Source organism: Heterodontus francisci, chromosome 3 (assembly GCF_036365525.1).
Source record: "Heterodontus francisci isolate sHetFra1 chromosome 3, sHetFra1.hap1, whole genome shotgun sequence".
NCBI classification, from domain to species: domain Eukaryota; kingdom Metazoa; phylum Chordata; class Chondrichthyes; order Heterodontiformes; family Heterodontidae; genus Heterodontus; species Heterodontus francisci.
Window position 1 is genome coordinate 108,436,040 of NC_090373.1, and position 72,089 is coordinate 108,508,128.

A 72,089-nucleotide genomic window follows, 5' to 3' on the forward strand; every position below is an offset into this window, starting at 1 on the left:
CAGCTGCTGCATGTTCTTTAGGAATTTCGTGTTAAGTATGATTCACGCACAGTAACTATGAGGTGTCAGACTAACTAAGTCATTTGGTTGAATCCACGATTCAAAAATGAAGGAATCATTGCACAAATTCTGTGGTTACTGTAAAGATGTTTTCCATGTCAGCCAATTTGTCTATCATGTAATTGAATATATTTTCTTAAGCAAAACCTTTGTGCAAATAAACTTTTGGGTGTAAATTCAATTATGAATTGGTAATAAATTAAATTGCATTTTCACAATCTGACAGTGGAAACTTCCAAGCGTCCTGTAACAGCAACCTTGAAGGAAAAGATGTGTACAACTTAACGCTCTTTATTTGGCAAACCGGGAAGCTCTTCATATATTAATTGGTGCTTTAAAATATCACGGTAGTAAACCAGAGCTTTAGTGGGAGGTGGGGTCGGGGAGGTGTTAGAGATTGGCAACTGACAGGAAGAGCTGGGTTTTGGATCAAATGTGACATTTTAATGATTTTATAGGGGTATAACATACCTTTGTACATAAAGGGCCTTTAGGGAAAAACACTTTTAGATTATTATATAAATAAATGGTTTAAGATGTAGTCAAAACTCTCTTGACTCACTGCCTTCTCATACTCCGGAGTTTACTGTCTGCGACCTCTCAACCAAATCTTGTTCCTGATTTATTCAATAACTATCGTTTTATGCCCTCTCGAACAAGTGTCCATACTATATATACAGTGTAGGTCATTTTCAGTACACTCCTGTGAACGGTATCATTCTGAAAGTTCTTTTTGGTTTCTTTGATATTCAACTGGTACTGATGTAAAAGGATACAAGCGTACATTGAGTAAGTGCTGTAATTAAAACCGAATGATCAGGAGTCAGTGCCTGGTATCAGCGTGTGATCATTTCATTTATTCAATAATTTACCAACATAAACAGTATTGTGAAGTGTTTTCCTTTTAAAGGACCAACACCTTTTGACTTCATATAAAAGTACACTCAGTGATTTTGATGCGTTTTTCTCAAGCAAAATGCGGAATTTTACAATCTGCGTCTAACCTTAGATGAAGTCCTTATCACTCCCCTCTCCACATCTGTTTTGGTCTGTATTGTTTTCTGAAATGAAATCTACGCTGGCCCATTACTCACTCGTTCACTAACCTTAACTCATTCATGTCCGGCCTGACACTTCATAATGTGCTTTGTACTCCTGCTGTGCCTTTGCTCACTAATATGCAGGTAATACAATAAGTAGAATATCATTTGGGTGATTTGAATTCTGGTCCATTTCTTGTGAAAATACTAAAATAGCTAGGGTTTCTTCTCTGAATGTATCACTTCACTGAAATGGCTCAAAACACAACTAAAGCACCTGCTGACCATCCCTCCCCGGGATACGGAAAAGTTTCACTTCTCTTCAGTACAAGTGATAAATTGCAACACTTTGTCTCTCCGAGGTATCTTTTTCAGAGTTGACAGGAGGTTATGGGGCTGGTAGTATAGGTCAGGCCGTCAGCTATTATTTTCAAGCTAAAATAAAGCGCTTGGTTAGCTTTTAAGGGCAGTAAGACGTTTAAGATGAGAAAGATTACATATTGAATATCTCAGAGAGTTAAGCGAATTCAAACTAACTTAAAAAAAAACTAAATCAGTTCATGCAACGATGCTGCACATCGGGCTGACTGCTTAAAGATGACAGGAACTAGCTCACCAAGTTTAAAGAACAGTCATATCCATCCCTTTCATCTGCTCTCAAACGCACACGTTCGTTGGGATAAGTAAATACTGAGTAAGTTTTGTAAATTCAAGACTGGGAAGATTAACCTTCTGAATTGTAATGCGTTTCTCTGCACATATGGGCAGAGATCTCTCGTACAGCTGGTTTGCATTCTTTTCATATTCCTTACCATTCTGTTGTGCAGAGCAGTTTTTAAACTATTAATCTTTATTAAGTAGGACGGTATCACTTTAAAACACACGATACGTGGACGAGAAAGATTTACTTTCAATAGTTCGTATAATTCGCTCTTCAAATCCACAGTGGTGGAGCAAAACTCCAGCAACTTGTTTTTGTTTTTAAAAAAAGTTTTGCAACTTACCAGCTAAGTTTTGGGAGAGACCGTGGAAGAGGATCAGGTCGGAGGGAGCAAAACTAATCAGCCGAACGTTGCTCCACTTCTAGATGAAGTGGAGCCTGTGCAATCACTGCTCGCCGATTTTAAAGCTCTTTTAGCTCAAAAAAAAAGTTTTTAGAGTCATCTGACTCTTACGTCACGGCTTCTGATGAACTCTCCGAAACTTTCAAGGATTCAGCGGCCGGTTGTCGCTTTACCTCAAGCTTGTCCAGAATTCTCCCTGGCAGCTCCGGGGCTGTACGGTCCGTCTATCCCAGTTGGAAGCACAGAACCTTTATATATGGTAGCTGTTCCCAGTACATCCCATAGTGTGATCCTGGAAGCTGCTAAGCATGTTTTATTTTTTTAAAACAACGTTAATGCTGTGATTCATTGAATGTACTTTATTTTTTTACACTTAGGAATGTTTCTCGCTCTAACCCAATATTTACTTCAAACAAATGTAAAACAAAACTGTACCAACTAATAAAGCACACGTAGGCCATTTGCTCGGAAGTCTCATCAAGTGATTTAGAAATCTGCAATATAATGCCACGGAGGCCTGGTGTTTAATCATGATGTTGATGATGTTTAATCATAGAGTTTTCCACCATCTTCTGCTTTTATTTCAGATTTCCAGCATAAATTAATTGTTGTCTTAATCCACAAATTAAAGTAACTCCACGAGCCAAACTCCGCACTGTCTTTTCCAACCGTATTCTATAGAGGATGCAAATTTTTAAGAAAATCATTATTCACTAGCGACTCCCAATAAAAGGATGATGATATTTAGAGACATTATTTAGATCGAATGGATAGTTGATCCAGTATTGTGGCAATCCAATTGTGCTTTAAAATATAAAACTTTATGATATCGTTCAACATTATAATCTGAAGCCCTCAAGGATTTATCACTAACGTAATAATTTGCTGCCAGGAATATAAATACGATTAACGTTGAAAGGTTTGTTGGTATTATCCATTCAGAACCCGCTAGAAAGGGTAACGGATAGGGTCGACAAGGGAAATATTTCAAAGGGAACAGAAAAAAGTTACCCATTTGACTTCACCAACGTAAGCTAGACTGTATGATCAAAATATTTTTGACTCAGTTGTATTTTCCATTAAAATACAGTCTTGTCAAAAGATTTACAAAATAATAATACGTTTTTATTGCATTCTGGAACCTCACAAGCTGAGTTGAAGTATTTTTACTTGTTCTGGTTTAAAATCTCCTTGACATTCAAGGGACTTATAAATACTAACTAAAGCCATTAACTGTTTGGAAGTGCCATTAAGTGTCAGCCACCGCTCAGTTGGTAGCATTCATGTCTCTGAGTCACCCGAGTCCCTCTCCACAGCTTGAGCACAAAAATCAAGGCTGACACCCCACTTCAGTACTGAGAGCGCTGCACTGTCGGAGGTGCCATCTTTCAGGTGTGATGTTAAACTGAGGTCCCATTTACCTGTGGAGAGAGAAGCAGAGTTAACGTTTCAGGTCAGTGACCCATCTTCAGAACAAGGGTCTTCTGAAGAAGTGTCATTGATCTGAAACGTTAACTCTGCTTCTCTCTCCACAGATGCTACCAGACCTGCTGAGTATTTCCAGCATTTCTTGTTTTTATTTCAGATTTCCGGCATCCGCAGTATTTTACTTTTATTATTATGTCCCATTTACCTGCTCACCTGTATGTAAAAGATCCCATGGCACTATTTGTTAGAAGAGCAGTAATGGCCTTTTTTTTTTACCCTCAATCAACTTTACTAAAACAAATTATCTGGTCATTATCACATTGCTGTTTGTGGGAGTTAGCTGTGTGCAAATTGGCTATTGTGTTGCCTACATTACAATAGTGACTACACTTCAAAAGTACTTCATTAACTGTAAAGCGCTTTGAGACGTCCGGTGGTCGTGAAAAGTGTTATATAGATACAAGTCTTTCTTTTAGGTGTATAGCGTTCCAATTTCCCTACAGCAAATAAACTGAGGGTAGTAAACGAAACCACACTAGTTATATTCCAGGAATTCTTCATGATTCAACCCTCAAAGCACTGTAAATACTTATTTAAAGCTTGTGACGTTAAGTGATAACATTCAATTGCGTCTTGTGATAGTTAAATGTCAAGACGTTTTCATTAGATTCTAATTGAAAATGGGAAAGAACTGTTCTGGTTGCTAGGTGTAGTGCTCGTGGTAAAAACATTCTGAAAGGACATGTTTGTAAAATCTCCTTAGCGACCAGAAGGATTCCCCCTACATGTGCACTGTATGTGGGGCTGATTCTACCAAACATGTGGAAGGAAGTAAATATTTGTTAAATCTGGATGAAGATATATAAAAGATTTTAAAACTTTGTAAATGCTTTAGTTTACATTCAATGATATTTGCTCTTCCTACGCTCAGAACATGTCCAAACCCTTTTAATGGCCCTTTCGATTATTGAAAAGCACAGGGGACTATCATCTGTTGGAGATGAGAACGATACTGATCACCGAACTCGTAGGAAATTATCGATCCCAGTGTATTCCGGGCCAATGATCTGGTAACTTGTCGAATCCTCCGTCGCTGTTTGTGTGCACTTTATATATTGTAAAAGTATTGAACGCATTTACCTTGCAGAAAATGCAATAAGTCTCGGTAATGGATTTTATTTTCTTGCTTTCGAAGATTGCCTAGAATAAACATTAAGCAGTTTATGCAGCTGGAATATACAGGCATTGAAATGGATGCGAAATGGGCATTCTCATGAAGTGTGGTGTTATTGCGCCCTCTCGTTTAAAACCTGTAAAAACATCGATGGATTTAAAATCTCGCCTTGCAATCTCAACATTTCCAGCTCACTGCTACAAGATTGTTTTATCTGTAAATCTAAAAGATTTAATTTGCAAAGTGATAGTATCCCTCCCCCCCCCCCCCCAACGTGGCTTTAATATCAAATAAAATAGTTAATATTGGCAAAGTACAAACGAAAATAATAGGAAAGGGTGTCCACTTAACTTCAGCCACGCAGCAGTCTATGTACGTGGCGCTGTGCTGGGAAATTCAGTAGGGTTGAAGTCAACTTTAAAAAGCGCTCTGAATACTTCAATGACAAGCGGCATATTATCCTAACGTTTGCGGAGCCAGCGAACATAAAGACTGGTGTTTATCTCCTTATTGGTGCACTCCGCAACAAGTGTGACAATCGCTCCCTACATCATATATTAATACATTTTTAGATCCAGAAATTGATATAATTACAGTGTATGTGCGTGGAAAAACTGTAAGAATTTACTCTCTTGGAAATAGCTCGGCACCACCTTCTCAAGGGCAATTAGGGATGGGCAACAAACGCACGTCTTACCAACGACGCCCACATCCCATGAAACGAAGAAAAAAAATCTGTGCCATGAATATATTAATGTTCCAAGAACTACGGCATGACAGAAGGAGACACCCAGGAGGATGAACAGGCACTATTCTGAAGGGCCCAGTCTACATATCAGCAGGGATGGAAAGATGGTATGGAAGGGGAAAATAGAAACTGGAAACCTAAGTGCAGAAAAAAACCTCTTACTTTGACAACTAGAAAAAATATTAAATAGCAATACGGAGTACTAAAGTAGAATATGATCACATTTATTTCTATTACAATGGCCCAGAATTTGCTAGGATACTAACAGTGAGTTTAATGCAAAAATCGTTATTAATGTGTAAAAAAAAAAGCAATTTCTCCGCAGAGAGTACTTAACGACACCATGGCACGTTAAATGACACGATCTCTGTTCCTGCAATGGCACTATCCCTCGCCAGCCCAGAAGGGGAACAATTGAAACCATGGAGCCTCATTCCTGCAGTTGGTAACTATTTCCTAGAGGTTTATTTTTAATCTTAAATTTTTTAAAATCGTTTTCTTACTTTACCTTTCTGCTTCATTTTTCTCTCTCTTAATCTAATCCTTCTTTCCCTCTCTTTATTTCTCTTTCTATGAATATTTGACGCTAATTTATTATATTTCCTTCTCCGTGATTCCTCAGTTTCTTTATGGTTATGTCTTATTTGGGAACCAACCCAGTTCAATGGGGAATGTAGGAGAGCATGCCAGGAGCAGCACCAGGCATGCCTAAAAATCAGATGCTAACCTGTTGAAGCTACAGCACAAGACTCCATGAATCTAAACAGTGGAAGCAACGTGTTCTAGACCGAGCTAAGCAATCTCACAGCCCACGAATAAGATCACGGCTCTGCAGGCCTGTGACATCCAGTCACGAATGTGGTGGACAATAAAACAACTAAAGGGAGGAGAAGACTCCGCAAATATCTCCATTAAAGGCCTGCTCGAGTACGCAATTGAAACCTAACCTGGGCCCGACACAACCACAGCCAACCCCAACCCGACCCGGCCCGAGTCCTTTGCTTTTTTCCCATGCCCAACCCGACCCGACCCGACTACTGGAATGAAGTTGATTATATCAAAGAGGTTGTGCTCTACCTTGGATGGAATGGAGACATTCACTTGCTCACTGCAGACGAGAGCAGAGTCAGGATGCACGTTTCCCACCTTGACATCCTGGCTGTTCAAGTTTTGAAGCTTTTCCCTCCCTGAGCAAAAGGCAGCACTGTGTCCAACCCAGACCTACACGACCCGAGCCCAAATACCGGACCCGGAAGAGAGACCCGATCCGACCCAAACCCGACACATGTTGTCACCTCTGCTGGGCCTGTCCTGCCGGTGGGACAGGACATACACAGGGATAGTGATTGCAGTGTGAAGCTTCTTGAGTGTTGTTGGAGCTATAATCTTCTAAGAAAGTGGAGAGTATGCCATCACACGCCTGACCTGTGCCTTGTAGATGTTAGAAAGACTTTAGGGAGTCAGGAGGTGAGCGGCTCATCAGAGAACACCCAGCCTCTGACCTGCTCTTGTAGCCACATTATTTATGTGGCTGGTCCAGTTAAGTTTCTGGTCAATGGTTACCCAGGATGCTGTTTATCTTTTTAAATTAACATTTGCCACCATTCTTTCTGTATGATACTATTTGCTCATTTTCCATTCCACTAAAAGTAATATTGCAACTGTTGATTCTGAGGTTCCTTACGTGGAAAACCAGCATCGGAGAGAGGCAAGCTTTCAACTGTAGTTCTATTCTGAATACAGTTGGTGAAGCATGAACGAAACATATAGAAACATAGAAAGTTAGAACAATGTATAGCAGAGAAGGCCATTCGTCCCATTGTGTCCATCCTGGCCAAAAAAGAGCGATCGTGCCTTCCAATTCTTGATCCATAGCCTTGCACCCCAAATGCGTATCCAAGTGATTTTTAAATGCGATGAGGGTTATTGCCTTTACCACCCTTTCAGGCAGTCAGTTCCAAGCCCCCAACCCTCTGGGTAAAAAAATTATTCCTCAATTGCTGTTGTTCTAGTCGTAGTCCCAAAGAACCATATGCATCTCTGTCCATTAGAGAGACAGGTAGTGATGTACAGCTTGAGGGGCACTACTCCTCAAGCATGGGGCAAGGTGAGGAGGTAGGCCTCCATGAACTACCACAGCTGGTAGAGGGATTGAAGCCATGCTGCGGGCATCTTTCTGCATGACACTCTAGCCGTCTAGCTAACCGACCCCCCTTCCATATTTTACTTTAAATCTATGTCCTCTGGTTATTAATCACACTGCTAATGGAAATAAGTCCTTCCTATCTACGCCCCTCATAAATTTGCACACATCAATTAAATTTCCCCTCAACGTCCTGTGTTCCAAAGAAAACAAACCCAGCCTATCCAATCTTTCTTCATCCCTAAAATTCTCCAATCTTGGCAACATCCTCTTGAAGATGTATGCATCTGTTATGGAAGGAAAATTAAGTAATAGGTTCAGAGGAAACATATTGGAGGGGGACATTTCCTCTGTCATGTGTAACAAAATCATAAATCTCTTTGTAATGAGCACATTTTAAAAATTAAGATAGTTTTTTAAAAAAGGGTATAAATTGAGTGAATGAAAGAAAACTATCTGTAATATCACTTGTTCCTTTGATGTGTGAACTATTGTAAGACTCACAGGCCTACAAGTAATATCCAAAGAATTTTTTGTTTATTATACTTTAACTAGAACATATATATACAAACAGCTACTGCACTGAGCCACATCTAAACGCATTTCACTCTGTCAGGCTACACCTACACTCCCTGGTCAGTGTGACATGACATCTCTTCCTCTGGTGATCTTCACGTTCAGCTTCTTAAGGTGGTCTGCCCTTAAGGTCGCCCCACAACACAGCCATGCTTTTGTATCCAAACAAGATAAAAGGGAAAATGTCAAAAGCTGGGAATATTAAATAAGAACAAAATGCTGGACAGAGCATCTGAATGAGAGAGAAAGGAAAATGATTTGGGTCGAACTTTACGTTCAGCTCTGATGATGGGACCTGCCTGAAGTGATAACAGAGATACAATATAATTGTAAAAATTATATTGCAAATGCATTTGCACTGCAGCTAACGAAATCTGTAGCTGCAGTAACAATTGCATCCAGACAGTGCCTTGTTTCTAATGCTTGGCTCTGATTACGATTCTCCTGCCCAAGAGATTGTAAGCCAGTGTATGATTGCACCTGTTTAAATTGACTGCAGGAAAGTTGAAACCAATGGACCTCCTGAGAAATTTTTAAGCCAGATTTGATACCCCACTAGAGGTCTACCCAAGCAGCGCACCACTACCTGCTCCAGGAGTCTAACAGTGCTTCTTTCTGATTCAGGGCAGAACGCAGCTCCAATTGTACTGGAACTTAGAATTGCTGCAAAGTGAAAATCACAGGAATGACAAATTGAAATATAAGTGTACCCACAAACACATTTTGGTGTCTGTTGTGTAAAACTTCATTGTGACAGTTTAATTGCTGGCTTTTCTCATGCCCAGGTCTTTATGTCTCTTTAAAAAAAACACTGATCCTTTCATGATAGAACAAGGTTGTCGAATCTTTTCACATGGGGGCCACATTACACTTTTTGTCTTACAGAGGGGGCCAGTGAGACAATTTCAGAAAGATAAATGCATTAAAATGTATCTAACTATGAATCAAAACAACAACCAATGTACATTTTTATGAAGAAGCTTTAAACGAGAAGACTAATTTATTGACTTACTTTCTCTTCACTGTGTTGGACACTGATTGAGTGTGATACCTGGCATTTTCTGCTTGCACACGTCTTCAGTGTATACCTGCATACTTCTTGTAGTGCTGCAGAGTGTTCGGTTGAATGTTATTCTGTTAGGAGTGATCTTGATCACTCTCGCTCCATCTCTGTCTCTCTCTCTCTGTTCCCCTCCCTCTCTCTCCCTCTCTCTCTGTCCCCCTCTTTCTCACTGCCCCTTCTCTCTCTGTGTCTCTGCCCCCTTTCTCTCTCTCTCTCTCTCTCTCTCTCTCTGTCCCCTCTCTCTCTCTCACTCCTTCCCCCTCCCTCTCTATCTCTGCCTCCTCACTGTCTCTCTGCCCCCGCTGTCTCTCTGCCCCCACTCTATCTCTCTCTCTCTGCCTTCTCTCACACTCTCTGTTCTTCTCCATCTCTGTCTCTCTGCCCCCTCTCTGCCTCTGTCCCCCCTCTTTCTCTGCCTCCTCTCCCTCTCTGCCTCTCTGCCCCTTTCTTTCTGTCTCTCTGTCCCCCCCTCTCTCTTTCTCTCTGCCCCTCTCTCTGTCTCTCTTTCTCTCTTTCTGCCCCTTTTCTCTCTCTGTTGCCCCCCCCCCCTCTCCCTGGCCCTTTCTTTCTCTCCCCCTCTCTCTCTGCCTCCCTCTCGCTCTGTCTCTCTTCCCCCCCCCTCTCTCTCTGCCCCTGTCCCTCTGTCCTCTCTCTGTCTCTCTGCCCCCACTCTCTCTTTCTGCCCTTTCTCTCTCTCTCTTTCTCTCTCTGTGTTCTTCTCCCTCTCTCTCTCTCTCTCTGTCTGGTGCCTCTCTCTCTGTCCCCTTCCCTCTCTCTCTCTGCCTCTCTGACCCCCTCTCTATCTGTGTCCCCCCTCTCTCTCTACCTCCTCTCCCTCTCTGTCTCTCTGCCCCCTCTCTCTCTGTCTTTCTCTCTCTCTCCCCCTCCATCTCTCTTTCTCTCTGCCCCTCCTCTCTGTTCCCCTCTCTCGATCACTCTGCCCCCTCCCTTTCTCTCTCCCTCGTTGAGCCCCTCTCTCTCTCTGTCTCTGCCCCGTCTCTCTCTCTCTTTCTCTCTGTCCCTCACTCTCGCTGTTCCTTTCTCTCTGTGTCTCCTCTCTTTCTCTCTGTTCCTCTCTCCCTCTCTCTTTGTGTCCCTCCCCTCTCTGTCCCCCCTCTCTGTCCCCCCTCTCTGTCCCCCCTCTCTGTGTTCCCCCCTCTCTCTGTGTCCCCCCTCTCTCTCTGCCCTGCTCTCACTCTCTGTTCCTCTCTCCCTCTCTCCCTGTCCCTCTCTCTGCCCCCCCCCCCCCGTCCCTCTCTCTGTCTGTCCCCCCCTTTCTCTCTGTCCCCTTCTCTTTCTCTGTTCCTCTCTCCCTCTCTCTCTGTCCCTCTCTCTCTCTCTGTCCCCCCTCTCTTTCTGTTCCCCTCTCTCTCTGTTCCGCCCCCCCCCCGCCCCCCCCCCCCCGCCCCCCCCCCCACCCAGCAAATGGTTGATAATTTTTTTTGAAAAATCGAAAGTCAGTTTCACAGCGATGGCTGCTGACACCAGCAACAGTGGCTGCTGACACCAGCAACAGTGGTTTCTGAACTTCGGACAGTTTCGGGGTGTTTCCTGGTGGCCTTTTAAAAAACCCTGAATTTGCACTAAATTGGGAATGGCTATTCCCGATGTCAGCAGCTGTCAGCTGTGAAACTGACAGCGCGATCTTTTTTAAAAGCCGGTCTGACAATGGGAAATTTCTCATCTCCAGTCACGAACCCCTGGCGAAGATGAGGAAATGCCCCAGGTACAGTTTACATCTATGGGCCGGATGGAAACCTTTGGTGGGCCGGATCCTGGCCTGCGGGCCATATGTTGGACAACCCTATGATAGAACAACTAGCCTTCGCTACATTACGACACTGACAACACCTCAGAAAAGTAGTTAATTGGCTGTGAAGCATTTAGTAACATCATTAAAGGTGCAAGTTCTTTTATTCACCTACACTAAGTCTAGTCTATCCAAATATGTGTTAGTTCCATTGCAAATTATGGGGGGGCGGGGGGGAGATAATTTCCTCTGTGTGCTAAATTGTAAATGCACTCGTTACAAAGAGATTTAAGACTTGTTGCACATGGCAAATGGAGGAAGTTTCCCCCTCCCATATGTTTGCTCTGAACCTGCTACTTAATGTTGCTTCTGTAACAGATGCATGCATCTGCAAGTAATGCAGAGCAGAAAGCAATGAATCTGCCTTTGTATTCGTCCAGCGATCTTTCCAATATACAAACTGAAACATTATTGGCAGCACTAATGATTACATTTCTCTGTTTTAATTATGCCAAGTCTCTATACAATCATTAAAACAATGTGAGTCCTGATCTCTCAACAACTGTATCAGAAATTGCTGACACCTCATTTATTGAATTTATGGATCTTTTATGACGTATCCATTGCAATATTTTGAACTTCCCCCTGTGTGGTATTATTTTCTGATTCTATGTTTTTTTTAACTTGACGTGCTGGGAGTGGGGCCTGGGACGTCGGGTTGGGGGGGTGGGTGGGCGCGGTGTGGTGGGGGTTGGCGTGGTATTCCAGCAGTGCATGGGAAACCCAAAAGTTAGTGTAGTGGGTCTGTCAGTGGATTTGTAACCCAGCCAATGCATTTACATCTGACATCTTAGTTTCCCACCCAATTAGGTTAAGTGGCTATGACGACAAACCACATTTCCACTCCAGTACTTTAAAGGAACATTGCAAAGATTACAATGGATGGATTCTGGAGGTGAAAGAACAAAAGAAGGAACAGTCAGAATGAAACCCCAAAGTTCCAAGTCTGTGCCTCACTTTGGTGATGCCTTCCTGGATGTGATGCTCGGGACTGTAATGTCCCACAGAGAGATACTGTTCCTTATTGACTGAAGGAAGAAATATGCATGTGAAAGTCAGAAAGCATAGCTGGAAGTATTGAAGCAGGTCAGGAGTGTGGTCCCTCGCTCCTGGACTCAGTGCTGAAAGCAGTTTAATGACCTAATCAGGGCAGTAAAAGTGAGTACAGTTGCCCATTCGTCTACACTCTGATGTGTGTATCAAAGCAACCGCTCACTCTGCCTTCTCAAACCTACCAATGCACATCACTCCTCACACCAACTTACCTTTCAGGTGCAGTTCCTCACATTTCCATCTGTCCATCCACCGCTGACAATCACCTTCATATAAATGCAATGTCATGCCTCTCCCTCACAGTCACCCTCAACACATGTTGCCCATCCATCCGTTCATCGCATTCCATTACTCTCATTCAATAGGTCTCTCTGTCTTTCCAGGAGAAGAAACCACAGAACACCAGGGAGAGGCAGAGAATCGGAGGTGGTCATCCATCAATCTTGCAGTTAATATCTGCAGAGGAGGAAGCACTGGAGATCAGTGGAATCTCTACACTCTTGGCCATTGGAGATGGAGAGATGGGGCTTTCCAGCTACCTGGTGATAGCATGAAATATCAGACAGCCACATGGCATGGAATACTCACTCATATTGAGTTGATGTCAGTAAGTCAGTGAAATATGATCATGTACATCACAATCAATTAAAACGTTTTTACCTTGACAGTTCTAATTCATGTCCTTAATCTCCCAAAGGGCCTTCAAGTGTCCCACAGGAGGTAGTTCAGGAGAATAAACAATGACTCCTTAGAGGAAATCACTCAGTCTGAGGATGCATTGTCACAGGACTCATGCAGACCCTGCACCAGCTCAGATACTCAGACTTTGGTGGATGCTTTTATGCCTTTCAGACCAGGATGCCACTTTTGGGTCTTCAGTCATCTTCTTGATGACATCAGTTGCCAAGTTCTCGATGAACTAGCACACACAGGCAGACTGCATGTAGATTGACATCTATTATATTATACTGATAGCGATAACAGAGACATGGTTGCAGGGTGGCGAAGACTGGGATCTTAGTAGTCAAGGGTATTTGACGTTCTGGAAAAATAGGCAAAAAGGAAAAGGAGGTGGGGTAGCTTTGTTAATGAAGGAAGATATCAGTCCGGTGGTGAATAGTGCTATAGGTGCAATAGATCATGATGTGGAATCAATTTGGGTGGAAATAAGGAATAGCAAGGGGAAGAAGTCATGGGTGGGAGTCGTCAATAGGCCCCCGAAGAGTTGCCTCACTATAGGACAAAGTATAAATCGGGAAATAACGGAGGCGTGTAAAAAGGGCGCTACAGTTGTCATGGGTGATTTTAATCTGCATATTGACTGAACAAATCAGATTGGCAGAGGTAATAGGGAAGACAAATTTGTCGAGTGCATCAGTGATTGTTACTTAGAGCAATACATTGCAGAACCTACCAGGGAACAGGCTATTTTAGATCTAGTAAAGTGTAATGAGGTAGGACTAATAAGAGATATCGTAGTTAAGGATCCTCTAGGGGGTAGCGATCACAACATGGTAGAATTTCAAATTTAGTTTGAGGGCGAGCAACTCAGGTCTCAAACCAGTGTCCTCAACTTAAACAAGGGCAATTACAGAGGTATGAAGAAAGTGTTGTCTAAAGCAGGCTGGGAAAATAGACTAAGGGGAAGGTCAGTGGATGAGCAGTGGCAGATATTTAAGCAGATATTTCATAACGCTCAGCAAAAATGTACCCTGGTCAAAAAGAAGGACTTGATGAGAAGGATAAACAAAGGCGGTCAAGGCGAGTATCGAATCAAAAACTAAGGCATACAAAGCAGCGAAAACTAGTGGTAGGTCAGAGGATTGGGAATTTTTTAGCAACCAACAGCGGATGACTAAAAAGCTAATAAAGAGGGAGAAAATTGATGATGAAAGTAAATTGGCAAGAAATATAAAAACAAACAGCAAGAGCTTCTACAGGTATATTAAAAGAAAGAGAGTAGCTAAAGTGAGCGTGGGACCCTTGGAGGAGGCGACTGGAGAATTGATAATGGGGAACACGGAAATGGCGGATAATTTAAACCAATATTTTGCTTTGGTCTTCACGGTGGAGGACACTATAAACATCCCACAGATATCAGATAAGCAAGGTGTTAATGGGAGGAAAGATCTTGTAACAGTCTCTATCACAAGTGACAAAGTATTTGACAAATTAATGGGACTAAAGGCAGACAAGTCGCCAGGACTTGATGGCCTACATCCAAGAGTTTTAAAGGAAGTGGCTGCAGAGATAGTGGAGGCATTGGCCGAAATATCCCAGAACTCACTGGATTCCGGGAGGGTCCCAATGGATTTGAAAACCGCAAATGTGATGCCCCTGTTCACAGAAAATAGGAGCAGGAGTAGGCCATTCGGCCCTTCGGGCCTGCTCTGCCATTCAAAAAAGATCATGGCTGATCATCTAATTCAGTACCCTGTTCCACTTTTTCTCCATTTCTCTTGATCCCTTTGGCATTAAGAAATATATCTATCTCCTTCTTGAATATATTTAATGATTTGGCCTCCACTGCCTTCTGCGGTAGAGAATTCCACAGGTTCACCACCCTCTGAGTGAAGAAATTTCTCCTCATCTTGGTTCTAAATGGCATACCCCGTATCCTGAGACTGTGACCCCTGGTTCTGGACTCCCCAGCCATAGGGAACATCCTCCCTTCATCTAGCCTGTCTAGTCCTGTTAGAATTTTATGGGTTTCTATGAGATCCCCTCTCATTCTTCTAAGCTCCAGTGAATATAGGCCTAGTCGACCCAATCTTTCCTCATACATCAATCCTGCCATCCCAGGAATCAGCCTAGTAAATCTTCTTTGCACTCCCTCTATGGCAAGAACATCCTTCCTAAGATAAGGAGACCAAAACTGCACACAATACTCCAGATATGGTCTCTCCAAGGCGCTGTATAACTGCAGTTAGACATCTTTGCTCCTGTATTCAAATCCTCTTGCAATGAAGGCCAACATAGCATTTGCCTTCCTAATTGCTTGCTGCACCTGAATGCTTGCTTTCAGCGACTGGTGTACAAGGACACCCAGGGCTCGTTGCACCTCCCCCTTTCCCAATCTATCACCATTCAGATAATAATCTGCCTTTCTGGTTTTACAACCAAAGTGGATAACCTCACATTTATCCACATTATACTGCATCTGCCATGCATTTTCCCACCCACCCAACTTGTCCAACTCACATTGGAGCCTCTTTGCTTACTCCTCGCAGCTGAAATCCACACCCCGCCCCCAGCTTTGTGTCGTCTGCAAACTTGGAAATGTTACTTGTAGTTTCCTCACCCAAGTCATTAATATATATTGTGAATAGCTGGGGCCCAAGCACTGATATCTGCGGTACCCCACTAGTCACTACCTGCCACCCAGAAAAAGACCCGTTTATTCCTACTCTCTGTTTCCTGTCTGTCAACCAATTCTCATTTCATGCCAGTATATTATCCCCAATCCCATGTGCTTTAATTTTGCACACTAACCTCTTATGTGGGACCTTATCAGAAGCTTTCTGAAAATCCAAATCTACCAAATCTACCAAATCCCTTATCTACTCTACTCGTTACATCCTCAAAAAACTCCAGTAGATTTGTTAAGCATGATTTCCCTTTCGTAAACCCACGCTGACTTTGCCCAATCCCGTTTATGCTTTCCAGGTGTTCTGCTATAATAGACTCTAGCATTTTCCCCACTACTGATGGAAGGCTAGCTGGTCTGTAGTTCCCTGTTTTCTCTCTCCCTCCTTTTGTAAATAGTGGGGTTACATTTGCCACCCTCCAATGTGTAGGAACTGCTCCAGAGTCTATAGAATTTTGGAAGATGACCACCAATGCATCCACTATTTCCAGGGCCACTTCCTTTAGTACTCTGGGATGTAGATTATCAGGCCCTGGGGATCTGTCAGCCTTTAACCCCATTAATTTCCTTAGCACTATTTTTTTGCTAATACTTATTTCCTTCAGTTCCTCCCTCTCATTAGACCCTTGGTTCCCTAACATTTCATAGAGAGAGTCATAGAGTTATACAGCACAGAAACTGTATCTGTGTCTGTGTCTGTGCCGGCCGTACAGCACCCATATTCCTGCACTTGGCCTGTAGCCCTGTCTGCTGTGGCGTTTCAAGTGGTCATCTAAATACTTCTTAAATGTAGTGAGGGTTCCTGCCACCACCACCTCTTCAGGCAGTGCGTTCCAGATTCCAACCACCCTCTGGGTGAAAAAATGTTTCCTCAAATCTCCCCTAAGCCTCCTGCCCCTTACCCGAAATCCACACCCCTGGTTCTTGACCCCTCCGCTAAGGGATAAAGTTTCCTCCTATCTAATCTATCAAGGTTTGTGTCCTCCTTTGTGAAGACAGAACCAAAGTATGTGTTTAATTGTTCTGCCATTTCTTTGTTCCCCATTATAATTTCCCCCATTTCTGACTGTAAGGAACCTATATTCATCTTCATTAATCTTTTTCTCTTCACATATTTATAGAAGCTTTTACAGTCAGTTTTTATGTTCCCCGCAAGTTTATTCTCATACTGTTATTTTTCCCTGCTTAATCAACCTTTGTCCTCCTTTGCTGAATTCTAAATTGCTCCCAATCCTCAGACTTGCTGCTTTTTCTGGCAATTTTATATTCAAGAAGGGAGGGAGACAAAAAGCAGGAAACTATAGGCCAGTCAGCCTAACATTGGGAAAATGCTAGAGTCCATTATTAAGGAAGAAATAGCAGGATATTTAGAAAAGCTTAATGCAATCAAAAACAAAGTCAACATGGTTTTGTGAAAGGGAAATCATGTTTGACAAATTTGCTAGAGTTCTTTGAGGATATAACAAGCAGAGTTGATAAAGGGGAACTGGTAGATGTAGTGTATTTGGATTTTCAGAAGGAATTCGATAAGGTGTCCCATAAAAGATTATTACACAAGATAGGAGCTCACGGTATTGGGGGTAATATATTAGCATGGATTGAGGATTGGTTAACACACAGAAGACAGAGAGTCAGGATTAATGGGTCTTTTTCAGGTAGGAAAGATGTAACTAGTGGAGTGCCACAAGGATCAGTCCAAGTGTCTCAATTATTTACTATCTATATTAATGACTTGGAGGAGGGGGCAGAGTGCAATATATCCAAATTTGCTGACTATACAAAAATAGGTGGGAGGGCATGTTGTGATGAGGACATAAGGAATCTGCAAGGGAATATAGATAGGTTGAATGAGTGGGCAAAAACTTGGCAGATGGAGTTTAATGTAGGAAAGTGTAAGGTTTGGTAAGCAGAATCAAAATATTATTTAAATGGAGAGAGACTCCAAAAAAGTGCAGCACAGAGGGATCTGGGTGTTGTACATGAAACACAAAAAGTTAGCATGCAGGTGCAGCAAGTAATTAGGAAGGCAAATGGAATTTTGGCCTTTATTGCTAGGGGGTTAGAGTTTAAAAATAGGGAAGGCTTGATACAACTGTACAGAGTGTTGGTGAGGCCGCACCTGGAGTACTCTGTACAGTTTTGTTCCCCATATTTAAGAAAGGATATACTGGCATTAGAGGCAGTTCAAAAGAGATTCACTAGGCTGATTCCTGGGATGAAGGGGTTGACTTATCAAGAACGGCTAAACAGGTTCGGCCTTTATTCATTACAGTTTAGAGGAATGAGGGGTGATCTTATTGAAACGTACAAGATTCCAAGGGGGCTTGACAGGGTAGATGTTGGGAAGATGTTTCCACTGGTGGGGGAATCTCGAACTAGGGAACATATTTACAGAATAAGGCGACACTTATTTAAAACTGAGATGCGAAGGAATTTCTTCACTGAGGGTAGTGAATGTCTGGAATTCTCTACCCCAGAGAGTTGTGGAGGCTAGATCACTGAAAGTATTTAAAGAGCAGGGAGATAGATTTTTGAAATATTGGGGAGTTGAGAGCTATTAAGAGCTGGCACGAAAGAGGAGTTGAGGTCTGGGGCAGATCAGCCATGATCTTAGTGAATGGCAGGGCAGGCTTGAGGGGCCGAATGGACTACTCCTGCTCTTATTTCTTAAGTTCTTAATTCCCCAAGATGAGTTGAACACAGACTTTCAACAATTTTATGCCACAGGGGTCAGAGTTTGCACCAGCATTTTTCAACACCTATACAGCAAACATGTTCTGCACCCAATCCCAGATGTTTATCCATGCCAGTGAATGGAAAAAAAATGAAATGAAGGCCCCGATATTTATGGGGAAATATGGGGGGGATGTGGGGAGGTGGGGTGGGGGGATGTTGGGGGGGGGTGCTTCTGTCAGTGGCTGGGAAACCCAGAAATACCAGAACGGCAGAGATCTTGCCAAATTTAAGAGCAGGGCCTTGTTGGAATTTTTGTATTCAGTTTCCTGCCTGGCAGCTGGCCAGATTGAGAGGCTAGCCAGCTGCCAGGCGAGAAAGTCTGTAGTAGAAGGTTGCTGATGGGGACAGTTGGGTGTTGGGGTCAGGTTTCACACTTTTACCAATTTAACCCCAAAATGTTTGCTATGAAAGTATTTAGGTAAGAAATTGTGACACATACTGACCCGCTCCTTGAACATTTGGAAAGGTTTTATTCTGCCTGCGTCAGATTTACAAATGGAGCAAATATTACAAAATATTGGGCTTAATTTTATAAGCCCCCTGACATCGTGGGTCGTGGTGGGGCGGGGGGCCCCAGAAAATACTTCCGGGAGAGGCCTGCCAAGGGCGTCGATGCTGGGAAGGCCCCCTTGCATTTTACTGGCAGCAGTGAGGCCTTGGGGTGGCCCCCCCACCCCCGCCACTCAACAGCAGAGCCTTCATCTAAATATTTAAATAAATTTAAATACACGCAAAAGCACTTACCTAGTCCCGACGGCCATCCCATGCCGATATTCCAGCTGGTGGCCTGAACTCCCATGCCTTCGGATCTCTGAGGCATGACACTGGTGGGGAGGGGGGAAGGAGTGAATTATTCAGGGTGGGGAGGGAGGGGAGATGCAGAAAATAGTGCAATTGGTTGTCGGGAAGGGGTTGAGGGTCAAAGGGAATAAAGTTCGGGGGCGGAAAGGTCATGATTGAATACTTACTTTTTTGGGGGTGATGGGACGAAGAATAAACAATTTATTCATGGGGGCGGTGGTGGGAGAGAGGATTGGAAGCATAAATAAAATTTTATTTCATTTTGATGCAAAACCTGTATCTTTAAACATTAAAATTGCCAGTAAGGGCTTGAAGCCCTTTAAAAATGGTGCCGGTGCCAGCGCATTGGTACCAGACGCCATTGCCAAGGATGAAGCACCCACTCACTCTACGTCATCAGGGTCGGGCACTCCATCCCCTCCATATTAATGAGCCACCACACGAAACATCTTGGTGGCTCTGTGGCGCATGTCTCTCTCGTGAACCGTGCACTCGGTGGTGAGCTAATAAAATGCAGCCCATTGTAACAAAATTAGGATGAGAGTGTTGGGAGTACGAATAGAGAAGGGTTATTTTACATTTGCTTGACACCTTCTTAAAAATGTTCAGTGGCGCAGTGGTTAGCACCGCAGCCTCACAGCTCCAGCGACCCGGGTTCAATTCTGGGTACTGCCTGTGTGGAGTTTGCAAGTTCTCCCTGTGTCTGCGTGGGTTTTCTCCGGGTGCTCCGGTTTCCTCCCACAAGCCAAAAGCCTTGCAGGTTGGTAGGTAAATTGGCCATTATAAATTGCCCCTAGTATAGGTAGGTGGTAGGAAAATATAGGGACAGGTGGGGATGTGGTAGGAATATGGGATTAGTGTCGGATTAGTATAAATGGGTGGTTGATGGTTGGCACAGACTCGGTGGGCCGAAGGGCCTGTTTCAGTGCTGTATCTCTAAAACTAAAAAAACTAAAAACTAAAGTCTGTAGAGCTGTCATGTAATGTCCACAGAAGCTGTTTGCATTGCTACTCCTGAATGTGTGGAGAGGGAGGCAGAAGAAAGAGTCGGAACCACCCATTCTCTATTTAGCAAGGGTTGCATTGATGTGCTGTCTTTACTGAAGAACTTCTCCTTCTTTGGCCTCCTTATCTCGAGAGACAGTGGATAAGCGCCTGGAACTGAAGAACTGCTGACTCTATATGTTGCACTTTTTAACAATTTGGCAGTTCAGTAGTTTACTGACAAATAAAATCATAGGTCAGTTGATTGAACCATGTGCTGTGTTGAAAAGCTCAGCATGAAACCCAGTTCTCACCACAGGGGGGCACCATTGCTTCTCCTTCAACCTGTGGAGTGCCTTGTGTTGCCTGGTGATGTTCCAACTGCTTATTCTTCATTACCTTTCACAAATGTTTTGTTCATAAAGCTGATACATATTTTCTCTAACAAGACTGCACAATATTGCAACTGTAGCCTAACCAAGGTCTTGTACAAGTTCAACAGTGACTTCTTGCATATATATTTATGTCTCCAGATACAAATCTTTACTCCAACCCTTTACTTTCCGCCCTCTGACCATCTCTCTATCCATGTGGAGACATTTTTCTTAATTTGATGTGCTATTATCTTTGGCATTTGTCTCTTATGTGTCAGAATTCCAGGGAACGTCAATGATGGCATCAATCCTGCCCACTTTATAACTTTACGTAAATGACACATCCTTGGAACTGGTGACAGGATCAATGCCGGACATCCCATCCTGCAGTGCTTCCAACAGCAGAGCGGGGCTGAATGAATTTCACCTGAAGTAAGGCCTATAATTTCCTGGATTATCCCTGTTTCCTCCTTTGAACAACAGATTTACAATTGCTCCCAAATTGTCTTCTGACAGTTTTCCTTCCCACAGAATTTTGGGCAATTTACAGTCGGAGCTTTCAGTGTATCTTCCCTAGCTTCTTTCAGTATCCACAGAAGTAAACTATTAGATCCCAGGGACGTTCCTATCTTTAGTCTGAACAAATTAATTATCATAATTTTTCTTTGAATAATGGCCTCAACTAACTGCTTTATCCCACAGTTCTATAATCCCAGTCCATACATCCTCTATGAGAATGGAGGCAAAATTATTATTTTGTATCACTGAATCCACTTGTCCTCCATTATAAGATTGCCACCTTTGCTTCTTAGTGGCTCTATCCAGATCTTGACTGTTGTTTTAGTTCTCATATATCTCGAGAAAGCCTTTTTATTACGTTTTTTGCTCATTTTCTCTACTACCCCAAAATAATTTTTGTGATGAAAGGTTACAGACTGGAAATGTTAACTCTGTTCTTCTCTCCATAGATGCTGTCAGACCTGCTGAGTATTTCCAGCCCTTTCTGTTTCAAATCCCTCCATGACCTTGCCCTCTCTATCTCTGTAATCTCCTCCAGCCCCACAACCCTCCAAGATCTGTGCTTCACTAATTCTGGCCTCTTGTGCATCCCTGATTTTAATCGCTCCTCCATTGGTGGCCGTGCCTTGGGTTGTCTAAGCCTCAAGCTCTAGAATTCATCCCTATACCTCTCAGCCTTACTTTCCTGCTTTAAAACACTCCTTAAAACCTACCTCTTTGACTAAGCTTTTGGTCATCTGACCGAATATCTCCTTTTGTGGCTCGGTATCATATTTTATTTTGTAATGCTCCTGTAAAACGTTGCAGGACCTTTTATTACATTAAAGGCACTATATAAATATAAGTTTTTGGCGTTGTAGTAATTCAGAGGGCTGGACTAGTGATCCAGAGACAAGAGTTCAAATTCCACAATTCCCAGTTAATTAAATAAATCTGAAATTAAAACACTATTACGACCAGGAAAATATCAGGTTGTCATAGAAAGCCATCTGTTCACTGATGCCCTCTCGGAAAGGAAATTTGACGTCCTTACCCGGTCTCCTGGTTTGGTCTATATGTGAATCCAGAACCACAGCAATGTGGTGGATTCTTAACTACTAAATGAGATGCATTAGTGAACTGTTATGACAAAGTCATGTGACTTGGGTCGTCTTGGGGTAAAGGCATGCGTAGTTCGGTGGATTCGACAGCCGGAGTCGTATATCGAAGTCGTTGCAGGATTCTTTCAAAGGGGTGGATTTTCAGCAGGTCATGAAGTTAGTTGCTTGTAGTCTCATGGGCAGGAGGTTGATTTACTGTACTGGTGGACTTGAAAAGGAGCAGGCTGAGAGACCTTAAGATGTTACAGCCTCCAGTTCTTTTAAGGCATAATGTTATTGCCTTATCTGCTTTTCCTGCAGTCTGTATTTTAAAGATTTTTAGAAAGGAGACCAATGTGGCTGCCCCATCATGTGACTTCTCACAGTTCCTTTCTCAAATATGGTGGAGGGTCTGGGTTAATTAGCCCCAACCTGGTTTATTGTTGTAAGACATTCATCCTGACAAGGGTTAAGACAATTTCCTTCTTTGTTTCAGGAGAAACCCATTCAATTCAGGAATGTCTCTTGATGGTTTCAGGATGGGCATTGATGGCACCTCTTAGTCTGGAAGGTATTCTTTTGTCCTTGCAGACAGTAATTCAGTTTTTGAATACACAGATCAAGTCAGCTAACCTTCGGGAGCCATCTTTGCAGCCCATGCCCAATTTTAATGTCCATTTTTTCAGTCTTCATTAGACTCAAGGGTGGTGCCAGAGGACTGGAGAATTGCAAACTTTACACCCTTGTTCAAAAAAGGGAGTAAAGATAAGCCTAGCAACTACAGGCCAGTCAGTTTAACTTCAGTGATGAAAACGTCTCAAAAAAATAATTCGGGACAAAATCAGTTGTCATTTGGACAAATGCAAGTTAATTAAGGAAAGCCAGCATGGATTTCTTAAGGGAAAATCATGTTTAACTAACTTGCTGGAATTTTTTGAGGCGGTAACAGAGAGGGTTGATAAGGGCAATGCAGTTGATGTGGTGTACATGGACTTTCAAAAGGCGTTTGATACAGTGCCACACAACAGACTTGTGAGCAAACTTGTAGCTAATGCAATAAAAAGGACGTTAGCAACATGGATACGAAATTAGCTGAGTGACAGGAAACAAAGGGTAGTGGTTATTGGATGTTTTTCGGGCTGGATGAAGGTTTGTAGTGGAGTTCCCCAGTGTTCAGTGTTGGGACCCTTGCTTTTCCTGATATATATTAATGACCTAGACCTTGGTGTACAGGACACAATTTCAAAGTTTGCAGATGATACAAAACTTGGAAGCATTGTGAACTGTGAGGAGGATAGTGCAGAACTTAAAAAGGACATAGACAAGTTGGTGGATTGGGCAGGCAGGTAGCAAATGAAGTTCAATGCAGAGAAATGTAAAGTGATTCATTTTGGTAGGAGGAACTTGGAGAGACAATATAGAATAAAGGGTACAATTCTAAAGGGGGTGCAGGAGCAGAGGAACCTAGGTGTATATGTGCGTAAGTCATTGAAGGTGGCAGGACAGGTTGAAAGCAGTTAATAAAGCATAAAGTATCCAGGGTTTTATTAATGGAGAGATAGAGTACAAAAGCAAGGAAATTATGCTGAACTTGTATAAGCCACAAGTTCAGCCTCAGCAGGAGTATTGCGCGAATTCTTGGCACCACACTTGAGGAAAGACGTGAGGGCATTGGAGAGAGTACACAAGAGATTCACGAGAATGGTTCCAGGGATGAGGAATTTCAGTTATGAAGATAGATTGGAGAAGTTAGGACTGTTTTCCTTGGAAAAGAGAAGGCTGAGAGGTGAATTGATAGAGGTATTCAAAATCATGAGGGGTCTGGACAGAGTAGATAGAGAGAAACTGTTCCCACTTGTGAAAGGATCAAGAACGAGAGGGCACAGATTTACAGTATTTGGTAAGAGAAGCAAAAGTGACATGAGGAAAAACCTTGTCATGCAGCGAGCGGTTAAGGTCAGGAATGTGCTGCCTGAGAGTATAGTGGAGGCAGGTTCAATTGAAGCATTCAAAAGGGAATTAGACTGTTATATGAAAGGAAGAATGTGTAGGGTTTTGGGGAGAAGGCAGGGGAATGGAACTGAGGGAATTGATTGTTCAGAGAGCCAGTGCAGACATGATGGGCTGAATGGCCTCCTTCTGCAATGTAACGATTCTGTGATTTAAAACAAAAGGGAAATTAAATTCCAGAAGATGCTATGCTGAATCTAGTCCATCATTTAAAGTTATGAACAGGACACGCCTGCACTGGGCATGACCACACTTTCAATGCTATCATTAATCTTATTCTGAGAATTGGGATCCTGGCTACTGCATTGTTACTCTGCATTTAAAAGCTCCAATTTAGAGCCTGATGGAATTACAGTTTCAGGTATAACTGATTTATTGAATACGTCTAAGACAAGTCTGGGACAAATTTGATACTGGTACTTATATGTGGAAGCAGCTATTTGATTGAAAACTAGTTAAATTATCTCAATTAAATTTAGAAGAAGTGAAAAGCAACTCAGAGCCAACATGCAAATAATGAATAAAAGCAAAATACTGCAGATGCTGGAAATCTGAAATAAAAACAAGAAATGCTGGAAATACTCAGCAGGTCTGGCAGCATGGGTCCGGCAGACCCATTGTGTCAGCCTGCTCCTGCCCCACTGAACTTATTTCTTCCTATCTTGACTCTATCTTTTCTCCGCTGGTCCAGTCTCTTCCCACCTACATCCATGACACTTCTGACGCCCTACGTCATTTTGACAATTTCCAGTTTCCTGGCCTCAACCGCCTCCTCTTCACTATGGACGTCCAATCGCTCTACACCTCCATCCCCCATCAGGACGGTTTGAGGGCTCTCCGCTTCTTCCTTGAACAGAGGCCCAACCAGTCCCCATCCACCACCACCCTCCTCCGCCAGGCTGAACTTGTTCTCACATTGAACAACTTCTCCTTCAACTCCACTCACTTCCTTCAAGTAAAAGGTGTTGCTATGGGTACACGCATGGGTCCTAGTTATGCCTGTCTTTTTGTGGGATATGTCGAGCATTCTTTGTTCCAGTCCTACTCAGGCCCCCTCCCCTAACTCTTTTTCCGGTAGATTGATGACTGTATTGGTGCCGTTTCCTGCTCCCGCCCCGAACTGGAAAACGTTATCAACTTTGCTTCCAATTTCCACCCTTCTCTCACCTTTACATGGTCCATCTCTGACACTTCCCTTTCCTTCCTCGACTTCTCTGTCTCCATCTCTGGGGATAGGTTGTCTACTAATATCCATTATAAGCCCACCGACTCCCACAGCTACCTCGACTACACTTCTTCACACCCTGCCTCCTGTAAGGACTCCATTCCATTCTCCCAGTTTCTCCGTCTCCGACGCATTTGGTCTGATGATGCTACCTTCCATGACAGCGCTTCTGATTTGTCTTTCTTTTTCCTCAACCGAGGATTCCCCCCCCACTGTTGTTGACAGGGCCCTCAACTGTGTCCGGCCCATTTCCCGCACCTCTACCCTCACCCCTTTCCCTCCCTCCAGAACTGCGACAGGGTTCCCCTTGTCCTCACTTTCCACCCCATCAGCTTCCATATCCAAAGGATCATCCTCCGCCATTTCCGCCACCTCCAGCGTGATGCCACTGCCAAGCGCATCTTCCCCTCCCTTCCCCTCTCAGCATTCCGAAGGGATCGTTCCCTCCGCAACACCCTGGTCCACTCCTCCATTACCCCCACCACCTCGTCCCCGTCCCATGGCACCTTCCCCTGCAATCGCAGGAGGTGTAATACCTGCCCATTTACCTCCTCTCTCCTCACTATCCCAGGCTCCAAACACTCCTTTCAGGTGAAGCAGCGATTTACTTGTACTTCTTTCAATGTAGTATACTGTATTCGCTGCTCACAATGTGGTCTCCTCTACACTGGGGAGACCAAACGCAGACTGGGTGACCGCTTTGCAGAACACCTCCGTTCAGTCCGCAAGCAGGACCCTGAGCTTCCGGTTGCTGGCCATTTCAACACTCCCCCCTGCTCTCATGCTCACATCTCTATCCTGGGCTTGCTACAGTGTTCCAGTGAACATCAACGCAAGCTCGAGGAACAGCATCTCATTTACCGATTAGGCACACTACAGCCTGCCAGACTGAACATTGAGTTCAATAATTTCAGAGCATGATGGGCCCCCCATTTTACTTTTATTTTTAGTTTATTTTTACATTTATTACATTTTTTTTGTATGTTTATTTTATTTCATCTTAGTTTGTTCAGTTTGCTTACCCATTTTTTTCATGTTTGTACTTGCTGCTATTCAATCTTCAGTCCGTTAACACCCTATCTGTACTAATGCTTTGTCTTTCAACACACCATTAACATATTGTTTGTCTTTGCTCCATGACCTTCTGGTCAGCTAATCTGTGGCCTTGTCCAATCTACACCTTCTTTGTTATCTCTTGCCCCACCCACAATTTACTTGCTTATAACCTTTGACATTTCTAATATTTGCCAGTTCCGAAGAAGGGTCACTGACCTGAAACGTTAACTCTGCTTCTCTCTCCACAGATGCTGCCAGACTTGCTGAGTATTTCCAGCATTTCGTGATATTATTATGCAAATAATGAAGATGGTCTTTTCTGTTGGGTGTGATATAAAATAATCGACCTTATGTGGACAGGGATCTCTGTTACATGAGATCCAAAGAGAATTCATATGGATACTGTGGGCAGCACAGTGGCGCAGCCTCACAGCTCTGGCAACCCGGGCTCGGTTCTGGGCACTGCCTGTGCGGAGTTTGCAAGTTCTCCCTGTGACTGCGTGGGTTTCTGCCAGGTGTTCTGGTTTCCTCCCACAGCCAAAGACTTGCAGGTTGATAGGTAAATTGGCTATTGTAAATTGCCCCTAATGTAGGTAGGAGAGATTGAGGGAAGGTAGGGATGTAAGGGAATATGGGATTAATGTAGGATTAGTATAAATGTGTGGTTGTTGGTCAGCCCAGACTCGGTGGGCCAAGGGGCCTGTTTCAGTGCTGTGTCTCTCTCTCTATGACTGTCATGAAGGTGCTTCCATTTTTAATAATTTTGAGGACTTGTGTGTAAAAGAATAATTGAGGAGATGCTGGACTTGTTTTTTTTAAGGGTCACTGGAAGGACACTTGGGACTTTGTTTAAAAACAAGCACTTACTGGAAGTCTTAAGCTAAACAAACAGCAGGAGCCTTGCTGACTATTGGAATTTTTTTCAGAAAAGTGACATGTCTATATTTATGGTGGTCAGGACTTGGTTTTGTTTTTGAGCTATTTGAATGGGCAGTTGGAGAGTAAGCCTACTGAGAGAGAGAGCTCATCCTTTCCAACCCTTTGAGAAACCCTGAGAATCCAGCGTAAGAACTGTCGAAACTGATGCAGCATTTCTCCTGAGAAGCTTCTGAAAGACTTTCTCTCGACACCTCCTGAATGAACTGCTTCTGAAAAGATCCCAGTGACCACTGCATGTTTCTAGTGACACCCGTCAATGTGTACCTGGACGCCATACCAAAGAACAATCTGGAACAATCCATACCTTATCCTTTTTCTTCAAGAATTAACAAGTATTTGGCCAAAGCTTTATTTTGTTCTTTTGTAAAGTTGATCTCTACAGAGAAAGCTTCTTTACGTTTCCTTTAACTGATGTGTGTGTCTGTGTGTCTGTGTGTCTGTGTCTGTGTGTCTGTGTCTGTGTGTCTGTGTCTGTGTGTCTGTGTGTCTGTGTGTGTCTGTGTCTGTGTGTTGGATTATTTAGAATGGCATATATATTTACTTTCATATTTCAACCTTTGCATTAATAAGCTTTGCATCTTAATTGAATGAGTCTTGTTTTATAATGAGTTAATCATTTTGTTGTTTATTAAGGAAACCTGGTTGATGGAAATTTATTCTGAAACTAAAATAGATAAAATATATAATTGGCCATATTGATAACTTCAAATTCAGTTCCATGGTCTGTTTCTCTGTGTTTCATCTATTCTAGTAATATCCCGGCATCCAACCTTTGCTCCTCTAACACTAGATTACCCTTAAGTCCCTGTTCCCTCTGCTGCACCGTCAAAGGCCACTTTTTCAGCCATGATACTCCTGTCCTGGAACTCTCCTTATAACTCTCTTTTCAAAAGCCTTCTTAAAAACCCTTTGATCACAAGAATATATAAAATAGGAACAGGAGTAGGCCATTCGGCCCCTCGAGCCTGCTCTGCCATTCAATAAAATCATGGCTGATCTGATTGTGGCTTTAATTTCACTTTCCTGCCAGCCCCTCATAACCTTTGACTCCCTTGTAGATCAAAAATCTGTCTAACTCAGCCTTTAATATATTCAATGACCCAGACTCCACTGCTCTCTGGGGTAGAGAGTTCCAAAGATTAACGACCCTCTGAGAGAAGAAATTCCTCCTTAACTTGGAGATCCCTTATTTTTAAACTGTGCCCCTTAGTTCTAGATTCCCCCACAAGAGGAAACATCCTCTCAGTATCTACCCTGTCAGGCCCGCTCAGAATCTTATATTTTTGCTTTTGGTACCCCAACCCTTAATTATCTGGTCCTTTTTTCTTATGTTCAATATTCACCTTTCTCTGTCCTATAAGTGTTCTTGTTTTGCAGTCTTTATAAAAACATGACTAAAAGACATTTAAATAAAAAATTTACATTTATTTATCTTTCATTCCAAATTCCAACATTGAAGCATTATATTAATTAACTTATAGTAGTTTATTAAGTAACACTAATTGACAATGAAAATATTTTTATGTTCTTAAGCTTTGATTAAGGCTTGCAATATGACATGGAATAGCATCTCATGACAAATTCTGTGATTTTATAATCTACCATGCCAAAGCATCACTTTGCCTATATTTAAAATGATTCTTATACATTTCAAGATCCAGCATGACTTTGTTGCAAGCATTTGTCTGATACATTCAAATGGTAAAAATCAATCTAAAAACCGCTCTGTAATGCATATACATTGTCATCATCACTTGTCTATGTAATAGTGCACTATCACCTTGGCCAATCAGCAAACATTGTGGCAGTTTTAAAGATGCTGTCACATTGGCCTCTCCTATGTACATGTGTGCTGAATGCTTTTTGACAAAACTTCCCATGACAAATTATTACTGTAGCTAGGAGATCTTCAGGGTGTCAGGAAAATGACCTAGTTATCAGAAAGTTATATATTTTAGTTCAGTTGTCTCCTGAAGCCATTCATATAGAACTACTGCCTTCTTGTAGTGGAAGCAGAAATTGCTTTATGATAATTAACTGCAAATTACTTTATCATGTCGATGCACATAATACATGAATGCAATAATTTTTACCTTTGTCTACTCTTGTTCCTGTCTCAGGTTGTTGGCACTCCTTTGGCTACCTCTTCTCAGAAATGGAGGCAGGTTAATTTTTTTTTCTTAATATCATGCTCTCATTTTTCCTTAGGAGATTTTTCTAGAGTGTTCTTTGGTTTCTCTTCACACTTTTCAATACTATCATTAATTTTATTCTGAGAATTGGGATCCTGGCTACCGCAATGTTTCTCTGCATTTAAAAGCTCCAATTTAGAGCCTGATGGAGTTACATCTTCAGGCATAACTGATTTATTAAAAGGATCTAAGACAAGACTGGAACAAATTTGATACTGGTACTTCTTACGTGTGGAAACAGTTATTTGCTTGAAAACTAGGTAAATTATCTCAACTAAATTTAGAACAAGTGACAGACAGCTCACAGCCAACATGAAAATAATGAAGATGGTCTTTTCTGTTGGGCGTGATATAAAGCAATCTACCTTATGTGGACAGGGATATCTGTTACATATGTATATGGGATCTAAAAAGAATCCATATAGATACCATTGACCCACAATGAAAGCAACTTCAAATATAATTTTACACAAAACATGCACTAAGTAGGTGAATAATAGGATTCCTTGTATTTTCACTTTCCCACGATTAACAATGTACTTTGGTGTCGTCTTGGCCGTTCTGAGCGTGGTTTCAGTTTCACTGGTTGCCCTTGTTCCTTTTCCTTCTGTGTGGATTACATGCAAAGCATGACCAAGATATATTAAGGTAGGGGTTGAGACAAAAATGATCTGAAGAACCCAAAAGCGAATGTGAGAGATGGGAAAAGCTTTATCATAGCAGACATTTTCACAACCAGGTTGGCGTGTGTTGCAAACAAAGCCAGACTGTTCATCACCCCAAACCTTCTCTGCAGCAGCTCCAAGTAGTAAGATCCTGAACACAAACAATGTAGTGAGCCAGATTTTCCCAATCACTGTAGACTGTGACTGAACTTTATCCAGTAGTCTTCCAAGAAATGTCCAATCTCCCATTCTTCAAAAGTGCTATCTGTCAAATTAAGCACACCTGTTTTATAAATTTGAAATAAATCGCTTTTGTGATTATTGAAATGCTAATGCTGTTCTCCTTTTTGTAGTCCTTGGGGTGGATTTCTGCAAAAGCTCTTCCGCTCGTCTGCAGCTACTTCAGCAGAGGAGCTACACGAACTCTGGAAAAATGGTGTAAATGGAGAAACGGGATAGCCTCTGTGGAAATTCATGCCCTCCACCCCCACCCCAAACCCCACAACCGCCCAAGAATATTTTCTATATAAATATAAACATGACCTTGAAATACTAAAACCTTTACAATTTATATGCAGTCTTTAATGTAATATCAAAACCTATCTTATAGAGATAAACAGTGAAAAAATTTGATCTAAGGAGAAAATAAATGCCATTAATGCACCAAAAGAATGAAAAGCTATATTTAAATAGTTGGTAAAATAAAACTCCTTCTGATGGTTCTGTGTGGGAACTTTCAACTGCTGGCCATCTGTTCCTCACTTGAAAAACAGTGGGAGATCAGGAGAAACACCACAGAAGTTATACCCCAGCATTGTTTTTGACTGAAAATTGTGTTTGTGTCATGATATATCTCACCTCTCTCATACTTTGTGCTATTTGTATTGAAGCAACGGAAGAAAAATGGAAGAAGCATTTATTAATAGCATTTTATAAGGTAATTTCCCTTCAGTATCTCAGAGCTGATCTCAATCAATAGTAAATGAAGTTTCACCTGGCTTTAAAACTGCCAGCTGTTTAAAAAAACGGGAGAAAATTTATCCCTGAGTGAGTGAACAAAGAATAAATACAATCCAGGACAAAAGAAAGATATTTTGCAAATTAATATTAATAGATGTTCTTTCATCAATTATTTAGATGCTATTTTAATAGTCAGGTACACAACTGCTTAGATTTGAATGGTCTGCAACCATATGCAGTCATTATTGGGGTTTCAGGCTTGCATGCATATAGTGAGGTGTTGTAGCCAGCCTATGAATTTGATTATGAATGTCCTCATATGGAAGGTATAAATGAACCTGTCGTGAATTTGACTGTTGAATAGGATATTTTAATTAAATCAAAGATGTTGCCTGTCATGATCATTGTTTGAGGTACAATGAGGTGGGCTACTCCATGTATAGGGTTGGATAAACTCACCTTTGATGTAAGAATCTATGTGTAGTTCTTCGAGACTTAGTTATACACCTTTGAATTACACTAATGAAGATCCTGCCTGGAAGTTATAACAAGGAACAGTAGCATAATGATAATGTTACTGGAGGAGAAATCCAGAGGCCCAGACTAATGCTCCACAGACATGAGTTTAAATCCCACTGGGGGAATTTAAATGCAATTAATTAAATAAATCTGGAATAAAAAGATCATGAAACTACCAGAATGTCATAAAAAACCTTTATGGTTCATTGATGCCCTTCAGGGAAGGAAATCTGCCATCCTTACCCAGTCTGGCCTACATGTGACTCCAGACCTACAGCAATGTGGTTGACTCATAACTGCGCTCTAAAATGGCTAAGCAAGCCACTCAGTGTATCAAACCGCTACAGAAAAGTTGAATAAAAATAAAACTGGGCCGACCATTCGGCACACCATGCCCAGTCAACCCTGTAAAGACCTCATCACGAACATGAGTAGATCTGCAGCAAAAGTGGGAGAGCTGCCCCACAGGCATAGACATAGTCACAGAATCATACCTTGCAGTCAATGTCAAAGATCTTCCATCATCATCCCTGAGTATGTCATGTCCCAGGGGTAGGGCAAAACCAACAGAGATGGCAACACAGTGGTATACAGTCGAGAGGGAGTGGCCCTGGGAGTCCTCACATTGACTTTGGACCCTGAACTCTCGTGGCATCAGGCAAGAAAAACCACCACCTACCACCCTCCTTTAGCTAATGAATCTGTTGAACATCACTTGGATTAAGCACTGCGGGTGGCAAGGGCACAGAATGTATTCTGGATGGGGGACTTCAATGTCCATCACCAAGAGTGGCTTGGTAGCACCACTACTGACCAAGCTGGCTGAGTCCTGATGGACATATCTACCAGACTGGGCCTGCAGCAGGTTGTGAGAAAACCAACAAGAGGCAAAAACTTACTTGACCTCTTCCCCACCAATCTACCTGTTGTGGATGCATCTGTCCATGACAGTATTGGTAGGACTAACCACCACACAGTCCTTGTGGAGATGAAGTCCCGCCTTCACACTGAACAAACCCTCCATTGTGTTGTTTGGCACTACCACCATAGGATAGATTCAAAACAAATCTAGCAGCTCAAAACTGGGCATACATGAGGTGCTATGGACCATCAGCAGCAGCAAAATTGTATTCAACCACAATCTGTAACTTCATGGTCCGGCATATCCCTCACTCTACCATCACCATCAATCCACGGGACCAACACTGGTTCAATAAGGAGTGTAGGAGCAGCACGAGGCCTACTTCAAAATGAGGTGCCAACCTGGTGAAACTACATGCATATTAAACAGCAGAAGCAACTTGGTATAGACAGAACAAAGCGATCCTACAACCAACGGATCAATTCAAAGCTCTGCAGTCCTGCCACATCCAGTCATGCATGGTGGTGGACGATTAAATAATCACAGGAGGAGGAAGGTCCATGAACATCCCCATCCTCAGTGATGGGAGAGCCCAGCATGTCAGTGCAAAAGATAAGGGTGAAGCATTTACAACCATCTTCAGCCAGAAGTGCCGAGTGTTCCATCTTATCCTCCAAAAGCATCACAGATGCCAGTCTTCAGCCAATTTGATTCACTCCATGTGATATCAAGAAATGGCTGAAGGCACTGGATGCTGCAAAGGCTATGAGCCCTGACAACATTCTGGCAATATAACTGAAGACTTGTGGCCCAGAACGAGTCATGCCCCTAGCCAAGTTGTTCCAATACGGCTCCAACATTGGCACGATGTTGAAATTGACAATGTGCAAAATTGCCCAGGTCCGTCCTGTCCACAAAAAACAGGACAAATCCAACCCGGCCAATTACCACTCTATCAGTCTACTCTGAATCATCAGCAAGATAATGGAAGGTGCCGTCGATAGTGCTATCAAGTGGCACTCACTCACCAATAACCTGCTCACTGCTGCTCAGCTTGGGTTTCACCAAGACCACTCGGCTCCAGACCACATTAGCCATACATAGCACAAGGGAAGATTGTGGTGGTTGTCGTAGGCCAATCATCTGAGCCCCAGGACATCACTGCAGGAGTTCCTCAGGTTAGTGTCCTAGGTCCAACCATCTTCAGCTGCTTCATCATAAGGTCAAAATTGGGAATGTTCACTGATGATGTCACAGTTTTCAGTTCCATTCACAATGAAGCAGTGTGCACCCATGTGTAACAAGACTGGGCTAAGTGGCAAATAATATTCATGCCAAACAAGTGACCAGAAACTTAACGGGACCAGCCACATAATTACTGTAGCTACAAGAGCAGGTCAGTGGTTGGGAAGTCTGTGGAGAGTAACTCACCTCTTGACTCCCCAAAGCCTGTCTACCACCTGCAAGGCACAAGTCAGGAATGTGATGGAATACTCTCTACTTGCCTGGATGATTGCAGCTTCAACAACACTCAAGAAGTTTGATACTATCCAGCACAAAGCAATCTGCTTGATCGGCACCACATCCACCACCTTAAATATTCGCTTCCTCCGCCACTGGCACACTGTAGCAGTAGCGTGTACCATTGACAAAATGCACTGCAGCAACTCGCCAAGGATCCTTCAACAGCACCTTCCAAACCCACATCCTCTACCATCTATCTAGAAGAACAAGAGCAGCAGGTACATGGAAACACCACCACCTTCAGCTTGCTCTCCAAGTCACACACCATCCTGACTTGGTTTCTTCACTGTCGCAGGGACAAAATCCTGGAACTTCCTTCCCAACAGCACTGTGGGTGTACCTTCCCCACATGGACTGCAGCGGTTCAAGAAGGCAGCTCACCACCACCTTCTCAAGGGCAATTCGGGATTGGCAATAAATATTGGTCTTGCCACTGACGCCCACATTACATGAATGAATATTTTAAAAAACTGAAGGGTAGTGTCTTATATTGGTAACATTTGTTTGTTACTTGAGATAAAAGATACCTTCTGTGGCTTTCTTTTATGGCTGTATGAATGTAGGAGATTGCTGCCAGCCTGCAGGATCCAGCTCTGTGACAGTGATGAGGGTGCTTATGTATTTCCTCCCTAAGGAATTTTTACATGATTATTATGTTAAGAACAGAGCTGAATCTTCATGATCTATAGAGTACTACAGAGTAATGGAAATAAAATGCAGGTTTGAAACATGTTGTTGATAAAATAGGAGGAAGCTTCTTCCTGTTACACTCTACGGTAATCTTTGCAGCACAACTAAGAATACATTGCAGTTCAATTTAGGGACTGCCAGTTCAAAAATGCAATTGAACTATTTCTATTCTTGCAGCACATTGCTAATGGATACATTGGTGTCAGGCGTGATTCAGTGCTTCCAAAAATGGTGTAAAATCTACCCATTCCCCCCAGATTACCATCGAGGTGGTGAAGCTGAAAATCTATCACCTCATCAGAAGTTGGATTGTATCTACCTAAAAACAAAAGGATGCTCCTAATTTAAACTCAGAACTGTTCTCAGTGAACAAGAGAAAAAAGTCGGTCTGAGCATCAAGTAGGGAAGACGAGAGCTGCTGCTGAAGTACTGTCAAAATATTTTTAGAAGTTTGTTAAATGTCTTCTTTTTTCTTTTGGGCCTCCTTATCTCGAGAGACAATGGATACGCGCCTGGAGGTGGTCAGTGGTTTGTGTTAAATGTCTAACAGAACTAAATATGATAGAGGCTGATATCCCTGTAGCTCCTCCACTGAAATTGAATTTTTTCAAGCTTGAGGAATGGCCAAACTGGAAAAAGCTTTGGAAATGTGTCAAGTTTAGCAGATAGAGTGGAACATTAGGCAAGGAAACACAATGATTTACTGCACAGATAATAAAGCAGATGATATTCTCACAGGATTCAACCAGACAGGCAGTGACAGTGAAAGCCATGACACAACTTTAACGGACATTTAATCATCAAGAAAAATGTGATTTATGCAAGGGCTAAATTAAAGCAGCTAATGTCCTTGATTCATCATGAGCTCCACAAATTGCAGCATCATCAATAAAAACTCACAGAGGCCAATTTTCAACTGGCTGACGACCATTTCTTGCCTGAAAAACAAAAGGCCAGCAGTTGAAAAAGCACAGGAGCTGGGCGATTTCTTGACCTCCCACAACCAGTGAGCAGCAGAGTGTTCCTTTGGCTACACTTAAATGAACCCCAAGCCCAAGTATTGTTTGGGCCTCCAAAAACCAACTTTGTGTGGGCAACACAGCCAAGTTTGGACCTGTGGAAGTGTGTGGAGGTTGAAGACCCCCCCCCCACCACCCCCCCCCCGCCCCTTAGACAAGAAAGTACACAGTTCAAGCACAAGAAGAACTGTATTATATCTCGCAAATACAATAAATGAAGGTGACCACCCCACACCAGGAACAACTGTCCAGCCATACATTCTGGTATCCATATTAAAAAAAAGTATATGTGGCACTGGAGAAGATTTACAAGGATGATATCAGAACTGAGAGGTTATAACTATTGAAGAAGACTGAACAGGTTGGCGCTATACTTCCTAGAATAGAGGAGGCTAAGAAATGACCTGATAAGGGTCTTTAAAATTATGAAGGGCTTAGTTAGGGTAGAGAACAATAATGCCAACTTGCAGTTAATGTGGTAAAAGGTCCAAAGGGGCTTCACAGGAATGTTATCAAAGAAAATTTGACATTGAGCCAGATAAGGAGATATTAGGGCAGATGACCAATAACATGGTCAAAGTGATAGGTATTAAAGAACATCATAAAGGAAGAGAGAGATGTAGAGAGGTGGAGATGGTTCGGGATGGAATTCCAGAGCATAGGGCCTAGGCAGCTGAAGGCACAGCTGCCAGTGCTGGAGTGATTAAAACCAGGAACGAGCAAGAGCCCAGAATTGAAGAAGTGCAGAGATCTTAGTGGGTTGTAAGGCTGAAGAAGATTACAGAGATAGGTAGAGGCAAGGCATGGGGGGATTTGAAAACAAGGATGAGAATTTGTAAATTGTGGTGTGCTGGATAGGGAGCCAATGTAAGTCAGTGAGCACAGGGGGGATGGGTGAATGGAACGTGGAGCAAAATAGGATATGGGTATCAGACATTTGGAAGAGCTCAATTTCATATATGATGGAAGATGGGAGGACAGCCAGGAGCATGCTGGAATAGTCAATTCTAGAGGTAACAAAGGCTTGGATGACAGCTTCAGCAGTAGATGAGCTGAGGCAGGTGAGGAATCAGGCAATGTTATGGAGGTGGAAGTAGGCAACCTTGGTTATGGAGTGGATATGTGGTTGGAAGCTCATCTGAGCATCAAACACAACATAAAGGTTGCAAATAGTCTGGTTCAGCCTCAGACAGTTGCCAGGGGAGGGGGATGGAATCAGTAGCTAGGGAACACAATTTGTGGTAGGAACTGAGGACAAAGGTTTTGGTGTTCTTAATATTTAGTTGGAGGAAATTTCTGCTCATCCAGTACTGGACGTCATACAAACAATTATGACAAATCAGAGACAGTGGAGAAATCAATGGAGGTGGTGGTGAGGCAGAGCTAGGTGTCATCAAAGTACATGTGGAACCTGATGTTCTATTTTCCAATGAGAAAATGTTTCCACTTGTGAGGGAGTTCAAAATTAGGGTCCATTATTATAAGATAATAAATCCAATAGGGAATTCAGGAGAAAACTTTTTATTCAGAGTGGTGAGAATGTGAAACTTGGAGTAGTTGAGGTGAATAGCATTGATGCATTTAAGGGGAAGCGAGATAAACATGAGAGAAAAAGGAATAGAAGGATATGTTGATAGGGTAAGGTGAAGAAAGATGGGAGGAGGCTTGTGTGGAGCATGGGCCTGTTTCCATGCTGCAAATACGACTTAATGCTGTGTAATAAGTAAGTATGGAAAATCTGGGTGTTTCACAGTTATATGTTATTCAAATACAGGATTAAAACAAAATTGCAATGGATTACAATGTCAATTTTAAGATTGGCACAAATCGGGCAGTCAACAGGTAAAAAGGGCAAATGATTGAGGTTGGGGGGTGGGGGTGGAGCGTTGCAGGAAAGGTGCCTGGGCTGACAGTAGGCCCAAATATTTATGTGGGGCCAGGAGAAGGATTCCTGATACTCAGTGTCATAAAAAAAAGATTGAAAATGGTTTTGGACCACTTTTGACAGCTATCAGTGATCCCTTTAAAGTCTTTCAAGTCTAACCTGCAAAGCTAAAGCCCAAGATTACGTATCAATCTTGTTACAACCAGGTGAAAAAGGTGTCAAGGGGTCCTTTGCTGTCTTCACCTGGTCTTATTATAACAGGGTTTTATTTTTAAACACGCTGTGTTTTGAGCTCCCCCTTTGTGAATCCTTGATCACAGCTTTCCAATTAAAAGGCAAAAAAATGAGCATAAACAGGCTTTCTTCAGTTTAAAGGCAAAATGTGAAATTTATTAAACCTTAAACTTAAACTCTAATATGGTTAACGCCTATGGATATATGACACGCCCATGCTAGCATGCACACACGATACACACATGCAGATAGGGACAAAAAAGAGAGGAAAATATAAGGTGAAAAGTTTGAGGCAGTCTCTGAAGGGGGTTTCTGGTTACTGTTTCTGTGGTTCCAGTTTGCTATAGAGTCTTTGATTGTAGGCAGTTGTCATTGTTACAGCAAATTCTATTACTCTGCAAATGTCTTTACAGTCAGGGGCTTGCAATTTGAAGTTTTAATGTTCATGTGGTGAAATAATGTGTGCCTCAGTCTTGGCAGGTGGGGGGCTTGCCTGACAATCTGATGGCACAATTTTCATTGGAGGAACATAAGCTTTGAGGTGATATGATCCCTGTCTTTAAACTAATAATGGGACTAAAAACTTGCAAGGCTACAGAGATAGAGCAGGGGAATGGCACTGAATGGATTGGTCTACAGAGAGCAAGTGAACAGACGTGCATGGTCATTTACAATCTGGATCCCAAGTATCCATGATTTGCATATTAAAGGTGGCCTTCATCCTGAAACAGATGGATGCTCCCGCTATCCTTACCAAAACGGCAGCGACCAGAGCACCTATGCTCCATATCCAGGCCATTCACTGTGCCCAAATGGAGAAATAGGAAAATTTGCCTCTAATCTACCACTAGGAGGAAACAGAAAAGCAGAATGAAAGCAGTCATAGTGCAGCAGCAGATTGTGAAATGAAGCTCTAGTAATAGTGATATAAGAACAGAAAAGAACAAGTGTCAAGCCCTGATCTAGAAAGATTAGATGTTGCAAGAAATTCTATATAAAAACTTGTGTAACAACGCAAATGTCATTACGCTACAAAGTGCTTTGAAAAGGTTGCAACTAAAGTTAAAAATAGCAAGCTTCCATATTTTGACAGTATACAGCCTGTTAACGCAATGACTGTTTAATATATTTACAATAACATAATTAAGTGTCCTTTCTGAAGTTGTTTACAGTTAAAGAAGCTAAAGATTGATGGGGATGTGCCTGGCCAGGACCTCATCCACAGACCCAGCCAATGTTCCTGGGGCTAGGGGGAGGTCCCATGTTTTGTATGTGAATTATGGGAGCCCATGCTACTGGGAGCACATCAAGGGCATTTGCCTGCCCCAACATGCTGGAAAGCTTGGACCAATGGATGCCTGGTCACCCCATCCCCACCCCACAGAAAGAATTTAAATGTGCTCCACTGACTACCTTTGTAAGAGACTGTTATAATATATATAAACTCTATTTTTCTTCAGCAGTCTACTTCTTATATTTGGTGGCTTGGAACACCTGGCCCTGGGAAGCAGCACTAACAGCCCAGAGGTTCCCCCCACGGTAGGAATGGACTTATAGCTGCTTCCTTTTCCTCCAGTCTGGCCCCCAACACATAACTAGTGAAGGCCCTAATTTCAGCCTTCAGCAGGACAGCTGGCCCAATCTTCAGGACACCCTTGCCCCTTTAAGGTCACTTGTTGGTTCTTCTTCTACTGTAGTTGCATACTTACTGGCAGCACCTTCCAAACCCGCGACCTGTACCAACTAGAAGGGCAAGTGCAGCAAATACATGGGAACACCACCACCTGCAAGTTCCCCTCCAAGTCACACACCATCCTGACGTGGAACTATATCGCCGTTCCTTCACTGTCGCTGGGTCAAAATCCAGGAACTCCCTTCCTAACAGCACTGTGGGTGTACCTACTCCACATTGACTGCAGCGCTTCAAGAAGGCAGCTCACCACCACCTTCTCAAGGGCAATTAGGGATGGACAATAAATGCTGGCCTGGCCAGCGACACCCACATCCTATGAATGAATAGGAAAAAAAACTGCAGCTTCATAGAGATTCTTCTTTAGGGCTCCAACATGGCAACAGGAGGTCTGCTAGGAGCCTGTCGCAGATCCCTGAATTCCAACTCTGAGAAATGGGTTAAGCATTCTGAGGAGTTGGCAGAAGTCCTGGGACAGGCAGTACAGACTCAATGTACCTTGCCTTCAATGGTTTCTTTCTCCTTCTTCTTTAAAGAGTAATTCTATGTGATATCATGGTTGCTTTAAATAGTATTTCCAAAGTGTGTTGTAATGGGCTCATTTGCTGCTAAATGATGTTTGTCCAGCACTGCTGGCAATTAGCAGTGAAATCTGGTACTGTGCTTTCATGGCATATTTTATGCGCTATTTATTCTAGATCATTCATAGACAATATGGAGCAGGTGGGCCAAATTTGACCTAACAGACATGATGCACCAATCTGCTAAGCAATTCAATCATTCTGAAAATCTCAAGCTGATGTACACATGGTGATTCTGGGCATAAGAGACTTAATCTTGTGACAGCCTTTAACACAGAGGAAGATTGCTCTGTTAATATCAGATGTGTGTTTATACCTGGAATTACCTCTGCATGTCCTCTCAACAGTGTGTAGTCCTAGAACTCACCAGCTTTCAATCTGCCACAGATACTCAGACAACAAACAGGATAGAAACTTAAAGAAAAACTACTGCATTTAACACAAAACTGTTGTGCTTTTATTTGTGCTGTTAGAATTACAGGAGGAGAGCTTAAATCCACAATCACCATAGAGCAAATTTCCAATATCAATCAGGATATCTAGAGGTCGTAAAATACACAAACCATGTGCTTTGCTACAAAGTTGCTGTTTATTTGAAAGATGATAAAAATATGCCATTTGTTTGTTCACGTATACAGTCCGTAACATCAGAGGTCAAGTTAGAGATAGCAGTTTTGCAACTGAATCATTATTTGGGTTAGAAGAAACTTGCTGGCATACACTGTTTTGCAAAACATTGTCTCCTAGAGTGGGTACTGTTGAAGGTGAGCAACATTTAACAGTAATTAGGATTTAGTAATCAACATTGCAATATTTACCCTAAGAGTACAGTAAATTTCTGAACAAAATAAAAATGGAACTTTTCTAAGGAGATACCTTGTCCCTGTAAAGTTGTTGTGAAAGATTTTTGCTTTGTTTAAAATATACAATAAAATGTTTTCATTTATATTTTAGAAAAATCATACCATCATAAGAACAATCCAAATGATGTTACTATGACATTAATGACACTGATTTCATTTCCCCCCATTCTTCTCTTTCTTTACTGAAAGTGCAGCCTTTTGTTGGGCTACAGTTCCATGGATGCTTTAAGCCCTCCAGTATTTCCCCCAAATGATCTTTCTTTATAAGTGAGTCTTGATGGCACTCAATTGTGGAGGGAATCACAAACAAATACAATCCGGTTCTCACCCACCATAAGTGGACACCATTCAGTGTAGGTCATTCAACATTAAACAAGAGCAGAAATCCTGGCTGATCTTGCTCCATCTTAAATCGGGCGATTTACTTATGTCCGATAGGCGTTTCCCTCCACAAAACAATGCCACCCTCAGTCTTCTTTTTGCAAATGTTTCCTAACTTGCATCCACTTCCATCCCACTTTATCCTTATTATGCTACTAAATCAGAAGGCTTTAGGCTTTGTAAGATGGCCTCATCATTATTCACTGTTCAACCTATCTGTTTTTCTCCTCTCCCAGTTACTTGGAAAATTCATCCCTTTAGGAAGCTTGAACGGAAATGCAAACACGAGTTTTAATCAGGTCACTTAGCTGGACATCTGGCATTATAATACTTAACAAGCCATGTTCACTATGATTGATGCCAAAATAATGTTATTTTCCACAGCATTTATTACTTGAAAACACAACAAAATATTTAATTTCCAATTGAAAGCATATGACATACTGAAAGCAATGCTATGGTTTGAAATAAACCTACTATATCATTGCTAAATTGACTTGTTCTTAATAAAACCAGAAGTTAAGCTTATAGTTACTTATGTCAGCAATGAGACACAGCATTAAGAACAATTATGCAATGCATTTGAAATGAATCATAACTGATTCTAACAGCCACATAAAAAATGATTGCTTTTACTCAATAAATTAATTTTAATATTTGATTATTGCATATTGAATTAATAAGATTTCAATTTTGAGTTGAAAGGTATAAAAATCAATAAATATTAAGGTTAAAGGAACTGGAACTTATGTGCCATGCTGTTGGAGGGGTATCAATTTGGGGTGGAACCTAGCTCTGCCAGGGTTCCTCCTTTTGTAATTTCCCAAACAACAAACTATGCTTCCTTGGAGCTGGGTGCTTCTGCCCACTCAGAGTCGTAGAAGTTTAGAGTCATTTACGGCACAGAAGGGGATCATTCGGCCCATCGAGTCCATGCCAGTTCTTCACGGAGCAGTCAGTCCTACTCCCCCACTCGATCCCTGTAGCCCTGCAAGTTTATTTCCTTCAAGTGACCATCCAATTTCCTTTTGAAACCGTTGATTGTCTGCTTCCACCACCCTTGTGGGCAGCAAGTTCCAGGTCATTATCATCTGCTGCATCAAAAAGTGCTTCCTTACATTCCCCCTGCATCTCTTGCCCAAAACTTTCAATCTGTGTACCCTCGTCCTTGCACCATTAGTTAATGGGAACAGTTTTTCTTTGTCTAACTTATCTAAGCCTGTCATAATCTTGTACACTTCTATTAAATCTCCCCTCAACCTCGTTTGTTTGAAGGAGAACAAACCCAGCTTTGCCAATCTAACCTTGTAACTAAAATCCTCCATCCCTGGAACCATTCTGGTAAATCTCCTCTGCACCCTCTCAAGGATCCTCACATCCTTCCTGAAGTATGGTGACCAGAACTGGACACAATACTCCAGTTGGGGCCTAACCAAAGCTTTATAAAGGTTCAGCATAACTTCCCTGCTTTTGTACTCAATGCCTCTACTAATGAAGCCCAAGATCCCATATGTTTTGCAAACCACCATCTCAATGTGTCCTGCCACTTTCAAAGATCAATGCACATGCACCCCCAGGTCCCTCTGTTCCTGCATACTCTTTAGAAGTGTGTCATTAAGTACATATCGCCTCTCCCTGTTCCTTCTGTGAAAATGCATCACCTCACACTTGTCAATATTAAATTTCATCTGCCACCTGCCTGCCCATTCTGCCAACCTATCTATGTCCTGTTGCAGGCAGTTGATATCATACTCACTGTTTGCCACACCTCCAAGTTTGATGTCATTAGCAAATTGTGAAATTCTACTCTATATTACAAGATCCAAGTTATTAATATATAGCAAAAAAGCAGTGATCCCAGCATTGACCCTTGGGGACCCTAGGAAACTGTCTACCATCCTCCAGTCTGAAAAACAACCATTTACTATGACTCACTGTTTTCTGTCCTTAAGTCAATTTTTTAGCCAATTGGACGCTGACTCTCCTATTTCATGAGCCTCAATTTTGTTAACCAGCCTTCGATGTGATACTTTATCGAATGCTTTCTCAAAATCCATACAAACTTCATCCACCGCATTCGCTTCATCAACCTTCTCTGTTACTTCATCAAAAAATTCAATTAGATTAATCAAGCATGATCTCCCTTTTACAAATCCATGCTGGCTATCCTTAATTAACTGAAACCTTCAAAGTGCTGATTATTTACCCCTGACTATTGTTTCTAAAACCTTAGCCACCACTGATGTTAAACTAACTGGTCTGTAGTTGTAGGGACTACCCTTAAACCCTTTCTTGAATGTCACATTTGTCACTCTTCAATTCTCTGGCATCTCCCCCATATCCAGGGAAGATTGGAAGATTATGGCAAGCCCTTTCACTATCTGCACCCCAACTTCCTTTTGCAACCTAGGATGCAACAATGTACTTAGAAAAGCACAGTATGATTAGAACAAGTCAACATGGTTTTACTAAAGGGAGATCCTGTTTGACAAATTTATTAGAGTTTTTGGGGATGTAACTAGTAGAGTAGATAAAGGGGAACCAGTACATGTAGTATACCTAGATTTCCAAAAGGCATTTGATAAGGTGTCACACAAAAGGTTAATTGGCAAGATAAGGGCTCGTGGAGTTGGGATAATATATTAGCATGGATAGATGATTGGTTAACAGACAGGAAGCAACAAGTAGGCATAAATGGGGCATTTTCAAGTTGGCAGGCAATGAATAGTGGAGTGCCGTAAGGATCAGTGCTGGGGCCTCAGTTATTTACAATCTATGTGAATGACTTAGATGAAGAGACAGAGAGTAATGTATCTAAGTTTGCTGATGATACAAAGGTAGGTGGAATGGTAAGCTGTGGGGAGGACAGAGAGGCTGCAAAGAGATATAGACAGGTTAAGTGAGTAACAATATGGCAGATGGAGTATAATTCTTTTTTGTTCATGGGATGTGGACATCACTGGCTATGCCAGCATTTATTGCCCATCCCTAATTGCTCTTGAACTGAGTGGCTTGTTAGGCCATTTAAGAGTTTACATTGCTGTGAGTCTGGAGTCACATGTAGGCTAGTAGATTTGCTTCCCTAAAGGACATTAGTGAACCAGATGAGTTTTTACAACAATCAACAATGGTTTCATGGTTACTGTTAGATGAGCTCTTTAATTCCAGATTTTATTAATTGAATTCAAATTTCACCATCTGCCATAGTAGAGATTTAAACTCATGTCCCCAGAGCACTAGTCTAGGCCTTTGCATTGCTAGTCCAGTGACATTACCACTATGCTACTGCTTCCCCAATAATGTAGGGAAGTGTGAAGTTATGCACTTTGATCGTAAAAATAGAAAAGCAGAATACTATTTAAAAAGTGTGAAACGTGTAAGTGTCGATGTTCAAATATTCTTGGGTGTGCTTGTACAAGGAATGCAGAAAATTAACATGCAGGTACAGCAAGCAATTAGGAAGGCAAATGGCGTGTTGGCCTTTATTGCAAGGGGATTGGAGTACAGGAATAAGGAAATATTGCTACAACTGTACAGGGCTTTGGTGAGACCACATCTGGAGTACTGTGTGCAGTTTTGTTCTCCACATTTAAGAAAGGATATACTTGCATTGGAGGCAGTGCGTGAAGGATCACTCGATTGGTCCCTGGGATGAGGAGGTTGTCCTATGATGAGAGGCTAAGTAAATTGGGCCTGCATTCTCTGTAGTTCAGAAGAATGAGCGGTGATCTCATTGAAATATATAAGATTATAAAGGGCTTGATAGTGTAGACACTGAGAGATTATTTCTGCTGGTCGGGAAATCTAAAACACATGGGCACAGTTTCAGGAAAAGGGGCCAATCATTTAGGACTGAGATGAGGAGAAACTACTTCACTCAAAGGGTTGAGAATCTTTGGAATTCTCTACCCCAGAGGGTTGTGGATACTCCATCGTTGAATACATTTAAGGCTGGGATAGACAGATTTTTGGTCTCTCAGGGATTCAAGCGCTATGGAGAGTGGGCAGGAAAGTGGAGTTGAATCCTAAGATCAGCCATGATCATTTTGAATGGCAGAGCAGGCTCGATGGGCCATATGGTCTACATCTGCTCCTATTTTGTGTGTTCTTTTGTTCTTGTGCAAGCCATCCAGACCAGGTGACTTATCTACCCCAAGCATAGCCAGCCTTTTCAGTAACTCCTCCCTCTCTGATTTTACGCTATCCATTGCCTCTACTCTCTCTGCTTCTGCCGATATTTTGTCAGATTCTTTTTCCTTAGCGAATACTGATACAAAGTACTCATTAACTATTTTAGCCCTGCCCTGTGCCACTATGCATATGTTACCCTCTTTGTCCCTAATAGGCCCCACTCCACCTCTTATTCCCTGTTTACTATTTACATGCCAGTGGAAGATTTTTAGGTTCTCTTTTACATTGTCTGCCATTCTATTCTCATGTTCACTCTTTGCCAATCTTATTTTCCTCTTTACTTCCAGTCTCAACTTATTGTATATGGCCTGGTTGTCATTTGAAGAATTCACCTGAAATGCATCATACACCCTCTTTTTTTGTTTCATCATAATCTCTGTCTCCTCCGTCATCCAAGGAGCCCTGTTTTTGACTCCCCTACCTTTCGCTCTTGTTGGAATGTACCTAACCTGTACCTGAAGCATCTCATTCTTGATCCAATACAACTTTTCCCTGTCAGTCTTTGGTTCCATTTTACACTGGCTAGATCCATTTACATTGCGCTGTAATTAACCCTCTTCCAATCTGGACATTCCAGCTTATTTTGTTCCTTGCTTTTCTGCATTACTAGTCTAAACCTTACGATATAATGATCACTCTTACCCAAGTGCTCCCCCACAGACATTTGGTCCACTTGGCTCATCTCATTCCCCCGCACCAGATCCAGCAATGCCTCATTTCGAGATGGGCCGAGAACATATTGATCAAGAAACTTCTGAATACATTTCAGAAATTCCTACCCCTCCTTACCCTTTACTCTAACATTGTCCCAAATCGATATTAGGGTAATTAAAGTCCCCCAGTATCACCACTCTATAGTGCTTTCATATCTGTCATTTCCCAGCAGATTTGCTCTCCTCTCTCTCTCTCTCTCTCACTATTTAGAGGCCAATTAAATACCTCCAGTAGTGTGATCATACCCTTTTTGCTTCTCAACTCTAACTAAATGGATTCTGTCCTTGCCCCCTTAAGGACATCCTCCCTTTCCAATACTACAATGGCTTCTCTAATCAATACTGGAACCCCACCTCCCTTTATTCCTTCTCTATCTTTTCTGAACACTTTATATCCTTGTATATCAAGCACCCAGTGTTCGCTATTTTCAAGCCACATTTCCATTATTGCCACTACATTAATTGCCCATACTTGTATTTGTACACATGCATTGTAATCCTGTCTTTGCATTTCTCGTAGCCTTTCTCAGTCTGCTCCCATCGAATACAGCACTATTACCCTCTCTCATACTGTCCAACACTCTCACATTATGCACCTTATTCCTCTTTTCTACTTCTATATGCTGGTGTCTATCCCCCCGCCAATTTAGCTTAAACCCTCCCCAAGCACACGAGTGAATCTCCCTGCGAGGATATTGATCCCAGTCCTGTTGAAGGGCCAACTGTCCCTTTTGAATTGGTGTCATCTACCCCAGAACCGGTCCCAATACCCCAAGAATCTGAAGCCCTCCCTCCATGCTTCAAATCATGCATTGATCCTCGTTATCTTTTTCTTTCTCCAGTTGCTGGCGAGAGTCATGCCAGGTGGCATTCCTGGGAATTCTGCCTAGCTTGCCACTGATAAGCCCAGCAAAATAGTTCTGTTCTGGGCCTTATAACTGCCCCATGAATGCAGATGACAAGCAGTGCAGCCAAACTGCAGCACACCCTCCATTAAATCCAGGTACCAGAACTCCAATGAAAATTAAAATTTGGAGATATATATAATGGGCGACTGAATCGATATTATCCATTTTATACTATCACCCAAAGACAAAATTACCCTGATTAAATCTTTCCAAAATGTTTACGATGTTGCTAACACACAGCAACGAGAGGAACTCCCCTCATTTACACTTCACAAGTAACCATTTTTAAAGATTGTATTTTTAAAAATGGCAAGAAGCTTTGGTCCTTCAAAGTGTGTAGCAAGTCATTCTCAGTCACTCTTCTGCACTATTTAACAGCTGAAGTAACAGTGGCAGGAGTCTGACAGCAGATTGCCTGCCACACTTGTAGGTTGGTGTCAGGGGTTATGGTAGTACATGGCGGGCAAAGATATGTAACAGCATATGAACAGGAGTAGGTAATTCAGGGCCTGAGCCTGTGCCACCATTCAATTATATCATGGCTGATCAGTATCTTAACTCCATTTACCATATCCTTTAATATCCTTACCTAACAAAATCTATCAATATCAGTTTCACAATTTTCAATTGATCAAGCCACAACAGCTTTTTGAAGAACATAAAAATAAATAATCTATTTAGAAAGGTATAGTGAGGTGCTAGCTTTTTCTTTCATACATCTATAGGGTTATTATGTTATAGTACACAGTCTGTACTAATGCAAACCAGATCAGTCTAACGTTGACTTAGCAAAATGTGTGGTGTAATCTGCCAGTAAAGTTACATCATTTTGGCTTCACCAGTACTGCAATTTAACTGCAGTTGGTGCAAAGCAAAGCTTAAATGTTTCTTGCTGAGAACCTTTTAAAGATGTTTGAATTTTTCAAATGTTAGCACAGAGCTGACTTTTCTCTTAAACCTCTGATAATAAATCCACTGTCCTGTCAGCCATCTGATAACAGCCACTGTTCTGCAGACTCAGCCAACATTAAAATTCAACTGGCATTTGGATTCTGATGAGCAGAGTATGTAAGTGTGAATGCATAGCACTGCTCTTGCCGATCAAAGAATGACACAGGGCGGTACAGTGGCGCAGTGGTTAGCACCGCAGCCTCACAGCTCCAGGGACCCGGGTCCGATTCTGGGTACTGCCTGTGCGGAGTTTGCAAGTTCTCCCTGTGTCTGCGTGGGTTTTCGCCGGGTGCTCCGGTTTCCTCCCACATCCAAAGACTTGCAGGTGATAAGTAAATTGGCCGTTGTAAATTGCCCCTAGTGTAGGGAGGTGATAGGGAATATGGGATTACTGTAGGGTTAGTATAAATGGGTGGTTGTTGGTCGGCACAGACTCGGTGGGCCGAAGGGCCTGTTTCAGTGCTGTATCTCTAAATAAAAAAAAAATAAGACACTGCCCATCTCAGTGCTAACGGGCTCTCTCAGTAAACATTGGTAGCAAACTGGAGCCTGTAGTATAATAGGATGTATGGTACAATTTATATTAGGTTAATTTGAAAGTGAATATACAGATCTGATTTGGTCCTCAGTCTCTGCTGAGTTAGGTGATCTCATTTAGGGCAGTGATAAGAGCACCACAAGATGCTACAATTGGCCCAAGTGAGCCAGGGTTAAGGGAGCGGAAAACAGCTAAGATTTATCAGTATTCAGTGACCATTACTAAATGGGTGAACAGCATTTGAGTCAGTTGTAGTACCCCCAGCATTGAATAGCCTGCTGGCACAATCATGGTTTACACATATGTGGCAAGGAATGAGCATTTTCAGGAGAGAGAAGAAAATCATCAATAAGAAAAATAAAGAAAATGACTGGATTGTGAATTTAGAAACATAACTAATACCCACAGTATTATTAAAAATGCATAAATTGCCCTTACATTTAGAGCAATGTTAAATTTTCCTTAGGTAGAATGTGGAAATTCAATGTGAGCAAAATTATTGTTCCCACAAACCAAATAAAAATCATGTCAGTGAAAGAACTTGGTTATTTTAATATCATCGAATGAAAACAGAATCACTTACCTGCTTTAACAGCATAGAATGATTTCTAAAAGGTGCAGCTGCTCAAATATAATGCAAGATAAAACAACGTATTGCATAAGACAGTCAAATGTTTACTGTTCCAAAATGTTGTCAACACCAAGGTTAATAATTGTTAATCCACAACGATAGAGCATCTTCACTGGACATCTGTTTCAATAAGTATGTAATAATAATTCTATTTAAGAACTATAAAATTAAACATTGGATAATTTTAGAGTATCAGTAATGAGAACAAAACTATTTTACCCATGACCACATGAAGTGCTCCCAGTTACAGAGTGAAGAGAATCTTTTTTCATACTGTTTCAGAAAAGCATCCTCAACCACATCAGTGTGACATTTTAATTTTAAATGCCAGATAACCTTGAGACATTTCTGGCAAAATGGAGAAGAGTCATTTAAACTAGGAAAGAAGGGAACAAGAGAAATAAAAACAATCAAGAAAAACAAGTAAAGGCAGTAGAAATAGATGAGGTTAGCATGCAAAGAAAAAATAATTTAGCAAAAGGAGTAGTATAAAGAAGAAATAAAGACAGGAGAGTAGGAAAATCAAATCAACCAGTTATAAGAAGGAAAAGACTGAGAAAAAGGAAACAGGGTCACAAAATTCAGCTCCTTTGCATTCTTTTGGTGCTACGGGTGCCATTTTGCCTCCAAAATGGCATTCACAGCGCATGCACACACTTCTGGCATTAGCCCGACTGGAGGTGAGGGCATTAGCACATACACTTTAGGTATCTGCTGGAAATATGCAGAGGAGGCAGAGTGCGAAATCAACCAGCATCTAATACTGATTTACACCAGCATTGCCATTTTGGAGCTCAATATTACAGCTAACGCTCTCTCCTAATCTCACTCTGTTCAGCAGCAGGAAGGCACCCAGCCCACCTGCCCCCTCCCCACCCCACCCCACCCCCCACCCCCTAACCAGTGCTATTTGAAAGGTATCATTCACTTCTTTCGAGTTAGTTTCAGATTGATATCTACTGGCTCTTGCTTTGATTGCAGAAGTGTAGAAGGTTTCCAGAGTTGTGTAAATTTGCTGAAGTTCACACGGTGCGAGTGGCACATGTTGAAGGATTTTATCCTGACTTCAAGGATTCTGCACAAACTAATTGCACCCGGACATGGATGCAGTAGTCTGCATTCCCCTTGGACTACAGCATGACAGGGAGAATGAGCAGAGGGGACACAGAGCAGGACAAGTTGCTGGAAGAGGGATGAGAAGGAGGGAGGAAGGGCTCTCGGCAGCAGGCCAGCGATTTCAAGGAACAATTCTCCAACCTGAACCTCAGCAAGGAACGGTGTGTCAAATGCCTTAGCTTCACTAAGCATGTCCTTCTTGAAATCTGCCACTTGCTGCAGCCAAGATTGTAGTCTCAGAGCATGGCGAGGTTGGCATATTTGTAAAGGTGGCTGAGGCCAGGCACCTTTATGTGTCTGGCTCCTTCCAGGCTGAAGCAGGTGATATTTGTAACATTTCTCAGTTTGCCATGCCCTTTTCCAAAAGGGAAATAGCTGAGGCTCTGTATTTCAAAAAAGAGAGAAACCAGAGAGAAGCAGGTGGAGCAAGCCCATGGCTTCGCGAGGATTGCAGACAGCATGCATATTACGAGAGCTATGCTGCATCATGAAATGTGATAGAGCAGAACATTCGGGTGCTTAAACAATGCTTCAACTGCCTGCGCTATGCTGGAGGAGTCCTGCAATGCTCAACAGAGCGCGTGTGAAGATTTGACATGGTCTGCCGCATGCTGCACAACCTTGTCATCATGAGGGGACAGCCCTTGCCACCAGCTATACAAAAGCACCTGAGGAGGAGGACGAAGAGGAGGAGGCAACCAACACAGGCTGGTTGTCTGTGATTGACTCAACCAATTGTGATTAGAGTAAATACAATCCCACTTCTCTCTTCACTGGTATCTGCAGCCATGATGGTAGAAGTCTGAGCTTGCATGGCAGCAAACTGAGTTTGCATGACTTCAGTCTGAGCTTCCACGCAGCACCGAGACTTAAAGTGACTTCTACTTGTGCTGCAGTGGAAGCTAAGACATTGACCGTCAGGCTCTGCATCATGGTTGGGTCTACAAGTGTGCTTATGAAGTTGGCCACCATTACCACTTTGGAAAAGAGGAGCCTCAAACTCTGTGAAAAGCCCTGTGCCAAGTTGATGCTAGACTCCTCCTTGGTCCTTGACATTGAAGACAGGCTTTCTGGCAGGCCTGCCAATGCAGCAAGCATTTTGTTGTGTACACCCATCAGTCTTCTATAAACTGGCTTGTTAAAGTTCTTAAAGGGGAGGTGGTGGCGTAGTAGTAATGTCACTGGACTATTAATCCAGAGGCCCAGGTTACTTACTGTCCTGAGGGTATGGGTTCAAATTCCACATTGGCATCTGGAATTGAAAGCTAGTCTGAGTAATGGAACCATGAAACTATCATTGATTGTCATAAGAAATGGTCTGGTTCACTAATGCCATTTAGGGAAGGAAATCTGCTGTCCTTACCTGGTCTGGCCCACATGTGATTCCATGTGGTTGACTCTCAACTGCCCTCTGAAATGGCCTAGCAAGCCACTCAGTTGTTAAAGGTAATTAGGGATGGGCAACAAATCCTGGCCTGCCAGTGTTGCCTACATCCTATGAAAGAATATTGTTTGAGTCCCCTGCAGCAGATCTCATGTATGACCTCACCTTCACATAGTTTGTCTGAAATGCCTCCTGGCTCCCTGTGGTAGATGACATCTCTTCTCCTGTACCAAGGCCATGATGGCAGAAGTCTGAGCTTGCCTGGCAGTACCGAGTGCAACACTGGAAAATCTTGGACCCTGCTCTATGCAATATTGTGCCATTCTTCTGTCATTTCCAGGTCAGAACCAGTTGTAGAATGACTTCTAGGACCTACTCCACCACAATGCACTGGCTTCAGGTTGGCTTTAAATAGTGCAGGCTAGTTTTAACTTGTGCTGGTCACTCATGATTTTACATCCAGGGTGCAGCCACTCAACAGCTGCATCTTATTATCATTTAAATTAACAATCATCTTGAAGTTTGCATGCTGCCTGCATCGGAAGCAATGGATGCTGTGTAATCCCGCATCCCAGTCCTCAAGACTGTTTTCGGGCCCTGATCAATTTCATGGCCAAGGTGTTAGCGTGTATAAAAAAAGAATAGTGTTATTAGCAAACAAACAAAAATAAATTGTGCAAGTATTGCAAAGATTAAGTGTAGGAAATAAACTGAGAAAAATAGAAGTAGTTATATCACAGGAAGATACAAATTTACCAGCACTAACAGAATCTTGGCTGCAAACTGCACAGGAGTGGAAAATAAACATATCAGGGTATTATGATCTAGAACTTGAAGAAATACAATGGGATTGTTTTCATTATGAGATTGTAGTGTAACTTAACAGATGTATTTAAAATTATGAACGATGGACAAAGTAACTAGAAATAAAAGGTTTTCAAAAGTTGAAGGGTCTAAAATGAGAGGCTGTAAATAAAAGATGAAATGTAAGAGATATAGGACTGAGAATGGGAGATTTTCTACACTAAATCCATTGAAATGTTAATTGATAAGAACCACACACGAAATTGGCAGATAAAGTGAGCCGCCAAGTTGTGACATATCTCCAGAGCTGGAATTTATCACCGCCGTCTCTCCTTCTCTTGCTGCTAAGTAACAGAATGTAAAGAGCCTATCATGTTTTTTTTTAATTTCCAAAATATATTTTATTCATAAAAATCTGTAAAAAAATACATTACCAAACAGTTTCAAACAGCACCAAGTCAAAAAATACAAACAGTGCCAGGGAGATCAGTTTCCTTCAATACAATCATGAGTTGCCTCACAACCCTTCCATTTCATTTTTCACGCCATATACATTTTTACATTTTACAGCAAATGAAAATTTTCCCAATACAGTTCGAGGGGTTTCCCATGGATCCAGCCCCTCAGTTCAGCTTGGTGGGGGGACCTTACACAGTGGTCTTTCCCCATTGAGCCTTTGCTGCGGCTGCCCCAAGCTTTAGTACGTCCCTCAGCACGTAGTCCTGGACCTTGGAATGTGCCAGTCTGCAACATTCGGTCATGGACAACTCTTTGCGCTGGAAGACTAGCAAGTTTCGGGCAGACCAAAGGGCGTCTTTCACCGAATTGAAGGTCCTCCAGCAGCAGTTGATGTTTGTCTCGGTGTGCGTCCCTGGGAACAGCCCGTAGAGCACAGACTCCTGTGTTACAGAGCTGCTTGGGATGAACCTCGACAAAAACCACTGCATCTCTTTCCACACCTGCTTTGCAAAGACACATTCCAGGAGGAGGTGGGCAACTGTCTCTTCCTCACCACAGCCAACGCGGAGGCATTATACGGAGGGGATGAGACTTCGGGCGTGCAGGAAGGATCTGACGGGGAGGGATCTTCTCACCACCAGCCAAGCTACATCTTGGTGCTTGTTTGAAAGTTATGGCGATGAGGCATTCTGCCAAATGACTTTGGCAGTCTGCTCGGGGAATCCTCTGACAGGATCCACCGTCTCCTTTTCCCATGGGGCCTTGAGGAATTTCCGTGCAGACCACTGCCTGATGGATCGGTGGTCAAAGGTGTTTTCCCGCAGAAACTACTCCACGAAGGATAGGTGGTACGGCACGGTCCAACTGGATGGAGCGTTCCGCGGCAATGTGACCAGGCCCATCCTTCGCAATACCGGGGACAGATAGAATCTCAGCACGTAGTGACACTTGGAGTTTGTGTACTGGAGGTCTACACACAGCTTGATGCAGCCGCACACGAAGGTAGGCACCAGGATGAGGGCCACAAGGGGTTTCTGAGCCCAACGAATGTGAAAAAGCTTGCGCACACTATGGGTTTGCAGGAACATCCCGAAGGACTGGGACTAACAAGGACAAATGGTATGGGAAGCAACAGCTAAGTTTTAAAAAATGGGTATAAGGATTGCTTCCATTAATGTGCGTAGCATTAAATCCACTACGCGATGTGTTTCAACCTTGGATTACCTCGCCAAGGTCAAAGCCAACCTACTGTTTCTGCAGGAGTGTGGAATACCACAGCTCAGCACCTAGAGGCAGTGGTCGCGATGGTGGTCCCACGGGCCTGGGTATTCTGCTGCGGGGAGGTAACTTCCCATCTCCGAAGTTAAGGAGGTGGTGGGCGGTCAGGTCCTCGTAGCAGATGTAATATACAACAACACTCCGCTCTGGTTGATCAACGTTTACGCCCCGGTTCAATGCAACGAGCAGCTGACCGTCTTCCAGCAGCTCCCACTGCTGTTGGCGACGTCCAGGCCAGTCATCCTAGGCGGTGACTTCAACTGCATCATTGATGCAGCTGGATGATCCAGCAGAGACGACAGCAAACTGGACATTACGTCCAGATTCCTAATAGAAACAGTTAAAGATGCCAAACTGCACGACGTCTTCAGCAAACCTGCAGACGGAGCGCAGCGTAGATACACCTGGTCAAGATCGGACGGGTCTGCCCGTTCCAGGATTGACTTCCTGTTTGTGTCCCGTGCTGTCACGGTCGGATCCACCAACGTCAAGCCGGTGTTCTTCTCCGACCATTACCTCTTACTGGCCGACTGTCACTTACAGGATGACCAGGGGGTTGGCAGGGGGACGTGGAAGCTCAATGTTACACTGCTAACCGCAGAGAACGTTGAGGAACTCAAAAGGGATTACAAAGGTCGGAGGACGTGAAACCCCTCTTTGAGTCTCCAGTTCACTGGTGGGAAGCGATCAAGGAGAACATCAAGAGGTTCTTTATCCTCAAAGGTGTTCAGAGGGCGAGAGAGAGACAGAGGGAAATGTCCTGACTCCAGAAAAATATACAAAATCTGCTCCGGCTGCAGTCGATGGGGGTCGAGGTCAAGGAGGACCTCCAAGAGGTGAAGAGCCAGCAGGCCTCACTCTTTGCCACAGAGGCCTCCAAGATCATCTTCGGTCCAGAGTCCGCTCCATTGAGCAGGATGAGACGTGCTCGCGTTACTTCTTCCAAAAGGTACAGAGAGAGAGCTCTGTGATCAGAAGCCTGAAGGTAGAGGATGGCTCGGCAACATCTTCGCAGTCCGACATACTAAGGTTCAGCAAATCCTTTTATGCTGGGCTGTATGACGCGAAGCCCACAGACAGCAGAGCCTCCCAGTCCTTCCTGTCATCTATCACAGAGGTCTTAGATGACAGCATGAGGGAGAGACTGGACAAGCCGCTAACTCTGGACGAGCTGACAAAGGCCGTCGAGTCCTTCTAGACGAGTAAAACTCCCGGAAGCGACGGCTTACCGGTCGAGTTGTATTCGGCCCTGTGGGACTGGATCGGCCCGGACCTGCTGGAAGTATACGAGAGTATGCTCCTGGCCGGCAGCATGTCAGAATCCATGAGGAAAGGCATCATCACCTTCATCTACAAGCGGAAGGGGGAGAGGGCAGAAATCAGAAATTGGCAGCCCATCTCACTGCTTAATGTTGACTACAAGATTCTGTCCAAATTCATAGCCAGTCGAGTCAAGTCTGCTCTGGAGCTGGTGATTCACCCTGATCAGACCTGCACTGTACCCGGCAGGAAGATCTCCGATAGTCTTGCGCTACTCAGGGATACGATCGCCTATGTACGGGACAGAAGAGTGGACACCTGCCTCATCAGCCTGGACCAGGAGAAGGCTTTTGACAGGATATCGCACACCTACATGATGGACGTGCTTTCCAAAATGGGGTTTGGGGAAGGAATCTGCAATTGGATCAAACTGCTCTACACAAACATCAGTAGCGCAGTCTCAATCAATAGATGGGAATCGGAAAGTTTCCCGATCCAATGTGGAGTCAGACAGGGCTGTCCTCTGTCCCCAGTCTTGTTTGTTTGCTGTATTGAACCCTTTGCTGAGTCTGTTAGGAAGGATGCGAGCATAAGAGGGGTGACAATCCCAGGCAGCGGAGGCACTCAGGTTAAAACCTCCCTGTACATGGATGACGTCGCCATGTTCTGCTCGGATCCGCTGTCTGTGCACAGACTGATGAGCATCTGCAACCAATTCGAGCTGGCCTCGGGAGCCAAAGTTAACCACGGCAAGAGCGAGGCCATGTTCTTTGGGAACTGGGCTGACCGATCCTTTGTCCCCTTCACCGTCAGGTCAGACTACCTGAAGGTGCTGGGGATATGGTTCGGAAGGGCCGGGGCGTGCACCAAAACCTGGGAGGAGCGAGTAGCCAAGGTACAACACAAGCTGAGAATGTGGGGGCAGCGATCTCTCTCCATTGTGGGTAAGAACCTGGTCATCAGGTGCGAGGCGCTCACGTTGTTGCTGTACGTGGCGCAGTTCTGACCCATACCTCACTCCTGCGCTGTGGCGGTCACCCGAGCCATTTTCCGCTTCATCTGGGGATCCATAATGGACCGGGTCCGGAGGGACACGATGTTCAAACCTCTGGATAAGGGTGGGAAAAATGTAAAGAGCCTATCATGTGCCTTTATAAACAAGTCTCTGGAAGCCCAGAGCCCCACAGGAATGGATGCAGATCAGGAATTCATTCTCATAGCCAAGCATGGTCAGGTCACGGTGAGCCCAATTTCCCAAAATTTCTTGTAAAAATGAGATTGCGGTGCCAGCAAGCTTGGGCTCAGTTAAGTAGATCATTTATATAAATGTGGTTCCTTGCCTAAACTGCCAACTGAAATACTCACAGTGTGAAACTTGCCCATTTAACATGCTGCATCAGAGACCCTGGGCCTGGTAAGTTCATGTCATGGTCACTAAAAAGTTTCTGCTGAAGGCTGCCCTTCTTTTTGTTGAGAACTCAGTAATTGTTGAATTTTTGATTGTTTACTTTTGTGCCAGTGTTTTCATCCATGTTTTCCTTGTTGCTGCAGCCATATAAATGATGCAATTCAAAGTGTTGAACATAGACGTTCCTTCTCGGATTCTGATGTGGAAGACAAATTCATGAGGGATCACCGTTTGGAGATAATTGACACCTATGGTGATCAGTTCACTCCACACACAACCTTGGGACCCAGTTTTGAAGAATGCTCCAGATTTAACCTGTCATATTCAGGGGTGAAATTGATCTTTGGCAGTAATGCAGGATGGGATATAATGAATTGGTAGCATGTTTTACACCTCCAATGGAAGAGAAAATGGTGCAGTGTGTAAAATGGCCTGCTAATTCTCTGTTGTCCATTTTGCTCTACCAGAAAACACTAATTTCACCCAATTAGCAGACAGCATTTGAAGCAGCGATGGTTGTTTCCATAGAGTGAAGGTTACCACAGCTTTGATTGTTCAACTGTTCATCTTTACAAGCCATTCCAGGCAGCCTACAGTGCACACCTGGATCGAACGAGTAGCAAAAGTTGTGCCAGCATGATGCAGCACCTTCATTACTTTCCCTGTGAAAGGTGACATTACGTGGACTAGATGCATAACTTCCGCTGGACTGCAGGATGGTTGTGAATGTAAAATGTCACACATGGCTTGAGGGTTCTTTTCATCTCTCACATCAGAGGCCTGTATCAGCAGTAATGTCACTTGCTGACAGGCTTTCAGGTTACAGTTCAGGCCCAAGCAGCAATGCATCCACGTGGATAGAAAAATCACATACTTTCAGGCCTCCGAAGGGACCAGGCACAAGGCCTGACACTATCTTCTTCAATGGGCACTCAACCAGTGTTCCCAAAGGAAAGTAGGAAGTAAGGTTGGAAATTCTGTTAGGCCACTCTTGTCTCATTTGCAGATAATTTTAATGCCTGCACCTGTTGTAAGTGTAAATGCTCCACCCTCCCTCAGGAAACTCCCAAAATTCCAGGGACTCCACCCTCCCTCAAGAAACTCCCAAAATCCCAGGGACTCCACTTTCCCCTTGGGGAGCTCCAGAAATCCTACAGCAACATTAAGAGGCGGTGACCTGACATCACAGGCTTGGTTTTCAATTCAGGGTCGGGAACACGACGCCCGGATTATTTTCAGGTCCCGAACCCGTGCCACATCTGCATTGCTTACACAACACTATCTTTGAATGTGAATCCCTAATTGGGCCAGAGGTGAGCTTGGTGTCCAATTAGTGGTACCGAGCGTTACCAGGAGGCAGGAGCTGCCTGCAGAGTACAAGTGGCGAAGGCAAATGGCAGCCATGACGTGGCCTGCTGCTGCCTTGCAGAAGAGAGTGGGCAGACCCTTGGAGGGCCAGCAGCCTAACCATGCAGGCAGGTGGCCAAACGGCCAAATGAGAGGTGCTACATGCAATCCAGCGATCAATCCCCTAGGTCCCGAGATTTTTCGCAGTATATTAAATATCTTTAACCTGTCCGCGCATTGAACCCAACAGCTGTGCATTAACGTGCACAAGACTGTTCAGGTTTGCTAATATGCCAATTGAAAATCACCTTTGTGCCCTCTCCAGCCCATTAAAAAGCTCCTCAAGGAGCTTAATAGGCCGTTCCCAACTCCTTCCACCACCCGCACCACTCCTGCGCCACCCAACCACCACCCCCCCCCACCCCTACAAGCCCTGGTCTCACTTTGAAAATTGGAGCGTGTCCTGGAAGCGTTGAAATCTAGTGATGCCTTCCAACAATGTGATCTTCAATCCATGTCCACACCCATGTTCATTCCCAATGCACTTTGAAAATCCAGCCCCATAAGTCTCCATTACACATGGAAACTATGTTCCCCAGGCTCATAGATAAAAAATATCAAGGCCTATTTGTTTAATAAAAGAAAAATGATAGACTACAGACAGTTCACCTTATATTGATGCAGAACATAAAAGAGAAATATGAGGATTGTACACAGTGATTCAGCTGACATGCTGCCAGTTGAGATGAGTTTCTAACGTTATATGGATCTTCTGGCCCTGAAAATCTGTTATAAGGTTGTGAGGAATAATGCTGTAAGAATAATTTGTTGGACAATACAAATGGCCTAGTTATTGTAATATTGTAACAGATTGAGGGAAAGTAGAATTGTTTTGTGATTTTTTTTTAGAATTGTCCATTATGTATTTGTCTGGGGTTTCTTTTCCTGATAATGGTTGGTGATGCAGAATTATACAGCTCTTTGCATTTAATTTAGAGGTAATGAAAAAGTGGTGTGAAGGTAAGTGTCAGAATGTTTCAAAAGTTTTTTTTCTGGAAGCACATCAGTGTGTATTCAGCTACCGGGTATGCTGTTGTTATGTTCGGTAGAGCCCTGTGTCCAATAAGCTGCATAATAATTGGATGAGATGCTAAGCTGAAAGCATGTGTCAGCTGTGGCTCAGTTGGCAGCGTGCTTGTAGCTGAGTCATAAGCTTTTGGGTTCAAATCCCATTCCTAGGCTTAAAAAATTAAGTATCAAGCTGGCACTCCAGTGCAATACAGAGGAAGTGCAGCATTGTTAGAAGTGTTGTCTCTCAGGTGACATATTAAACTGAGGCCCAGCCTACCCTGTCAGGTGTATGTAAAAGATTGCATGGCATTATCTTGGAAGCAGAGCAGTGGAGTTATCCCCAGTGTCCTGGCTAATATTTATCCCTCAATCAACAACACAAGATAGCAGATTATGTGGTCATTGTCACATTGCTGTTTGTGGGAGTTTGCTGTTTATAAATTGGCTGCCACATTTCCTACATTACTAAAGTGACTACACTGCTAAAGTACTTCCTTGGTAGTAAAACACTTTGACACATCTGGCAGTTGTGAAAAGTACTATATAAATGCAAGTCTTTCTTTCTTTATGTAGGCCGTGTCAGGTGGTTGTAAAAGATCCTATGGCATTTTTTGAAGAATAGCAGAGGAATTCTCCTAATGTTCTGGCTAACATTTATCCCTCACCCAACACCATCAAAAATTATTTGGTCTTTTATTTCACTGCTATGTGGCATCTTGATGTAAGCAAATTGCCTGCTGCATTTGCTTACATCAAAATAGTGGTTTCTCTTTAAAAGGACTTCCTTGGCAATAGAACACTTTGGGATATGCTGAGGTTGTGAAATGCAATAAATAAATGCAAGTTCTTGTGTTAGTTGCATCAATGGGCTAGATCTCATTACTCTGCTGTTCTCTAGTTTTCTTGCAATTCCTGGTTCCCTGGCTCCCCATTGCTCTTCTGCAATCAATCTCTGCTTTTACTTTTGGTTATCTGAATGCATTTTCTTCCTCTTTGATCTTCTGAACTCGGCCGCACTTTTCCCTTACTCTTGGGCTCGAATTGCTTCTGGTTTTATTGGATGCCACTTCACTTCTCCACTGCAATCCTAGATGACTTTCTTATCTGTCATTGGCCTCCTTCATCAACGCTTTTCCTCAATAAGCCACTTCTTCTCTGTAGACCTATAGATCAACCTCAGTTAACTCCTGACCCCTGGGCTGGATTTTCCCTATGGCAGGCAGGAAAGAGAAGTTAGGACGGTTTCCGGGTCCAGAATGTGCTCCAGTTGGGGGCAGGGGGGATAGGGGGAAGCAGTCACTCATTGGGATTTTGATGGAGGCGCCCCTTTAATTGGCACGGAGAGAAGTTCCTTGTCCAATTAAGGGCAGTCGATGTGCTCTCAAAGCTGGAGGGCCAATCAAAGACCTTCCAGCTTGAAAGGAGCAGCAGGATGCAATGGCAGGTAAATAACAGAGAAGGTACTTTAACATGGAGGCTCTCTCTCATCAATTTTTTCAAAACATTAATTAAAAGATGGTTCTTGTAGCCAGGCCACCACTGTGGAGGGGGTGGGTGAGGGGGGGGGGGGCCTTCTACAGGATGGCATGTGGCTTCACCCACACCCAGGCAGGCAGGCAAGGAGGGCTTCTAGAGCTGCTTGGAGTGTTGACCCCCAGGCCTGCCACTGGGTGCTCGCCTGCAGGCACCTAAACTGTGCCCAGCCACTGCGGGAAACTGGAGGCCAACTAGAAAATTTCAGTCAGCCACTTTTAATTGGGATTAACAAGGCTCTTAACGTGCCTAAACACCTACCAGCTGCTTGAGGGCAGGTAGCCCTCCTGGACCCGAACCCACCTCAGTAGAAATGGCTGGCGCCGGGAATGCGGTCAGGAAACTGGCATGCCAGCCAGTGCCGGTATTTTCAGGCCCCATCTGCTTCCGTTCCTGCACCAGCACTGCCCACCACCCCCTGCATCTGCTGCTTAACAGCTGTGGTTTATTCCCACTCCTCTTTCACTGGCCTGAAATCTGTTTTCATTTCAGCGTTGATTTTCTTAGTGAGATGTTTAGCCACTATTGTTTTGATGATTCTGCACAGCGTGCCTTGTTGGTCTCCTTTATGTTGGGTTGATTGCAGTTTTATCATCTTTTTAAATATTGATCAGAATATTTTTATTTTTGCAATCTATAGCATTGTTTTCATTTTGAAACTCCATGTTCTCTACATGTGTTATATGGTCACCAAAGCACATTCATGGTTCATTTTGCTGCAAGTTCTTTTCTGTTGCTTCTGGAATTTTTATTGGTTCATGTTGTAAATGTAGTTCAATTGTTGATGACAGTTTGAATAGCGCCAGGTCAAGTAGTTCGTGCTGATAAAGTTGATCAATAACAACTTGTGACAGTTCACCTGCAGCATTGACTTAGTGCCTTTTTCAATTTGATTCAGCTGGTTTTGTTTTCCGTTTAAATATTCTTGGCCAAATTTAATTGTTATTCTTTATTACACAGTTGATTTTCTTTGGATGTATTTCCACGCTGCATACATTTCCTTTTGGGGTAATTTGTTCATGATTAATTTGATTTTATTTTCTGATTTGAAGATAAAGTTTAAACTTGTGCAATACCCTTTTCATGTGATCATTGCATTGCCATGTGTTTATTTAGTATTTGTGACTATCTGGAATTTCTACAGGGGTTTTCTGGGTCTGAAACTTAATGTTTTGGATCATCTGGACACAGTGAATATCAAAACATCAGGCAGATCAGAGTGCATGCCTGCAAAAGAACTCATCAGGTTTTACAATTTGCATTGCACCAGGTGATACTGTGAACCAGTAGTAGTGGACCAGCAGTTTGCAAAGGTGCAAACTGCATACCTCATGTGCTTTGCAGGCAAGGGCAAGTGATGTTGGCTGCAACATGAGTGAATTAATTTCAATAAAGCACCATCTTCTGCCATATAAAGACTTGCATTTATGTAGCATTTTCCATAAGACTTCTCAATGAGTTTTACAGCCAATGAAGTACTTTTGAAGTCACTGTTATAATGTAGGAAATGCAGCAGCCAATTTGCACACAGCAAACTCCCACAAACAGCAATGTGATAATGACCAGATAATCTATTTTTGTGACGTTGATTGGGATAAATATTGGCCAGGATATCAAAGATAACTCCCCTGCTCTTTTTCAAAATAGTGCTCTGGGATCTTTTATATCCATCTGAGAAGACAGATGGGGCCTCAGCTTAACACCTCATCCAAAAGACAACAGCTCGAACAGTGCAGCACTGCCTCACTACTGAGTGTTGCCTTGACTTTTGCACTCAAGCCCTGGAACAGGACTTGAACCTTCTGACTGAGAGACAAGAGTGCTATCAACTGAGCCACAGTTATATATACATTAAAGATATATTTTATTTATATATTAATTGTACAACTGAAGGTGTTTATTGAAGAGATTTGATGTTTTTTTGGTTATTTTACTTGTCATTTTCAAGTATCCTTATGATTTAGATGTAGAAAGAGGTTTACGGGGGCAGGATGTTGCCTTTTGGGTTGGGACTCTGACACGAGGTCAAATGGAGGTCACAACCCTGCACTTTGTGGAGGAACCAGCAGTGATATTCCCGAACTGGCCAATTAGTAGCCAGAGGGCGAGTTCGTGAAGCTGGAGAGCTAATAGGAGGCACTCCAGCACTGAAGAAGCAGCAGCTAGCAGTTCAGGTAAGGGAGAAAGTGGGAGTCTCAATTTTGAGGCACTCGTTCTCCAAAGTTTTAAACTTTTAAATGTAAAAGTGTCTTCAGCAGCTGGGACATCATTGTGACGGGAGATGCCCTCCACAGGGCAGCATGTGGCTGCTACTGAGGCCAGGAGGCATGACAGTCTCAAAGCCTGCCTGGAGTGCTGGCCCCGCCATTAATCTGCTTCCAGGAAGCCATCTCCCGGCAGCCTCCAGGCAGCTCGCCTAGTCTCCAATGCCTTGGGGGGCACGGAGGCCAACGGGAAAATTCCAGTCATGCTCTGACAATAGAGCTTAATTGGCCTTTAAAGACCCCTAATTGGCTACCCGCCCACAAGCAGTGGGTAGCCCTGCTGCCACCCTGCCACCATCCCACCTGTGGGAAAATGGCCCGGAGACGGGATGGTGCTGACAAACTGGCATGCCAGCTGGCAACAAACATTTTCGCGCCCACATGCCTCTGCACTCAACCCTATCAGGGCCTAAAAATCCTACCCTGGGTCAGAAATCTTCAGTTGCTATGTGTCTTGATATTGTCAACACACTTCTGAAGATTCCTTCTGTAGTATAAGGGTCAATCTTGAGAGATTACTGCCCACCATGATGATGTAAGAGATCATGTGGGAGAGACTTGAGAACAGTTACAGCGTGGCTTTTGAAGGAGACACACAGGCTACTGTGGAGTGTATATAGTTACTATACAATAAAGTTTATTTTTTTAAACAATACAGTGGAAGAACCTTTCTGGCTAGCCTCTATACGGTGGCAGCATAAAGAACAAAATATATAACATGGTGAACAGCACTGGAATCAAAGTCCTATACTCAGAAGAGAAAATTTGGAGCAACAATCATCCTTCAGCCAGAAGAGAAGAAACTTTAAAACAAGTAGCTGAAGAGAAAAAGTAATCTACGTACATAGAAGGCAGAGAAAAGCTCCATAGAACGGAAGTGTGGCTGAAAAGCAAGCGATCAAGTGAGTGCTGACAATCAAGAAATCCCAGTTCAAAAAAAAAGCCTTTGAAGAGCTTAAAAAATTAATTTTCCAAAGGATCCATGTGAGTGAGAGAGAAAAAAAGGGGAAAACCCAGTCCCTCACTCGAGCTGAACGCAAGGGCAGACAGCGGGAAAACCCTGAAAAGCATGCAAACTGAAAAAAAATCTGATAGTGAAAAAGTGCGGGAAAACCTCGAACACAGCAGAGTCTCCACTAACACAGCTAAGCTGAAGAGAAAAAGAAGTCATTTAAGCAGTCAAGCTTAAACAAAATAAATAACAAAGCGACTCCTGATAATGCAGTGGCCCATTGATGTCATCAGAGTGCTTCAAGCTGAGCTTGTATTGACCTTCATCGTATAAAGAAAGTTGAAGAAGATAAGCAAGAAGAATCCAGGAGCCACAACAGAGGGAAAGTCCCCCAACCTGACCTGAGCACTGCAGAGTCCAGATTCTGCCAGAGACCCTGCACAATGTGGAGAGAATCCGTACAACACAGCACAGTATGCCATGCCACTCAAAGACTACCAGAGCGAGAAAGAGAAATGCAGAAAGTTCCTACAGGACTGCTACACGGACAGAGAACTTCAGAAGAAGCAAGCCCAACAAATTTGTCAGGTACACAGACAAGATCAAAGAGAACTTCTAATTTCAGCCCAATTCCCAACTGGACCATGGGAACGGTTGGCGATGAATTTATTCTTCTTTGAGGGAAGATCCTATCTAATTATAGTTGATTACTTCTCAAGGTGGATTGAAGTTGAGCAGATGTACACAACAACAACTGAAGCAGCCATCAGAGTTTTACAAGAAGTTTTCGCAACACATGGTATACCGGATCAGATAGTATCTGATAATGGAAGACAATTTGCAAACGATTACTTCACACACTTTGTAGAAGAATGTGGATTTGTTCACCTAACAAGCTCTCCTAAGTATCCACAATCAAATGGAGAAGCTGAGCGAGCAGTCAGAACCATTAAAACTGTGTTGATGAAAAATCAAGATTTCCACTTAGTACAGACATACAGAGCTACTCCATTATTGTGCTGATTAGCACCATCAGAGCTCTTAATGGGAAGAAAACTCAGAACACAACTTTCAATTCCACCCAAGAAATTACTTCCAGGATTGTAAAGCAAGGATTATCAGAAAGTAAAAGACAAAGAAAAGTTATATCGAAACAAGCAGACCCATAATTATAACAGAAGATACCGTACCAAAGTTGTCAGAAGGACAAAAGGTATGGGTATGAAACCAAAATAGAAAAGGGGTAATTCTCCAGAAAGACGAGGTCTTATCTAGTAAGAACTCAAGATGGTTCTATATGGAGAAATAGAAGGAATCTTAATCCTTTACATCAAAGATGTCAATCAATCATACGCTTAGACAACTCAGATGATGAACCGAAAATTCAAAAAGCACCGAATGCTACAAACCTCAATGAAGGCCGTCCAAGTCAGGAAACAAGGGATCAGAGAAAGACTAGCAATCTTTTACATCTGACAACAACAGGATCAGGGAGAGTTGTGAAGCCTCCTGATAGGTTGAAACTATGAAGTCAGAGACTTGGGGGAGATGGAGTAGCATGTAAACAAAAAAGGTGAAGAAAAGACTAGGGGGAGATGTAGTATAATTATTATTAGTATTATTATTATAGATACAGCACTGAAACAGGCCCTTCGGCCCACCGAGTCTGTGCCAACCAACAACCACCCATTTATACTAATCCTACATTAACCCCATATTCCCTACCACATCCCCACCATTCTCCTACCACCGACCTGCACTAGGGGCAATTTACAATGGTCAATTTACCTATCAACCTGCAAGTCTTTGGCTGTGAGAGGAAACCGGAGCACCCGGCGGAAACCCACGCAGTCACAGGGAGAACTTGCAAACTCCGCCCAGGCAGTACCCGGAACTGAACCCGGGTCGCTGGAGCTGTGAGGCTGCGGTGCTAACCTATTGATATCAAAGGGTTAATCTTGAGAGAATGTAAAGATTACCACCCACCATGATGATGTAAGAGATCATGTGGGAGAGACTCGAGAACAGTTACAGTGTGGCTTTTGAAGGAGACACACAGGCTAGTGTGGAGTGTATATATTTTAAACTGCCCTCCAATCTGAAAAAGAACCATTCACCACTATCGTCTGTTTTGTCTCTTACACAATTGTGTATCTATGCTGTCACTGTCTCTTTAATTCCATGAGCTTTAATTTTGCTTACAAGTCTATTATGTAGTACTTCGTCAAGCGCCTTTTGAAAGTTCATATACACAACGTCAACTGCAGTGCCCTCATCAACCCTCTCTGCTACTTCATCAAAGAACACAATCAAGTTCTTCAATACGATTTGCCCTTTAGGCAGTCCTTGCTGGCTTTCATTTATTAGGCCATAAATTTCCAAGCGCCAATTTATTTTGTCCCGGATTACTGTCTCTGAATGTTTTCTGTGAGAATCCCACAGAATTCTTTGCTATTCGGGGGAGGTGGCCTGCCCTCTGGAAGGTAGAACACAGAAGAGCACAGAAAAAAATCAGGGCAATGCCACTTTATGGCAGCTATTTCTATGGAAAAGATTATGGATTTTGATAATACAATAAATTGATTTTAGTTTGAAATAAATAAGGTTTATGCCATTTTCTTCCTTATCTGGTTCATAAAAATATAAACATTACTTTTTTGGTTTTTGTTCTTCTTGTTGGTAGGTTGACCATCTTTTATTGGGAAAGAATCTACATCCAGTTCTCTATGTGTGAGCTTGTGTTGTGAATGGAGTGTTCTGTTTGGTGGATGTTACATTAAATGTTTCAGAAGTAATTCCACAATTAGAAATAACTGTGCTGTTGGGTCAGTGGGATTTTTATCTTTCACACATTTTGTGGTATTTTGATTTGTGTTGTATTGAGATAATCAGGAAAGTATGCCCAAGATTTTCTTTTGCTGATTGCTACTTATTTTAATTTATGAATTTATACGCTGCAGGTTTTTGTGTCCAGTAACATCACAATTTTTTTTGTTTGTATCTTTCCTGCAATTCCATGATTGAATGCCTCCAATCAGGTTTCCACTCCTACCACAGTACTGAAACTGCCCTTATCAAAGTCACAAATTACATCCTGTGTGACTGTGACTGTGGTAATCTATTCCTCCTCATCCTTCTCCAACTCCCTGCAACTTTCGACACAGCTGACCACACCATCCTCCTCCAACACATCCCCTTCATTGTCTAGCTGGGTGGGACTGCCCTCACCTGGTTTAATTCTTATCTATCCAGTCAAAACTGGCACATCATCTGCAATGACTTCTCTTCTTCTCCTGCATTGTTACCTCTGGGGTCCCCCAATCTACATGCTGCCCCTTGATGAAAAGACAACATTAAGTTTCACATGTTGCTGATGACAACCAGATCGACCTCACCACCATCTCTCTCGACCCCTCCACTGTCTCTGATTTGTCACACTGCTTGTCTGCTATCCAGTACTGGGCTGAGTAGAAATTTCCTCCAACTAAATATAAGGGGGAGGTTAAACAACCAGAGGTTGTGCTTCACATTGGGTACCAATGACATAGATAGAAAGAGGGATGAGGTCCTGGAGGCAGATTTTAGGGAGCTAGGCAAGACATTAAAAAGCAGGACCTCAGAGGCAGTAATCTCTGGAGTACTGCCAGTGCCATGTGTTAGTGAGTATAGAAATAGGAGGTTAGAGCTGATGAATGCATGGCAGGAGAGATGGTGCAGGAGGGAAGCCTTTAGATTCCTGGGGCATTGGGACCAGTTCTGGGGGAGGTGGGACCTGTACAAGCTGGACTGTTTGCACTTCAATAGGGCCAGGACCATATCCTTGCCAGAAGGTTTGCTGGTGCTGTTGGGCAGGGTTTAAATTAGTTTGGCAGGGGGATGGGAACCTGAGGCAGACTCAGATGGGGCATAATCAGAAATGGAAATGGAAGGCAGAAAATTATTGAGTGGGTCTGGAAGGCAGAGAAAACAAAGGATGGAAAATAAAAAAAGAGCTTGGCAGTGCTGAGGGGAGGTGGTGGTATAGTGGTATTGTCACTGGACTGGTAACCCAATGTTACTCGTTACTCATTGCAGCAGCTTTTTCGGGAGCAGAGAGTGCGAGCGAGTGAGCAGCTGGGAAGGTCAGTTTAAAGTAAACTTATTTTCTTTTTGTTTTCGGCGGAGACCAGGGGGCTGCTGGGTAAGTAAAACCCTATATATTTGGGCCGTTTCTGAACCCGAGACACTACACCTGTAGTGTCTCCCACCCGCCCTCCTCCTCTAAAGAAAAAAAAGGACTCGGTGGTGTGTAGATAAGGTAAGGCTTTTTCCATTTCTCTTTTTTTTTATCGTGTGATTGGTTAAAAACTTTTCGTTCCTTTTTCAATTAACTAAGTTTAAGCTTAAGATTAAAAATGGCAGGAGATCTCAGACCCGTGACATGCTCCTCTTGCTCAATGTGGGAGCTCAGGGACATGGCTGATGTCCCTGACTCCTTCATGTGTAGGAAGTGTGTCCAGCTGCAGCTCCTGTTAGACCGCATGACGGCTCTGGAGCCGCGGATGGACTCACTTTGGAGCATCCACGATGCTGAGGAGGTAGTGGATAGCACGTTTAGCGAATTGGTCACACCGCAGATTAGGATTGCTGAGGGAGAAAGGGAATGGGTGACCAAAAGGCAGAGAAAGAGCAGGAAGGCAGCGCAGGTGTCCCCTGCGGTCAACTCCCTCCACAACAGGTATACCGTTTTGGATACTGTTGAGGGAGATGGCTCACCAGGGGAAGGCAGCAGTAGCCAGGTTCATGGCACTGTGGCTGGCTCTGCTGTTCAGAAGGGCGGGAAAAAGAGTGGAAGGGCTATAGTCATAGGGGATTCGATTGTAAGGGGAGTAGATAGGCGGTTCTGTGGTCGAAAACGAGACTCCCGAATGGTATGTTGCCTCCCAGGTGCACGGGTCAGGGATGTCTCAGATCAGCTGCAGAACATTCTGAAGGGGGAGGGTGAACAGCCAGTTGTCGTTGTGCACATAGGCACCAATGATATAGGTAAAAAATGGGATGAGGTCCTACAAGCAGAATTTAGGGAGTTAGGAGCCAAGTTAAAAAGTAGGACCTCAGAGGTAGTAATCTCAGGATTGCTACCAGTGCCACGTGATAGTCAGAGTAGAAATGAAAGAATAGTCAGGATGAATGCGTGGCTTGAGAGATGGTGCAGGAGGGAGGGGTTCAGATTTTTGGGACATTGGGACCGGTTCTGGGGGAGGTGGGACTATTACAAATTGGACGGTCTACACCTGGGCCGGACTGGAACCAATGTCCTTGGGGGTGCTTTTGCTAACGCTGTTGGGGAGGGTTTAAACTAATGTGGCAGGGGGATGGGAACCAAATGAGGTCAGTGGAGAGTAAGGAGGTAGTAACTAAAGCCTTTAAGGAACTAGATAATGAAGTCAGCGTGACTAAGGGAAAGAGTAGGCAGGGAGCAGATGATGAAAGCAAAGGGACTGGTGGTCTGAGGTGTATTTGTTTTAATGCAAGAAGTGTAATAGTTAAGGCAGATGAACTTAGGGCTTGGATTAGTACCTGGGAGTATGATGTTATTGCTATTACTGAGACTTGGTTAAGGGAAGGGCATGATTGGCAACTAAATATCCCAGGATACCGATACTTCAGGCGGGATAGAGAGGGAGGTAAAAGGGGTGGAGGAGTTGCATTACTGGTCAAAGAGGATATCACAGCTGTGCTGAAGAAAGGCACTATGGAGGACTCGAGCTGTGAGGCAATATGGGCAGAACTCAGAAATAGGAAGGGTGCGGTAACAATGTTGGGGCTGTACTACAGGCCTCCCAACAGCGAGCGTGAGATAGAGGTACAAATATGTAAACAGATTATGGAAAGATGTAGGAGCAACAGGGTGGTGGTGATAGGAGATTTAAATTTTCCCAACATTGACTGGGATTCACTTAGTGTTAGAGGTCTAGATGGAGCAGAATTTGTAAGGAGCATCCAGGAGGGTTTTCTAGAGCAGTATGTAAATAGTCCAACTCGGGAAGGGGCCATACTGGACCTGGTGTTGGGGAATGAGCCGGGCCAGGTGGTTGACGTTTCAGTAGGGGACGACTTTGGGAATAGTGATCACAATTCCGTAAGTTTTAGAATACTCATGGACAAAGACGAGAGTGGTCCTAAAGGAAGAGTGCTAAATTGGGGGAAGGCCAACTATACCAAAATTCGGCAGGAGCTGGGGAATGTAGATTGGGAGCAGCTGTTTGAAGGTAAATCCACATTTGAAATGTGGGAGGCTTTTAAAGAGAGGTTGATTAGCGTGCAGGAGAGACATGTTCCTGTGAAAATGAGTGGTAGAAATGGCAAGATTAGGGAACCATGGATGACAGGTGAAATTGTGAGACTAGCTAAGAGGAAAAAGGAAGCATGCATAAGGTCTAGGCGGCTGAAGAAAGACGAAGCTTTGAAAGAATATCGGGATTGTAGGCGCAATCTGAAACGAGGAATTAAGAGAGCTAAAAGGGGTCATGAAATATCTTTAGCAAACAGGGTTAAGGAAAATCCCAAAGCCTTTTATTCATATAAAAGGAGCAAGAGGGTAACTAGAGAAAGGATTGGCCCACTCAAGGACAAAGGAGGAAAGTTATGCGTGGAGTCAGAGAAAATGGGTGAGATTCTAAACGAGTACTTTGCATTGGTATTCACCGAGGAGATGGACATGACGGATGTTGAGGTTAGGGATAGATGTTTGATTACTCTAGGTCAAGTCGGCATAAGGAGGGAGGACGTGTTGGGTATTCTAAAAGGCATTAAGGTGGACAAGTCCCCAGGTCCGGATGGGATCTATCCCAGGTTACTGAGGGAAGTGAGAGAGGAAATAGCTGGGGCCTTAACAGATATCTTTGCAACATCCTTAAACACGGGTGAGGTCCCGGAGGACTGGAGAATTGCTAATGTTGTCCCCTTGTTTAAGAAGGGTAGCAGGGATAATCCAGGTAATTATAAACCGGTGAGCCTGACGTCAGTGGTAGGGAAGCTGCTGGAGAAGATACTGAGGGATAGGATCTATTCCCATTTGGAAGAAAATGGGCTTATCAGTGATAGGCAACATGGTTTTGTGCAGGGAAGGTCATGTCTTACCAACTTAATAGAATTCTTTGAGGAAGTGACAAAGTTGATTGATGAGGGAAGGGCTGTAGATGTCGTATACATGGACTTCAGTAAGGCGTTTGATAAGGTTCCCCATGGTAGGCTGATGGAGAAAGTGAAGGCGCATGGGGTCCAAGGTGTACTAGCTAGATGGATAAAGAACTGGCTGGGCAACAGGAGACAGAGAGTAGCAGTGGAAGGGAGTTTCTCAAAATGGAGACGTGTGACTAGTGGTGTTCCACAGGGATCCGTGCTGGGACCACTGTTGTTTGTGATATACATAAATGATTTGGAGGAAAGTATAGGTGGACTGATTAGCAAGTTTGCAGACGACACTAAGATTGGTGGAGTAGCAGATAGTGAAGGGGACTGTCAGAGAATACAGCAGAATATAGATAGACTGGAGAGTTGGGCAGAAAAATGGCAGATGGAGTTCAATCAGGGAAAATGCGAGGTGATGCATTTTGGAAGATCCAATTCAAGAGTGAACTATACAGTAAATGGAAAAGTCCTGGGGAAAATTGATGTACAGAGAGATTTGGGTGTTCAGGTCCATTGTTCCCTGAAGGTGGCAACGCGGGTCAATAGAGTGGTCAAGAAGGCATACGGCATGCTTTCCTTCATCGGACGGGGTATTGAGTACAAGAGTTGGCAGGTCATGTTACAGTTGTATAGGACTTTGGTTCGGCCACATTTGGAATACTGCGTGCAGTTCTGGTCGCCACATTACCAAAAGGATGTGGATGCTTTGGAGAGGGTGCAGAGGAGGTTCACCAGGATGTTGCCTGGTATGGAGGGCGCTCGCTATGAAGAGAGGTTGAGTAGATTAGGATTAT

General features: G+C 43.1%; 2 protein-coding genes across 2 annotated transcripts in view; both read right to left on the reverse strand.

The window, feature by feature from the left end:
- Positions 1 to 2,350, reverse strand: part of gja1b (gap junction protein alpha 1b) — a 16,565-nt gene extending 14,215 nt beyond the window's left edge. Inside the window, exon 1 of the mRNA XM_068025409.1 lies at positions 2,105 to 2,350. The gene's annotated coding sequence lies outside the window, so the exon portion shown is untranslated. The remainder of the gene's footprint in view (positions 1 to 2,104) is intronic.
- Positions 2,351 to 28,653: 26,303 nt separating this feature from the next.
- Positions 28,654 to 49,267, reverse strand: LOC137359448 (gap junction Cx32.7 protein-like). Its single transcript, XM_068025410.1, has 2 exons — positions 49,199 to 49,267; positions 28,654 to 30,371 (listed from the first exon to the last, which is right to left on the reverse strand). Exon 2 carries the CDS (start codon positions 30,353 to 30,355, stop codon positions 29,444 to 29,446), a length of 912 nt encoding a protein of 303 aa, XP_067881511.1. The 5' UTR covers positions 30,356 to 30,371; positions 49,199 to 49,267; the 3' UTR covers positions 28,654 to 29,443.
- Positions 49,268 to 72,089: the final 22,822 nt, after the last annotated feature.

Excerpts from the sequence above, each read along its gene's own strand:
- LOC137359448 (XM_068025410.1), bottom strand. The coding sequence starts at position 30,355 with ATGGGAGATTGGACATTTCTTGGAAGACTACTGGATAAAGTTCAGTCA.